Here is a 65,984-nt window from a genome sequence, read left to right on the forward strand (position 1 = left end):
TTACCTGGTGCTTGAACAAGGAGCTCCACTTTGCAACTGTTTCCTTTTTTTTTTTTTTTTTTTTTTAGGACTTGTGAGGAATGCAGCAAACAGGAAATCCCTCCACAAAAGATGCAGTGTCCCAACTTGGTACTGCGCCTGAATAGTTTACGTGATAATTTACTGAAGAAATCTAGTGTACTTTAAATTTTTTTCATAAAAGTTCCCATTGTGTTGTAGGTTAACATTAAATGTTTTATACAAAAAAATCATTTTTAATCATTAATGATTAAATCATTCTGGTAAAAGATTAATATCAATGTAGTATGAATAAGCCCATTATAAATAGCATGTTGTCTGAAAATGGAAAGAAGAGTTTAGATACATGAACCTGAAAGTCATCACTAGAAACCATTAAGATACCTAGAATTTTCATCTGAATTCACTCATTCTTAATTGATCATTTATCTATCACCAGTAGGTTGGACTTTTGTGGGGTTTGGGATAAAAAAAAAAAAAAAAAAGAAAAAAAACAAACTCTCCTTAAGTAACTTTCATTCAATCAAGAGAAAGAAAAAATATAAACAGGTAATAGCAACATTCTCTATCTGTATACAAAATGCTTATAGATGCTACTTATTTATTATATGCCCATGTCAGAATTTGTTTTTTTTAATTTTTTTTAATTTTTATTTATTTATGATAGTCATACAGAGAGAGAGAGAGAGGCAGAGACATAGGCAGAGGGAGAAGCAGGCTCCATGCACCGGGAGCCCGACGTGGGATTTGATCCTGGGTCTCCAGGATTGCGCCCTGGGTCTAAGGCAGGCGCTAAACCACTGCGCCACCCAGGGTTCCCCCATGTCAGAATTTGTATACATAAACCAAGTCAGGGATGCTGGCCACCTCTTTGAAGTTTTTCACCATTTTACCCAGCTCTTCATTCTTTTTTTTTTTTTTTAATTTTTATTTATTTATGATAGTCACAAAGAGAGAGAGAGAGAGGCAGAGACACAGGCAGAGGGAGAAGCAGGCTCCATGCACCGGGAGCCCGACGTGGGATTCGATCCCGGGTCTCCAGGATCGCGCCCTGGGCCAAAGGCAGGCGCTAAACCACTGCGCCACCCAGGGATCCCCCCAGCTCTTCATTCTTGTTTGATAGTTATTAAACACCTGAGGGGAAGAATCTAGTAAAACCAAAATATTTAAATAGTCACACAATGGTCATTTTGACAGAGATGTTGCTGGTCATAAACCAGTCATGTGGGGATCCCTGGATGGCTCAGCGGTTTAGTGCCTGCCCTTGGCCTAGGGCGTGGTCCTGGAGTCCCGGGATCGAGTCCTGCGTCGGGCTCCTGGCATGGAGCCTGCTTCTCCCTCTGCCTGTGTCTCCGCCTCTCTCTCTCTTGTCTCTGTCTCTGTCTCTAATGAATAAATAAAATCTTAAAAAATAAATAAATAAACCAGTCATGTGAATTACACCAAGTTATTTTGCAGCTGATTATACAGCTGTAAGTACTTCTTTTAGTGATTGCATCAAGAGTACTAATATATACATCTGGATTGGAAGACTGAGATGCAGTATTGAGGTGGAAGGCTTATTTGAAATCCATCTGCTATGGATTTTAACTTCACCAGGGTGGTAAAATGATCTGAACCACATAATCTACTCTAGTATCTTCTCCTAGTTTCATAGGGAACAGCAGGAGAGATACAAAGTTGCGAGAAATCCAAAGTTGGAAACCTTTTCATGTAGTGTTCCTGAATCTCAAGGAAATCCAGCTTATTAGTTTCAAAAGAATCTTTCAGCCACTACTGCATCTGTGCTTCCATCTGGGTGGGGACCTAACTGAAATGTGATTCCATGTTGGAAACCAGTATACAGAAAAGTCAGTTCCCAGCTTCAGAGGAGATTGGCAGAATACAGTTTGGATCCAGGTTCAGTAAGTACAATTTGCTAGTTTATTTTAGTTTCCAAAGCCATCCAACTTTCATTTGCCCTGGCTCTTGATGTTTTAGAAACTTGGCAATAGAATGATCTTATTAAATAGATCCTCCCCTCATATAAGCATCTTCAGATTGAAAGGCCACATAAATTTTGTTTTTCAATTCTAAACGCATACAAGATTTTTATCTGTCCCATTATGGATCAGACTTACCTTTCGTTTCTCCCTAGCTCTCCTGTATTTTTTTCTGTATTCATTTAGATTTAATTTTTTTAAGGCAAGAACCATGTATAAGGTGACTTATTCATGTTCAAAATCTTAGTACTTAATACAAAATCTGGCATATAGTCATTAATCAATAGCATTATAGTTAATAATACATATTATGAGGAAAACATTTTCTATTAACATAGATTACTTTTCAGGCCTATCATATATGACATATATATGTATATACACATGTATACACATATCTGTGATACATATCTCTCTATATGTTACAGTAATAATTGGTATGTGAAGTTGTACCTGCACATATATATATAATCTCTATCAGATTCCCTAGCCATAATATCAACACAGCAAAGAATACATCTTAATAGAAAGATTTATGATTAGTAAATTAAACAGAGAATGGCAATATGACCCAGCAATTTCACTCCTAGGTATCTGCTCAAAAGAATGAAAACTATTACTCAAACAAAAAATTGTATGTAGATGTTCATAGCAAAATTCACAATAGCCAAAAGGTAGAAAGGATGCAAATATCCACCAACTGAGGAACAGATAAACAGAATGTGACATAATACATACAAAGAATATTATTCAGCCATAGAAATAATGAAGTCCTAGCACATGCTACAACACGGATCAAGCTTGAAAACTTTATAATGAGGGAAAGAAACCAGTCATAAAAGTTACATATTATATGATTCCATTTATATCAAAAATCCACCCTGACACATACATAGAGACAGGAAGAAGATCTGTGGTTGCCAGGGGCTGGGCTGGGCACGAAGTGATGGGAAGATAATAGTTGGTTTCTTTCGGGGTTGATAGAAATGTTTGGAGCTAGATAGAAGTGATGGTTTTCACACATTGTGAATGTAAAGTAAATGCTAAATTTCACATTTGAAAGTGGTTAAAATGGTAAATTGTATGTGTATTTTACCATAACAAATATATTTGTGCCAGAATTGCTGTTTAATCAAACTACATTTTAAAAATTAAAAATCTTGAATTCATTATTTTTTTTCTAGAATTATATAGCAGTTATAGCTCACCTGACTTACTTGACTAAAATCATCTTTTTTTTTTTTATTTTTATTTATTTATGATCGTCACAGAGAGAGAGGGGCAGAGACACAGGCAGAGGGAGAAGCAGGCTCCATGCACCGGGAGCCCGAAGTGGGATTCGATCCTGGGTCTCCAGGATCGCGCCCAGGGCCAAAGGCAGGCGCCAAACCGCTGCGCCACCCAGGGTTCCCTTCTTTTTTTTTTTTTAAGGAAACTTCAGTCTATTGAAATCTCTGTTCTCTATCGATGAAAATATATCAAAATCATTAATTACTTTAGTTCAAATGATTGATTGTTATCCATAGTTCACCTACTCTTTTCTTTTCCATTATAATAACTAATTCAATGCTGTTCCTTTGAGAAAAAGGCAGGTTTTTTTAAATTAAATACTGAAAATCTAAATATTTTTGTGGATACAATTAATTTATTCAAAGAAAATTATTTTAAAAGTTTTACCTGCCATTGCTTTGTAGTTCATAATCATTAGAATTCATAACATAATCATTACTTTACTGTCTTATGTCACTGGATCGAGATCATCAATATGTAAATTATATATATAATAGATGGAGTTATAAACACTAAAAGTATCGAGTCAATGGAATAATATTACGAAGGAGAGATGATGTTGAAATTATGGTGGTGTAGATGAGCTTCACTGAAAAATATAAACTTTCACATGCATCTAGAAAAATTGATAGGATTTGATAGTTTACCATAGCAGGAGAGAATGATGAACATTCCAGGTGTCCAGGCAAGACAGAAGATGCTTCAGGATTTCAATATCTCCATTGTAAATGATTGAAAATGCCTTGCCACTATTTCCCAGCGTGTAACTGCATCCACTCATACGTGTCCTGTACACTCTGGGATGAGAGATCTTTCTAAAAGACAAATCTATTTGGCCTAATAATTACAATAGCATGCATTTATGCAGTGGTTACTTTGTCCCAGACACTGTTGTGTCTTCACAGTTAAACACTTAATCATCATAACAATTGTGCAAGATTTTTCCTTACCCTGTCAAAATACTTATAAATATTACAAGAAAATCAGATTCTGAATCCCACCATGAGCTGCCTGTATCTTCTGACTCAATGTTCAAACCAAATGACTCAAATACAAGAGAAACAGTAACTTATCCAATTATCTAATAGGTACTTACTGAATGCCACGTCCTCTCACCCCTCCATATGTCTTTGTCTGTGTGATGTCTGTGGACTCAAATGTTCCCTACTACCTTCTTATTTCCTCTGCCTTTTGTATGAATGTACATTCCCTCTCACCTTTGAGCAGTATTCTCTGATGTAAAAATAGTTACACTTTGTTTTTATGCCCAGGTTTTGGCTATTATTTATAAAGCTGTGTTAAAGATTCAAATATAGTTCTTTGTGTAAACATATATTTTCATTTTTGTTGGGTAAGTGCCTATAAGAGGAATTGCTGGATCATTAGGAAAGTCAAGTTTAACTTTCTGAGAAACTGCCAAACCACTCTCCAAAGTGCAGTGGCACATTTCATTTCTTACAATCATTTTGTCCCTCATCTTCAACAAAACTTAGTATTATTGGTTTTATTAATTTCAGCCATTCTGCTGAGCATGTAGTGCTATCATATGTGATCTGGTTTGTGTTTTCCTAATGACTAATGATGTTGAGCGTCCTTTCCTGTGTATTTTCCGTTCGTTTATCTTCTATGGTGAAATGTATGATAAAATCAAAACCCCATTTTAATTAAGTTACTTGGTTTCATACTAAGGAGTAGTAAGATTATTTAGATATTCAACTTACATGTCCTTTATCACATATATGTGTTACAAATATTTCACTTGAATTTACAACCCTGAGGTCAGGAGTCCCTCGCTCCACTGACTGAGCCAGCCAGGCTCCGTAGCCTGCTTTACTGTTTTATACTACTTTGGACTCTTATTTTTCCTGAATCTGTGTGTATATACTTTTTAGCAACTTGGGAAAATTCTGGCTATTTGTTATTCAAATATTTTGTTCTTACTCTGTGTCCTTCATTTTCTAGCAATCCAATTACATGAATGTATGCTCTGTTAATATACCAAGTCCTTTGTTTTTAAGCTTGGTAAGAAAAGTCTTGGGAAATTTTTATACTTAATTTAGCTTCAAAACTAAGGCAGTATCCTGAGGACTCTACTTAATGCCCTGTGTATCACTAGATCTTTCCACACTGGCAAGTGGACACATGAGTTATCCTCAGCCCTGTGAGAGCTCCAGGAACTTTTCTACTCCTTTCCTGTAGCTCTTTCCAAGGCTTCTGGTATTTTCTTCTCATGAAATGTACAGAGCAATACTCAGTGACAGAATTGGGAGATTCTTTGAGGTTTTACAGAGTTGTGTGTCTCTGCAACTACCCACTCCGCTCTCTTATTCTGACCTGTCAAATCTAGTTTTCTTGACTGCTCCCAAAATTTGGTCTCTATCTCTGCAACTTGGCAAGATGGCTTGATTCCATTACAGCTAACCCTCCTTTGTTGTTTGGTACAATTGAAGGGCTCATCTTTTTTGTGGTTCACTTATGCCAGGGGTCATAGTCCTATGTTGCTTGTTGTCCAGTATTTGAAAAATGTTACTTATGTTTTGTCTGCTGTCTAATTGTTTAACACAGAAGAGGTTTTTTTGTTTTGTTTTGTTTTGTTTTGTTTTTGTTATTTCCTCCTAACCAAGGTTGAAGTTCTAGTCCAATTCCACATGTTGAGTTTAAGGAATTGATGAAACATATAGCAAGGTGTCAAAACAGGCAAACATGGCCTTAGAAAGGAGCTTATTTTTATATTAAATTTCCCAATTATTTTTTAAGTATAAAATTGAAAGTAGAGAAATAAGTGATTCATTGGGAATTACTATATATTATATTCAAAAAGCAGAAGACTAAAGATGTAATTCTTGGGGAGTCATATGTAAGAGAAGAAAGATTTATAAAAGTAAAGTTATATGTTAAATAAAAGCAGACACAATTTTAAGAAATTTGGAGTTATTCTGAAAATTGATTGGTACTTAAAGGAAGAACCATGTTCTGATGTTTTCCCCTAAAATTTCAGCAAGTTCTAAAAAAAAATAAACATAAAAATAAAATAAAATTTCAGCAAGTTCTTGATTGAAAAATTTTAAAGGGATATTATTTTCCAATGAAATGACAGTTGGCATCAGACATTTGTGCCTGCTGACAAGACAGTGACATGGTACCACAACAAGTGCCTACGATTCAAATGGTGTCTAGACAGGAGGGATCATTTTAAACTTCTTATTTTTCACTGTCATCAAATTCTGTACCATACATTTTCTTTTATGCACAGTGATTAGACATAGATTTTACATAAAAGGAACATAGAGGGGACAATACTGTTGTATACTGTAAATAATTAGAGGAGTCAGTTTATTTAAGTAGATTGTTCAAGTTAAGTAGATGTTCAAGAGTATAGTCTATAGCTCTCTCATGAAGATAAAATCAAAACACTGAACTGTGACTTAATTCTTTGATATATACATGTACACATGCGTGCATATGTAAATGATTGAGATATGATACCAAATTAAATCATCTGTCAATCTAAAATAATTCTAGTAGACTAATTTATTGACTATTCTATTTCACTTCGCTTGATAAATATTGTTAGAGTTGTAAAACTAGAACCTTTAGTTTTATAATTACATTAAAATATATCCTTGACTCTATCTTTGATTGGTAGTTCCCTGGGAGATGAAGGAATTTTGTGATAAAAATATAAGTGAACATCTGAATTTAAAGAAACTTGTGGATTTCTAGAGAATTATAAATTATCCTTAAATTACCAAACTTTAAGTGATCAGAAATCATATAGAGCTAATCATGTCAGCTATTCTGAAAAAGTTGAATAATTTCCTAGTTAAGCCCATTTGGAAATGCACAGAGAAAAAATTTTAAATGCTTTAAATAATTTATTATATCTTTTCGGAAAGAAATTTCTGGGGTAAGTACAGTACATTTCAAAGACATAAGAATCATAGACATGAGTGGGAAATATCAGAAAGGGAGACAGAACATGAGAGACTCCTAACTCTGGGAAACGAACAAGGGGTGGTAGAATGGGAGGTGGGCAAGGGGTGGGGGTGACTGGGTGACGGGCACTGAGCGGGACACTTGATGGGATGAGCACTGGGTGTTATGCTATATGTGGGCAAATTGAACACCAATAAAAAATAAATAAACAAATAAAAAACAAAGACATAAGAATCAAATGATCACGTCTTTACTAATTTATTTTGGCATTAAAACCATGTTCAATTATGGATCAACTTTGTATACATATTCCTAAGAACTATCCATCATTCCACAAGTTTAGATTAACTTTTAGTAAAATATATACAAAGAAACTGTAGTCTGTATTTTAAAGTTTTTTCCCCAAACCTATAGTAATTTTATTTATGAAGCAAAAATAAAACATTTATCTTTAAATTAAATAGCGTCATAATACCAACATTTTGGGAAGCACTTTATTCTTAATCTACGTAGGACTGGAATAAACATAAACTGTGACCTACTGTATCTTAACCCCTGAGAAACTCATATCCGCATGTACCCAAATGTATGTATAATTTTCAGAAAAGCATTGTTCAAAATAGTTTGACAGTAGGGAGTAATATCCAAACATTTTTCAACAACAGAATGCATAGAGTGTGGTATTATCATTACAATATTATAATTAAGACCTATAACAATAATTTAACCACAACCACACTCAAGAACATAACTGCATCTTATGATAAATTGTGATAAAGATGTAAGACATAGAAATACATATAATGTGATTTTTGGGGGGGTAGTTAAGAACAGGTAAATCTAAACTTCATTCTTTGGGATGTACACCTGATAGTAAAACAAACAGAATAAGGAAATTATTACTAAGTTATGATAGGGTTCTTGCAGAATGATGGAAAGTGATTGCTTGAGGGTTTCTTGAGTAAGGCAATGTTCTTTTTCTTGGCCTAGATGTTGTTTATAGGATCACATACATTTTAATTGTTTGCTAAACAATTGTTTGTCAAAGCTGTGTTTGATGCACTTGTGTCTAATAACAAAAAAATTTTAAATATAAAATTTCAGAAATGACCGACCTAACAATATTTGGTATATAACAGGTTTTCAAGCTCTTTACAAGTTTCTGTACAAATGACTTTTTCTCTATGTCAGTTTTATCATTTGCTATGTAAATACTAAGTATCCTCTTCATATTTCTAAGCAGATTAATCTATGATTTAATCTTTTTATTTGAACAAACTTTGTTTAACCGGTGCAGCCCTGTCAATTTCCCCATATGTTGCTTTCATATTTCACTATGAACAATTTATCCCTCTCAAGTTAATATGGAAAAACATGAATTTTATTGATGATACATCTTGTGTTTAATTGTGAAGCACCACTGTGACTAATGAGACTTGTGTTCTTGTTATTTACTTGTAATTTATTAAGATCTGTCTTTGGAAAGGGGCAAATAGAACACATTATGTTGTTGATGACAATATTTGATAGTCAATAATCATTACCTGATTAAAATATAAGAATCAGGGATGGGATACTTATATCTTTTGTAACTAAAAGCAGGAATATAGGCTGCAGAGAGAAAAAGGACAGAAAATCCAGGCCTATGAGATACTTGGAGATGGATGTCTGAGAGATCCAGATACCCAGATTCACAAAAAACAGTGACATATGGATTATGTGCCATATGTAATTTCTGAAAGAATTCCTATCTACTAAGTATCAATCCAAAAAGCAGTAATTGATGAATAGGATTGAAGTTCTTTCAATAGCCTGCTTTAAATATAGATGGTATAAAATCTGTTTCGTGAGAAACAAGATAATCTGATAGAAAACTAGCTATATGATATTAAGTAAATGGTTCTTATTTCTTCATATAAAAAGCACGTTACCGCCATGTAAAGCAAGTGATTCTTAGGTTGAAAACCTCAACATGCCTGGTTCTTGATGTACAGAATCCTTTCTGCATGAAAGAAAGACCTTGGATCTTTTGGGGTTTTTATTTGAGGATTCCAGTGTTCAGTATATTAGGAGAAAGTCTACCAGTGTAGCTGACGCAATAAGTTCACAATCTCATGTAGGCAGCTGCATCTCTGGGATGGCCAGCCCCAGGCTAATTGCCAACCAAGCAAAGAGTTCATTTTTGCCTGCGTTCTTCCAATGAGGATACAACTAGAATGAGTGCTGGTGTTGGGGGAGGCTAAACTCCACATCTACCCATCTTAGGTTCTCCCCGGGGGGACTCATTACCAAGAGGATATCATCAAAAGAAAAAATTTATGGGATCCCTGGGTGGCGCAGCGGTTTGGCGCCTGCCTTTGGCCCAGGGCGCGATCCTGGAGACCCGGGATCGAATCCCACATCGGGCTCCCGGTGCATGGAGCCTGCTTCTCCCTCTGCCTGTGTCTCTGCCTCTCTCTCTCTCTCTCTCTGACTATCATAAATAAATAAAAAATTTAAAAAAAAAAAAAAAAAAAAAAAAAAAAAAAAAGAAAAAATTTATAAAGGTTTGCAGTGCACATCACACCGAAGAAATCAAAAATAAAGAGGAACTCAAAGCAGCAGCTTAAAACTGTCGGCTTTATAGCGTCTTCAGCAAAGAACAATAATACATTTGTAGAAAAAATGATAGCCTAAAGAAAAGCAATTTTAGACTACCAAGGGCGGCATACTGGAAAGGTAAATATATGGGAAGACATTAACACTAAGATTTGTTTCTGGATTCCTCTTCCCAAAAATATATATACATATATATTTTGGGGTGGCATATCCCAGCTTCCTTCACAAGGCTTTATGCCTCGCTCTAAGGAATCCCTGCTGAGCCAAGCTCTAGTTATTGGTATTTGAGTTAAATTACAGTTATAGGTGGAATGGGTTTATGAGTCATTTCATTAGAATGTTTTCAAAAGATGTGCCCTTAGTCTCTTCTTTGACCAAAAGTGTGTGCAGAAGCCCCATCCTCTAAGGGATTGTACAGAATGTCTGGAGCTCTGTAGAGTTGGTTTTTTCCCCCCTCCTGAGGAAAGCAAGATTACTCTTTAACAGTTAAAAGCGTTGTTCCTATTAGGGATAATGTAACACCACGTCATCCTTCCTATATAGTACAATCATTATGCATACACTATAAAAACAGACTGCATGGTGACTAATTTTCAAATAAACCCATAGACTAAATCACAGCATATATAAATCATTTCTATCTCAACTGCTCACTTAAACCTGAACAAATTTTCTGGAAGCATGTTAATTTTCCTATGATACTCCTTAATATTTCTTGCAGAGCTGGTTTGGTGGTCACATATTCTTGCAGTTTCTGCCTATCTTGGAAGCTCTTTATCTCTCCTTCTATTCTGAATGAGAGCCTTGCTGGATAGAGTTTTCTTGCCTGCATGTTCTTCTCATCTAGGACCCTGAATCAATCCCGCCAGCCCTTTCTGGCCTCCCAGGTCTCTGAGGAGAGGTCTGCTATTAATGTAACAATTCTCCCCATATTCGTTAAGAATCTGCTGCCTCTATCTACTTTACAGATTTTCTCTTTTTCTATAGAATTTGCAAGTTTCACTATTAAGTGTTGAGGTGTTGAACGGTTTTTATTGATTTGGGGGGAGGACCACTCTATCTCCTGGGTCTGAGTGCCTATTCCCCTCCTGAATTAGGGAAGCTCTCAGCTTGGATTTGTTTAAATATGCTTTCTGGCCCTCTGTCCTTCTGGGTGCTCTCTGGAACCCCAGTGATACGTAATTCTTCCTTCTGAAGCTGTCATGTATTTCCCTTAACCTTTCCTCGTGGTCCTTTCATTGTTTTTCTCTGTTTTCCTCAGCTTCCTTCCTTGCCATCAAGGAGTCTTCTGTGTTGCTCATTCTTTCTTCCAGCACCTTATGCCTTGCCATTAGGACCCCCAATTTGGATTGCACCTCATTTAATTGATTTTTAACTTCAGCCTGATGAGATCTTAATTCTGCAGTTGTGAAGCCTCCACCCGCCCCGGGGGGAGGCAGGACCTCGGCCGTGTCCCCCGGGCCCTGGGCTCCGGGGCCTGTGCTGCCTGCACCGCGCTCCCGGGGCCATGGCGGGCGCCCGAAGGCAGCAGGTGCAGCGCCCCGCCCGCCCGGAGCCCCCGCCTGCCCCCCTGCTTCTCCCCGAGGCCCCGCCGCTGCGGCTCCAGCGCTGTCCCGAGCTGGGCCCGCGGGCCTGGGGCGCTCTGCCCCGGCCGTGCCTCGTCTGCTAGTGACCCCGGGAGCCTGGGGACTCCGCCGCCCCTCCTGGGTTCAGCCCGACGCCCCTCCTCTCCGGGGCTGGGCTCTAGGGGCGCCCAGGCTTTCCCGCCAGGCTGGAGCCATCTCCTCTGGCCTGCAGCTCCCCACCCCCCCACCTGCCCCAGGCTTCTTCCTTCCTTTCCCTTTCCCTTTCCTTTTCCCTTTCCCTTTCCCTTTCCTTTTCCCTTTCCCTTTCCCTTTCCTTTTCCCCCTTTCCCCGTTTCCCCTTTTCCCCCTTTCTCCTTTTCCCCCTTTCCCCCTTTCCCCCTTTCCCCTTTTCCCCCTTTCCCCCTTTCTCCCTTTTCCCCTTTCCCTTTCTCCCTTTCCCTTTCCCCCTTCCTGTCTTGTCTTGTTAGAAGCCAAAACTTTTCTCTCTGTAGAGTTCCGGCTGTTCTCTCTTTAAATCTCAGGTCACATTCGTAGGTGTTCAGGATGGTTTGGAAGTTCTGTAGGGAAGTTGGGGACCTGGTGAGGTGAGGACCCTACTCCTCCATCTTCATAAATCCCCTCTTTCAGGGTATTTGAAAGACTGCTTTGTCTTGTCCTCCAAATGGTGCCTCGTAAAGTCTGTACGCATATTTCAATGTAATTAAAAAATAGAGCCTTTTCCAGTAGCTGTTAAAAAGAACATCTCAGTTATTTTGTATCAAAGGCAATTTCATGCACTTTTTTTTTTATAAACTGCTTATTCAGTCAGCATTTTCCAGTGCTCCTGAGAGGGCAGTGAGGTGCCAAGTGATTGGCCTATAAAGCTGCTGGCTAAGGACAAAGTTTCTGCTTGCACTCCGGACAAGTGTCTGGCGCAAAAGCAGATTCCATGGGGATGGATGTGGGGCTGGCCAGGCCGGCCACTGATGTGGGGTGGGCTCTTGTTCAGAGGGGTTTCCAGGTCCCATTCCCCCTTTCTGGTGACCAATGACTGAAATACCCTTTGGATTGTTGGACAGTCCTAACTTTCCTAACTCCAGCGACCTCAACTTAGTTTTACTTAATAGCTGGTGTTTAATATTGTCCTTTGTGGTTTTATGTTTCCTCCCTTTTTTTATTGTATAAGACTCATGGCTTTCACATCCGTTTCCATGTAGAGGAACTCCAGCTGGCGACTAGACTGCGGGCAACCTCACTGAAGGAGAGAAAGCATTTTGGGGGCATTTTTCGAGACCATGTGGTGGATACCCGACAGTACTTGGAACATGTTAGAGAGTCCACGACAGGTATGCTGGCCATTAACGACCCAGCCTGAGGGAATTGTTCACGTGAAACCTGTGCATGTTTGTGTTTAAGAGTGTGTGTAAAACTTCATCCCATCACTGTGAGTGGAGGTAACCTCCCAATCTGCTTACGTTGTTGTAATGGCACCTGATTTTGCAGAAACAGAGACTATTAGAGAGTCCTAGATGGACTCTCCATTTTTCTCTTCCTTTTATAGCCACTAAGACAGAATGACCCAGCTCTTTGAATGCACTGAGACTTTAGATAAAAGAAACCTAAGCATAATTACAACATTTACATTATTCTGGCTCCCCACCCACTCCCCCTGTTGGAAGCCTTGTGTTAGAGATCTTTCTTCTGATCTCTTGTTAAATATTTTAATCTTCTATTTTAACTCTCTAAATGTCTGCTTGAGTGAGGACTCCTCTAAATGGATGATACATACTCTGGACATCAGCTGTATGTAAATGTTTATGTGTTTGGTGGTTAATATCCTTGTTTGGCCTAACTTTGGCTTTCAGTATTGGGATGTCCACATTATTTAGGTACAGTCAGTCTGCTTGTTTCATTATTGACACGTGAATTCATTTTTGCAGGCACGCTGGGTAGACCTGTAAAGCTATTCACAAACCATTTCCGAGTGACGTCCCGCCCCCAGCAGGTCACATATAAGTACAACATTGACTACATGCCAGACATCGAGGATGGAAAAGTTCGTTCAGAATTGCTTTTGCAGCATAAAGCATTTATTGGAGAGTGCCATATATTTGATGGGAGCTCTTTATTATTACCTCACAAGCTACTGTTGCCGGTTAAGTACTGTTATTGGATGTTTTCTTTTTAAATTTTATTTACTTGATAGAGCAAGAGAGAATGAGCAAGAGGGCGGAGGGACAGGGAGAAGCAGTCTCCCCACTGAGCAGGGAGCACAACTCGGGGCTCAATCCCAGGACCTGGGATCACTACCTGAGCCAAAGGCAGATGCTTAACAAATTGAACCACCCAGGCACCCTAGACATTTTCTTGACCTTTGTTCTCTTCCTCTCACATCTTCACTGTTTTAAAGCAAATACCATTTTTGTACAACGATTTGAGGAGACCTGAAGATCTCTTGCCCATGGGATTTGTAACACCCACGTGCCATGTGTGCTTATCACTGATGTTCCCTCCTGCCTCATGTCAGTGCTTTTTTTTATGTCAGTGCTTAAAATGAATCTGAGAGCAAAATATATACATGTTTTTACATTTTCAAAGGCAAATATGGGTCAAGTGCTGATGAAGTATTGAATAGTTTTTATCTTTCAGCAAAAACATTAGAAGGACTTAATATTTTTTCAATAAACATCTATTTACCAAATGGATAATCTACAGGAGCTCATTTAAGTTAAAAAAAAGTAGTTGTAAATGTTTAATTCTGACTCCTCACTTTAGCCTTATAAGTCTTGTATTGTCCCTGCATGTGTCACACTGGTGTGTTTTATACCCAGGTGACCTATTGATTTGTGGTTCAATAATGAGCTTATTGTCTTCGGAAGGACTGCTAGACCCTCTTGTTTTTTCTTTATCTCAGAAAACGGAATTGGTCAGCCTACTGAAAAACCAGGTTGTGAAGCTGACCATTGAATTCATCAGCGAACTCTCACCCAACTCACCAGACTGCTTACGCTATTACAACATTCTCTTTAGAAGGTGTGTTTATAAGCTTTAGTTTCCTTGAGATATGACTGTGTTCATGTGTCAGTGGCATTGAACATAGACATTTGCTCCTAGAATTTCATGTTCTTGACACCTCCTCATCCTGAGAGGGCAACGGATCTTGGGGATGAAATGGGACTTGACCCTCACCTAGACATGCTTAAGTTCTGTGGCCTATCCTCAGTATTCTCCCTGCCTACCCCCATATCCTGTGCCTGGACCTGCCTGGAAGGAGGAGCATACATCGAGTATGCATGCCTATGCATATTTCTCCCTAGAGCAAATGCACTGGTTTTTTATTTTGTAGTAACAGTGGTGGACAAATATCCCAAATTGGAGGCACATCATCTGCAAAAGATGTTTTGGTTCATTTCTGGGAATGGAGGATATCCTAATGGTCTTTCCATGACAGTTTGTTGTATATAAGGGAAAGGAGGGGAAAACAGAGGATAAATGGACCTTAATATCTACCTCACAATATAATTTACTTGTACCAGGTACATCTGTTTATTATGTGTAATACAAAGTTGCTGGCAGATTTTTCCCCCTAATGTATCCTCATGTGTATTACCAAATGCTTAATATTCATACTATTTCAACAAAACTTATTCTTCAATTTTTAGAATTTTGAAGCAGATGAATTTGAAGCAAGTTGGTCGCAACTATTATAACAAGCAAGAGGCCACTGAGTTCTTCGATCACAAGTTGGTATAAAATAGTTTCATGTAATGTTTGTAATGTATACATCTAAATCCCATAGATTCTCACATGCATACATATGTAGGTATATATGTGTAAGCCTGTGGTTGATGATAAAATGGTTTAACAAAAATTAGGTATAACTAGCACAGCAGGTAAATCTCTATTGGAAAGGTCCTTCAAAAGACCATTTCTTATTAAAAATAAGAGATGAAACGGCTTGACTCTCAAGTGCCTTTTTAGGGCCCTGTGACACTTGCTCTATACTCAGAGCTTGGAGTTTGATAATCCCATCTAACGTGTTCTATTTGCAGGCTGGTCATCTGGCCTGGATACGTTACTTCTATTCTTGAGTATGAAACCAGCATTACCCTCTGTGCTGATGTGAACCATAAACTGCTCCGAATGCAAACAGCTTATGATTTAATAACAGGTCTTCGTGATCCACAAACCAGAAAGGAAGATGTTGAGCAAGTTTCTAAAGAATTAATCGGGTCAATTGTTTTTACACTGTAAGTCTGCTTAAAAAAAAAAAAAAAAACAACAAACCTATCCCATTACTTTGATCACCACCCCCACCCCGAGAAGATGTTCCCATAGTTCTCAAACCACTAAGTAGTTAAAGTTCAGAAGCTGACCTGGCATGGCAATGGCCAAGTCAGTCCATGCTTTTCTCATCTAGGTCTATTGCATGAGAGAGGGATACGTGTCATTTGTAGACTTCGCTGTTCTTAATTCCTAATGCTGATCCAGTCATCTTGTGGAACCCTGTCCTGCACATAACAGAATATATTCCTTCCAAATTTCTTTTGCTTTGTGTCTAACTAGTTAAAAAAAAATCAGGGCTTAATTAGATAGAACCTATGGGCAAATTTCCACTTGAAGTTAGTTTTTTCCTCTCCCTTTAAACCAGACACTTTGAGTGTGGATTGAAAGTTGTTTAGCAACATCATCTTAAGAGTAAAGTTGAGGACTTTTGCTCCCTAATTTCAAAACATATAAAGCTAGTAATCAAGACAGTGGCAAAAGGACAGATGAAAAGATTGATGGAATAGAATTGAGTCCCAAAGTCAGTTTATAGTCAGTTTCTTTTTTTCAACAAGAGTGTCAAGACAGTTTAGAGAAGGAATACTCTTTCAGCAAATATTGCTGTGACCACTGGGTATCCACCTGGCCCTTCCTGACACAATATACAAAATTAACTCCAATTTCACTCCAAGATAAACTCAAAATAGACCTCAATGTAAGTGTTAAAAGTTTAAAAGTCTTTGAAGAAACTATAGGAGTAAATCTTCTTTAGGTGAGCAAAACCCTTATAGGACACCAACAGAGAAGGGATGACAAAAGAAAAGTATAAATTGTACTTCATCAAATTAAACACGTTTGTTCTTCAAAGTCAAAAGTGAAAAACAATGGATAGAAAGGTGATTTGCAATTGTTTTCTCTCAATCTCATAACTTGCATCTATTTAAGTAAAGAACAGGTACAAGTCAAAAGATAACTTTTAAAAAATGGGTAAAGGATCTGAATCAACATTTCTCTGAACAAAATATAAAAATGATCCATAATCACATGAAAATATACTCAATGTTATTAGCCATGAGGGAAATGCAGAGTAAAACCACAGTGAAATAGCACTTCGTACCCACTAGGATGGCTAAAATTAAGAAAGCAGATACTAAATGTTGGCAAGGATGTGAAAAATCTGAACCAACCCTCAAACGTTGCTGGTATAAATGTGAAATGGTATGATCTCCTTGGAAAACAGTATGGCACTTCCTCAACATGCTAAATATAGTGTGGCCATGTGATCCAGCAGTTCTATTCCTGGTTATGTACCCAAGAAAAATGAAAACTTATGGCCAATGTACCAATTTTGTAGACCTGACAGCATTATTCATAATAGCTTAAGAGTGTAAACAACTTGAATGTTCATCCGCTGAAACATATATCCCATTATAGATATGCTATGTTTTTATTTGGCAATAAGTAGGAATTAAGTACAAGTATATGCTATAGCAGGAATGAATCTCGAAAGACATTATGCTGAGTGGGAGAAGGCAGTCAGGAAGGGTCACATATCGTATGACTCAATTCCTATGCAACAGGTCAGGTAGGCAAACGTATAGGATGGACTTTAAACTAGCAGTTATCTAAGGACTGGGGAAGTTGAGTGGACATGAGGAGTGACTGCTCGTGGTTGTGGTGTTTGGGTTGTGTTGAAGAGTGTACAACTCGGTGAATATATTGAATATAATAAAGCTGATATATCCTGCAATTACCTGTAGGATTTAAAGCCTATTAATTCTTGCCTGATCCCATGCTATGAATACATTAGGAATAATACCATATATTGTGAATATTCCACAGGTATAACAACAAAACCTATAGGGTGGATGCTATTAATTGGGAGGATAATCCCAGAACCAAATTTAAGAAATCAGGTGGTGCTGAAATCACCTTTGTAGACTACTACAGGGAGGTATGCAATCTTTTATTTCAGTATGTCTAAATATTTTTTCTTATTTAATCAAATATGTCTCCTATGTATAACTGATAGTCACATGTTAGATCATAAGTCAAAATCTATATATTACAGGGTTTCTCTTGGAGGGTATTATAACTTACATGAATTTGTCCATGTATTTGGGTACCTTGTATATATGTTACATAATTAGAATGGCTCCAATAAGACCTCTTTAATGAGTCTTGGACATGGCTATGATAGTTTTAAACATGTTGATGGATTGGTGGGTTGAAAATAAAATATGGCAAAATTTCAGATATGAGGACTTCACCTATGTAGAAGTTTCAGCTCTCTAGGACTTGGTTCAAAATGAAAAAGTGAAAAATTACTATCAGAAATTATGTCACTTGTGTGCTAAATCTCATAACTCATGGATTCCTCAATCTTTTTTTTTTATTTTTTTATTTTTATTTTTTTTTTAATTTATTTATGATAGTCAGAGAGAGAGAGAGAGAGGCAGAGACATAGGCAGAGGGAGAAGCAGGCTCCATGCACCGGGAGCCCGATGTGGGATTCGATCCCGGGTCTCCAGGATCGCGCCCTGGGCCAAAGGCAGGCGCCAAACCGCTGCGCCACCCAGGGATCCCGGATTCCTCAATCTTTATTCACAAAGAAACAAGTAAACTTCATGAACAAAGATGCACTAGGTGGTGAGGTTGGTTCTCTAGCTTTGGCAGTTAAGAGAGAATTCAAGGAGTTAGAGATATTTATAGCAAACGGAAAGAACTTAGAAAAGTATAAGCTGGGGTTTTTTTTTCTCTAAATTTTATTAGGAATCCAAAACCTAGCTACTTGGAAGCACTGAGAGTACACAGCCATTCAAGGGTATGGTGCTATTATGGCATCATCCCCACTTGTGCTCCACGCTTAGTACTTACTTGTTTAACCTGAAAGCATGTAATGAGTGCTCATTATACAACTTGGGTATACATTGGTAAGACTACTGAGTTCTCTGTTCTTAAGGAACTTGCATCCTTGTAGCAGGAAGAGAGATGGCAGACAAGAAGAAAGCATGTATTGGGGGAAATCTATGCAGATAATCAAGAGGTGTTATGGAGAATGTCTGGTGGCTTAGACTGCTGGTCATAGAAAGCTCTGAGTAGCTGGCATGTGACTGTCAGAAAGGAGCAAGCTGTGTGCAGATTGGTGAGAAGAATTGTCTCTTACACCACTTTCAGGATGGGCATGATGTATCCAGATCCCAAACAAGGCTAGAGTGTCCTGTCAAGAAATAAACCCAGTTGTGGGTGGGACGTGTACAGGGTTGCAGGATATGACGTCAGAGGAGGACGTGGGAGCCACACTGTATAAAGTTCTATCCACCTACACACATTGGATTTTACCGTTAAGTGAGACTATACAGATAGATGAAATGGGGCACTTTATTTTACAGATGTGGGTCTAATGTACAGGGAATGTATGGGTACAGGGAATATGCGGGTAAAAAGGGAGGCAGGGACACCAGTAGGGAGGTGCTTAAGTCTATTTAGATCAGTGATAATGGTAACCTGGATTAGAAAGGGAATGGATGGGGCAGACAAGAGGACTTTTGATGGCTCAAATGTAGTGAGTAATGGTAAGAGGAGTCTCTGGCTTTATCTGAGGAAGTGAGTGGAGGCTGGCATCACTTATTGCAATGGGAGATTCTGTGTGAGGAGCTGGCTTGGGGATTGTTGGGTTGACATAGCCTATGATGGAGTTGCAGACAGGGATATCAGGCTGATATTTGCTTGCTCATTCTCCAGATTTTACTTCAAAAGTCATTGGTTTAGGTGACCTTTGAAATGACTTGAGTAGTCTTGGGATGTCCTGGTGGGAACTCAGTATAATAACAGATGGCAATCTAGTTGTATTGTCATGAGATCTAGAAAAATCCTGAAATCCATAGATGAGCCCTTAAAAGGAAAGCACAATCCTGGCTTGCAGAAAAGCTTTCATAGTAATGCAAAGTGGGACAAGGAAATTCCTGTGGAGATGCAGAAGTTGGTGTTGTAGGAGATCCCTATGGGATATCACAGGACAGCCATGAGAATTAATAGTGTGTTGCTCAAAGTTCTCGACAGAACAGCTTGTACAAAGGCTGTGCTAGTCTCAGTGGTGGGAGTGGTGATTGAGGCCCTAAAATGATGCCATGATTCCGCACACATGTATATACATATACTTGCACAAGCTCCTGCCTTAAGACTCTAGAAGCAGGGGAACGGAGGTGAATCCCAGCTGCCTTTCAAATAACTACAGAGAATTAAAAGTAGTAGTTCAGCTCCAGAGGTAAAGCACCATGAACACTGGATTTGAAGTCTTCTTGTCTCTGGAACTCCTTTGACATTCTCAAGATATTTAACCAATCCCACCAGAATTCATGTGGCTAACTGGTGACTGATGAGGATCTCACTGGTCAGCATGGAAGGATCTATGACAGACCATCACTTTATGTGGGAGAGGAAAGGCACTTTATTGTACAGGAATTGCAGCCTAGGGATAGGAGCTTCTGGATAAATGTCTTGGCAAATGCCTTTTCCTGGCGGAAAAGTTTCGATGATGCAGGAGGCATGTTTGGAATAGCTGTAGTATTGCAGCTGCAAGGAGTGACCAGGTTTGTCGTCCCCCATTAATGTGGGAATCCTCTTCAAAGTTCTTAATTACATCCTTAATTTTTTAAGGCAGTACTATAGTGAGAAATATGTAATTCAAGGCTTGGTCCTGCATTTACCTATAGCAAGTCAAAGAAGGCTGGTACAGTGACCCCAACACAATGTTTATGAGAGTCTTGTTCTCCTGGGCCATGTGTGCTTACAAGGAAAAAAGAGGTCATCCCTGGGACATCTAAATTAAGAGACTATTAAGAGTATCTTTAACGTGTTCTTAAACTTGGGGAAATAGTCTTCCTAGCACACCCCTGGGCCTCTGTTGGTGATCCAGACTTTTTTGTACCTATTTAGGTGACTTGACTAGGCTTTGCTGACAGTCACACCAGTGTTCTTTCTCACCTCTTTTGAGCAGCAGTATAATACAGAGGTTACTGACCTAACTCAGCCACTGTTGATCAGCAAAGGCAAATGGAAAAAGAGCCAACAGGACACACCCCATAAGCCTATAATGCTGGTTCCTGAGCTATGCTACCTGACAGGTACTTCAGATTTATGCAGTCCTCATAGAAGACCACCCCTTTCAAGCCCCAGATGTTATGATGTAGAAGTACAGGCTTCTCACAGTACTCCATAATGACCCAGAGCTGTGTTCTCTCCATTGGCTCTTCCTCTTCCAGATAAAATCATCAAGGCTTCTTCACATACATATTTATTCTTGCTTGTTTAGCTATATCTTCTTAACTTTTTAAAGGTCTATCAGATAAAATGCGAAAAGACTACAGGGTGATGAGAGACTTGGCTCTTCATATGAGGTTGGATCCAGAAAGAAGGCAGCACGAATTACGGAAACTGATGAATACTATACAAACGTAAGTCCTATTCTTCTCTCTGTGTCTTTGTGTGTGTGTCCTGAAGATGAGACCCGTGCAGAACTCTTGATATCTCAGATTCTCCAACTAAAAAACAACAGGTTGGAAGAAAACGACCTCTTGTGGGAACAACTCTATTTGTTCCATTGATGCAAAGTTAGAGGAGGTCTGGAGGGGAAGAACAAAATAGAAAGACCCTAAGCACAAATGTGAGAGTAAGGACATGATTTCAGAGTACTAGAAACCCTCTCTCTGCAACATGTCAATACAGAAGACAAACAACAAGGCATCTTAGATTAACTAGAATTTTGCAAATGGATCATCATTTTTGCTTATTTCCTTTGGTTCTATTCTGTGGAAATATTTTAACTTTCAGAAATAGGGAGGTACAACGGGAACTTCAACTCTGGGATTTGAAATTTGATACCAACTTCGTGTCCTTCTCGGGAAGGATCTTGAAAGAAGTAAGAATTTTTCAAGGAAGAAGAGCGGTAAGACAGCTTCAAAATGGTCATGTTCTAGTTACTCTTGCAGTCATTTGGGGCCAAATGAATAATAATGCAGAGGACCTAAGTCAGGTCAGTAACTCACTGCTCTCTCTTCTTGGGCTGTTTGTCCTTTCTCTAGGGGAGAGCGAGCAGGTGTTCAGTTAGAAAGCATGTAACATCCTTGGCATATAGTAAACTCTATAGTTTACCATGTTTGGAGTTGTGGACATCTCTCGTGGCAAAACAATCTGCCAAGTATATCCTTAAGAGTCAAATAGCTAGAATCCAAACAATCCAGAGTAACCCATGATAGAATCCCAGTATTACTTACCACTATCTTAAGGGAAGAGTATGTAATTCAGTTATGACCAAAGTTTAAAATTGTAACGTTTCAGTAGGAAGTAGCAAGAATTTGCAATAGAAAGGCTCTTTGTCGGTATTTCTTTAAAAATTGAAGTCTTATACTATGTCTTCCAGTTTGACTCCCATCCACAGTTTGCAGATTGGTCGAGAGAGACCAGAAGTGGACCCTTACTCAATGTGAAGTCACTAGATCATTGGCTAATACTCTATCCTACGAGAAATTATGGAGCGGCCTCATCCTTAGTACAGAGTCTACGGAAAGTCACACCCACCATGGGCATAGCTATGAGAGAGGCAAAAATGTAAGTAGAGCTGAAATTAAGATCTATAACAACCGATCTTCAAATCGGAGGTAAAGTGGAGTCAGATTATATTAAATTATAGGAATTGGTCACTGTATTAAAACCCTGGAGGTTTGTAAACAAAAAAGCCTAATCTATTCCAATTAACTGTAAAATAGGCTTTGGGGATATATAGTTTGTGGCTATTGGGATACATGCTGAGGAAGCCAAACATTGAACTTATTTTTGTTTTAAGAACAAACTTATCAGGGTACTTGGGTGGCTCAGTCAGTTAAGCATCTGACTCTTGGTTTTGGCTCAGATCCAGCTGGGTGCTCAGTGGAGAGTATGCTTAAGATTCACTCTCTGCCCCTCCCCTTATGTGTGCATTTTACCCCTACGCAAATAAGCTCAGGAGTTATGGAAACTGTCTGATGTACAGGCAGCAGGGCAAGATTTCTAACACGTGCTCAGACCTCCAACAGGACATGGGGTCATAAGAAAGAGCAATTACTGTTTGGTTGCTTTCTAACTATAATGGAAGATCCTCAAAGTATTATTTCTAACATGATGATGCTTCTAGGAAGATTTTTTGGGGATAATCCTCAATCAGACTAGGGAAATTCCTTTCTCATTTTAAAAATTTCTTTTCACATGAATGAATGTGGAATTCTATCAAATGCATTTTGTACTTTTTTTTTTTTTACATTTAATCTGCAATTATTTTTCCTATAATTCACCACACTAACTGTTTCTTTTTCTGAAGATTGCATTTCAGGCTTACTGTCACCCTAGGCCCATGGTATTCTACTTTTTTTTTTATGATTTTTAATTTACTTATCTGATAGAGAATGAGAGCTATCACAGGAGGAGAGAAAGAGAAAGAGGCACTGAGCAGGGAGCCTGATATTCTAATATCATTGCTACTTTCAAGTTATTCTTTGGTTTTTGAACGTATATGATTTAATGATTTTACTCTGTCAATGGGACACCTGAGTGGCTCAGCGGTTTAGCTCTCGCTCAAATAAGTAAATCTTTCATGACCATTAGTTAAAAGTAGTTTTTTTTTTTTTTTAACATTGTACCTTGTTTTTATGTGGTGCTCCATTGGCTGCATAAAACGTTTGTTACATACTTAACTTTTGAATACAGATGATATATACTTATTTTCTAGGCTTGAAGTAAGTGATACAGTCCAGTCCTATACAACCGTCTTAGAAAATCATGTTTCCTCCAAAACACAGATGGTAAGTTTCTATTTGATAGCACTTCCTTTTTTTTTTTCAGATTTTATTTATTTATTCATACAGATGCAGATAGAGAGAGGCAGAGACACAGGCAGAGGGAGAAGCAGGCTCCATGCAGAGAGCACGACGTGGGACTCGATCCAGGGTCTCCAGGATCACACCCTGGGCTGCAGGCGGTGCTAAACCGTTACACCACCGGGGCTGCCCCCACCCTTTTTTTTTTTTTTTTTTACAAAGATTTTATTTATTCATGAAAGAGACAGGAGAGACAGAAGCAGGCTCCATGCAGGGAGCCCGATGTAGGACTCCAGGATCATGCCCTGGGCCAAAGGCAGGTGCTAAACCGCTGAGCCACTCAGGTGTCCCATTGACAGCAGCTTCCTGTCTTACCTTGTAGTGTTATAAATCTCATCTGTTAGATCTTGAGTGTCTACCACTCAAAATTAATCTCAAGTGCCCTTTCTTTGGCAGGGACTTGTCTTCAATTTCTGTCCTTTCCTGTCTCTGAGGCTGTCAGCCTGTTCATGGTCTCTGACCTTTCAGCCATGTTCACTGGAGAGTGGGCAAACACTTTGGGAGAAAGTGGCCTCAATTGCTGAGATCATCTCTCTGGGTCCCTACTTCTTTCCTGTCTTAACCTAATAACTCTTTATGACCTTGTTAGACTGCCTGAGCCCCAAACAGGCACAGTCCCTGTGTTTTCATCAGTTTGAACAGCTCTTCTTAGGAGGAGACTGGCCTATGCTATTCCAGAAGCTGAAATTGTAGGATGCATTAGCTGACCACTCTCTGAATACTCAGAAATCATCACAGAAAAAATTAGAATCTAGATTTTGCAATTGTACTTAAAAGCCTGACGTATTGAGCTATTGAAATATACATAAATACGTATATTTATATATGTGTATATATAAATAAATGGAGGTGTGTGTGTGTGTAATCTGTACCCAAAAGATTAGGTGCTTTAAGAAAAGCATATCTATAAGTTAGTTTAGCCTTCATCTTTAAGTGATCCCAACAGGCATGGAGAAATCCTAAGCCAATAATGGATTGGTGTCCTTTCAAACACACACATTGACTGCAGTCTATTACAATTAGAAATCATTAAATCATATACATTCAAAAACCAAAGAATAACTTGAAAGTAGCAATGATATTAGAATATCAGGCTCCCTGCTCAGTGCCTCTTTCTCTTTCTCTCCTCCTGTGATAACTCTCATTCTCTATCAGATAAGTAAATTAAAAATCATAAAAAAAAAAAAAGTAGAATACCATGGGCCTAGGGTGACAGTAAGCCTGAAATGCAATCTTCAGAAAAAGAAACAGTGTGGTGAATTATAGGAAAAATAATTGCAGATTAAATGTAAAAAAAAAAAAAAGTACAAAATGCATTTGATAGAATTCCACATTCATTCATGTGAAATTTTTAAAATGAGAAAGGAATTTCCCTAGTCTGATTGAGGATTATCCCCAAAAAATCTTCCTAGAAGCATCATGTTAGAAATAATACATTGAGGATCTTCCATTATAGTTAGAAAGCAACCAAACAGTAATTGCTCTTTCTTATGACCCCATGTCCTGTTGGAGGTCTGAGCACGTGTTAGAAATCTTGCCCTGCTGCCTGTACATCAGACAGTTTCCATAACTCCTGAGCTTATTTGCTTAGGGGTAAAATGGGGATACTAGTCTTGATCTCAGTAGGTTATTGAAGAATTAACTGAGTCAAGTACAATGCTTGGCAAGTGCTCTCACATAGCACCCATCATGTAAGGGGTGACGTTCCTGATGATGGTACGTTTCAGTCTGTGCTTGTTAACCCTCTGTGTCAACTTCATGATAAACTCCTAGAAACAGAATAGCCAGGACGTAAAGACTTTGCAAGTGCAAGTGATTCATGCATATTGCCCATGCCTGGCTCCTAGGCTCTTTCTTCTTCCATATGCTCACCTTCGCCATTATTGAATGGAATGGGATTCCAGACCCTTTACCCTCCTGGGCCAGCTGTGGATTGAATGAACAGACTCTGTTCCTCCACCTAGGTAGTTTGCTTGACGTGACATCCACTTCTCCCATTACTGTGGTTTCATGTCCTCGGTAGTCTTGTTGCTTTCTTTCAAGGTCCTTTGCGTGCTGTCCAGTGAAAAGAAAGACCTGTATGATGGCATAAAACAATACCTGTGTGTCAAGTGTCCGATCCCAAGCCAGTGTGTCGTGGCACGGACCTTAGACAAACCCCAGACGCTGATGACCATTGCGACAAAGATTGCCCAGCAGATGAACTGCAAGATGGGAGGAGCCCTCTGGAAGGTGGAGACAGGAGTACGTTGGATTTCATTGCCTTCTCTTTATTTCACTTGTGTTCAGTGGAATTTAAGACTCAACCATCTTAAACGCAGTTGCTTAATTGTGCTTCTATTGTGTTCTAACTCAATGTCTTACCTTTTTTAAAAAATTTCAGTTACAGAATGCGATGTTCATTGGTATCGACTGTTTCCATGATACTGTAAATCGGCGGAAGTCAATTGCAGGCTTCGTGTCCAGCATCAATCAGGAATTGACGCAGTGAGTGGGCGTAGGCAGACATTGTGTAGATGGCAACTAGCTGTAGACCAAACAGGAGAGGTGGGCCTAACTAATGTTTGTTGACGAGGGCCATGGGCAGGGTATTCTCTTCCTCTTCTGGCAAAGTTATGCTCCAAATACATTTGATGTGGAAGGGTCTATATCATTTTTCTGTTGCTGCTTAACAGATGACGACAAACATGGCAGCTTAAGAGGACACTCCTGTGTCTGCGCATAGGTCTGTCAGGCAGCCATCAGGTTGGCCATGTTGGCCAAGCCACATTCTCCTCTGGAGGCTTGAGGTCCTATTGCAAGTGCACATCCTTGTGGTAGAATCTTTTTTTTGTTTTGTTTTTGTTTTTGGTAGATGAAGGACAGAGGTCCCCCTTTCCTTGCTGGCTGCCAGCTACAGGCCTGTTTCAGCTCCTGGGACTTCATCCATATTCCTTCTCGAATGCCCTGCTCCCCCAGAGCACACAGTCCTTGTTCTGCTTCAAATCTCTCTTCCCCCTTCTGCTATCTTGCTTTTTCAGGGGGTTATGAAATTAGATAAGGTCCATCTGGAAAATCTTCCCTAAAGCCAACTGTGACATAGGACATAATCACAGGGGCGATACAATAGTCACAGATTCCAAGCGTTAGATTTCTGCTCACTGGGGGCTCTGATGATCAGTGAGTCTCCCCATTAACACACGGGGAAGGACTCAGGCCCCACATGGGGAAGACAGACCTAGGAATACAATCAGAAGCCTATAGGTACAGGATCTGCTCTTCACAGATCTATATGTAATGGATCTGCCGAAGAACATATGCTTCCATATCTCATGTTTCTCCCTTGCTCCAGGGATACTTTTGTTTTCTGTGCTTAGAGTAGAACCTACCTTCAAAGGAGTTTGCACATTCTTCAGTTTAGTTTCTTGAGCATTAGCATGTGTATGACCATCACCAATCACTGTTATGCTTCCTGAGGATTTACTAGCCCCCTTGGTATAATTACAGAGTATTCTTTAAGGGGGTCCATTTTTATTTTCATGAATGGCATCAATTATTCCAGTCTAGTTCCAGTTCTAGTTTAATATAATATTGGTTTGCTTTTATGGTGGGAGGGCATGTGGAAAATAATGTTTCAATCATGGAAAGAAATTAAGCTCTCATTCGGTTCATTTTTAAATTTTTAATTCTTTTAAATTGGAGTTCAATTTGCCAACATAGAACACCCAGTGCTCATCCCGCCAAGTGTCCCCTCAGTGCCCATCACCCAGTCACCCCAACCCCCACCCACCTCCCTTTCCACTACCCCTCGTTTCCCAGAGTTAGGTGTCTCTCATGTTTTGTCACCCTCACTGAGATTTTCACTCATTTTCTCTCCTTTCCCTTTATTCCCTTTCATTAATTTTTATATTTCCCAAATGATTTCATCCAGTTCATAAATAATTTTGAACCCTTGCTTTTTTTTATGGTGAAAAAATTTATATTTAGATTTATAGTTGGCTGGACTCAGTTTAGATGATCCCAATTTTGTTGGCAACATCCAAAGCTCATAATCAGGAGCCAGTCGAACATATGCTTTCTTCTCTCCATCAGACCTGATCAAGGTGTTGACCTTCGCCACATCAGTGTCATAGAGCTTCTTTACAGCCTGTTTTATCTGGTGCTTATTGGCCTTGACATCCACAATGAGCACAAGTGTATTGTTGTCTTCTATTTTCTTCATGGCTGACTCAGTAGTTAAGGGGAACTTGATGGCATAGTGATCAAGCTTGTTTCTCCTGGGGGCTCTCTTTCGAGGATATTTGGGCTGCCTTTGGAGACACGGGGTCTTGGGTCATCGGAATGTAGGTGACGTGCAGATCTTTTTTTTTTTTTTTTTTTTTGTGACTGCTCGCCTTTCACCACTTTCTTAGCTTTCAAAGCCTTTTCTTTGGCTTCAGCTTTGGGAGGGGCAGGGGCTTCCTTCTTCACCTTCGGCGCCATCTTCATGAAAGGGCGAACCCTTGCTTTTTGGCACAACATTTCCACTGCTCTGTTCTCAGCATTTGAACATACCATGATTTCATCTTGTAGACTGTAAATTCTGGGGAAAAAAAGCAGACAAATGTATTATATCATGTCAGGTCATTGCAATAGTTTGAAGCAATTAAAAAAACAGGGGATAGAAACTTGAGACCAGTATTGCTTGATCTGTTGGGAAGTGGTCAAGTAAAAATTACTGCTCCAAAGCAGGTGGTTCCCATAAAGCATGATTATGGATGAACCATTTTTTTAAGACCTCAGCTTGGAAGCAGGAATCTCCAGGAACACTGGCTATTTATTTTGGGTGTCCACCATGAGACGGCAGTAGTCCTGCACATTGAAAGTGCGTGTAATTTGTACCAATGTTAGTGAATGCTTCCATATTCCTATTTGTGTGCATTCACAATTTTAATAAATGCCTAGGGTACTGGAAGAGACCAATGCTTCGATCTCTGCAGAGGCATCAAAGAATGGATTCCTGATTGGATCTTCAGCTACTCATAGTGACTCCCCCCTCCCCGCCACCAGAGGTCCTAGATTAACTCAGGATGAAAAATAAGGGAATTTTTAAGACTCCTATCTCAAACTGACAGCTTATTTTTCTCCAAACAAGGTGGTTCTCTCAGTGCATTTTCCAGGAATCGGGGCAGGAGCTTGTGAACGGGCTTAAAACCTGCTTGGAAGGTTAGTGTCCCATCAAGATTGGTGTGCCTGACTCCATCTGGGTAGTTGTCTGCAAGTGAACACACTGTCCCCCCGGAGACGTCTGGCAATGCCTAGAGATGCGCTCCATTGTAACAGCTGGGATGGAGGTGCTACTGGCCTCCAACTAGCGGGTAGAGACCAGGCATGCTACAGAAGACAGCAACACCCATTCTGCCCCCACAAAGAATTATCTGGCTCAGAATTTCTGTAGTGGTGCTGTTGAGAAATGCTGAGCTCACGTGAAGACCAAAAGGCAGTGAATGTGTCCTGGAGGCTACAGGATTGAAAGAACATGAACCTAGAAGCTGTTACAAATAGCAGTGGCCAGTTGGTTCTGAGTTACGGCTTATTCACCCATGTTTCTGGTTTCCTTCCAGCTGCCCTGAAGCTCTGGTGTAAACATAATCAGTTTCTACCACAAGCTATCATTGTGTATCGGGATGGAGTTGGGGATGGTCAGCTTCAAGCACTGATGGATCATGAAGTCCCACAGATTGAGTCCTCCTTAAGATCTGTGTACCCTAAAGACTCTGGGTATATAAATTGTAAAGTGCAGATTTTGTAAACTCTACATTTCAGTCTCTGAAAGGAATATCACAGTTATGATCTGTGAATTAAGAGAGAGAACATGGCACAGAGGGCATCAGTTGCTGGATGGGGAATTCATTCTTTGACTTTCTGGTCCACACCCAAGTCAGAGGACAGAGCAGAACTAAAACGTTCCTGATTGTGTTCTCCCCCATGGAACCGCCTAAGAACCTGTTCCTTTTTTTCTAATCTCCCTGCAAGCCTTGATGTAGGAGGGCTTGTTAAGGTCAGGTACTTATTAAAATCCATAAACACAGCCTGGTGATGGTTTGTGTTTAGGCAACTTCTTTATTCTGGAGTTTTGTAGGTCCTGGGGCTGGGGAATGCCTCTCCTCTGCCTCCTCTGCTTGTCACTGGGGCCTGGTTCCCACCACAGATAGGAGCAGCCCCAACCTTGTGAGGAAGTTCCTCCCCCTAAGATGTGAGTGGCTGTAAATAGAAACCTCTCTTACTGCTTAGGTCAAGCTCATGGAGCTAGGACAGTAAAGTTGGTGTGTGGGGGGACTATACCTTCCACAGATTCTTCTGAAGGAATCCTGTGTGTGTGGTGCTTCAAGTAGTTTGCGTGATCCTAAATAAAGCTGACTTTATTTGAAAAACAAACTTGAATTTTGGGGAATGACAGGTTTCATGGACTAACCTCCTGAATCAGTTTGGATTAGGCCCGTTAAAAAAAAAACAACAACAAATTTCAGATGGATGGAAGATAGCAGAGTAGAGGTCCTCATGTCAGCTGGTCCCCCAAAATTAGCTACATAACTATCAAGCCATCCTGAACACCAATGAAATCAAGCCGAGTTGTAAGCAAGAATGGCTGAGTCTACAAATAGAAAAGTGAAAAAATGAAGTGGAGTGTGGAGAAGTAAAACGGAAAGGGATATATCAGAGGATAATGGGTGGGGTGGGGGAGGGAGCACGTGTAAGCCAACTTTAGGAAAGTGAACGTTCAAATCTGGGCCCTTCAAAGTGTGCTCCTCTAGAGATGTCCCTGCCTGAAAGGGACTCATTGGTGAAAGGGTGCAGAACCACAGGTCAGTGCAGGGTGGCCGGGTCTCAATATTCCTGGAGGCCAGAAAGCATCCAGGTGCCTGAGCCAGCAGAGTTCCCAAGTACTGGTTCAGGGAAATGGCTTCAGATGAGCAAGCCTGCGAGAATGTTCAGTTTGTGGTGCCATCAACCACGATCTCCCGCCGGGCCAGGTGACCCCCGTCCACGTTGGGTCCATACAAGGGCCTGGAACACAGCCTGCACCTTCCTCTGGGAGAGGCAGAGTGGGTCAGCATTGGCCCGGTTGAACGTTCTCCTTGTGGGGGGCCAGCAACCACAGAAAGGGACACACCTCCCGTTCCTCCAGGAAGAGGGGGGGAGGGCAAGAGCGGCAAAGACTGCCTGAGGAAACCTAAACATTGCACATTTCCACGTCCCCCCAGGTCCCCTAGGGGAGAAATGGAGTAGGCAGGCACCATCGGAGTCTGCAGATTGGTCAATCACCACATCGCTCATCTCTGGGGCTGGAGATCGGGGTGTGGTCTTTTTGCCTCTCACCCCCCCAAAAAAGACATGAAAGGTTTCAGGGAACAAAACCCTCACAGAGCAAACAGCCTGGCCCCCTGACAAGGTCGGTGCAACACCACCCAGGCACACACACCTGAGAATCTGTGCAGCAGGCCCTTCCTGGGAGGATCAGCTGGAAGGACAGGTGACCAGCACATTTCCTGACCAAACAGAAGTGGAACCTCCAGCACTGGGGAACATAGCACAGCAACTCAAGGTTTTCCTTGTATGATTCGGTTTTCTTTCAAGATACAGTCATCCTCTATTTTTTCCTTTATTCTCATCTCACCTAGTTTCTTGTTTTATCAAGTCTTCTTTTTGGAATCTTTTCTTTTTTAACTTTTATATTTTATTTATTTATTTATTTATTTATTTATTTATTTATTTTAACTTTTATATTTTAATGATGTATTTTATTAAAAAGATTTTATTTATTTATTTATTCATGAGAGACAGAGAGAGAGGAAGAGACACAGGCAGAGGGAGAAGCGGGCTCCATGCAGGGAGCCCAACGTGGGACTCGATTCCGGGTCTCCAAGATCAGGCCCTGGGCCAAAGGCAGGCACCAAACCGCTGAGCCACCCAGGCGCCCCTAATGACATATTTTAATATTACTTGAGAAATGGACAGAGCAAAGGGGCAGACATTTCTCGAAAGAGGACCTACACGTGGCCAAAAGGCACGGGAAAGAATGCTCCACAACACCTGTGAACAGGAAAATACAATTCAAAAGCACAATGAGGTACCACGTTACACTGGTGAGAATGGCTAAATTTAACAACTAACGTTAGCAAGGATGTGGAGAAAGGGAGAAAGGGGAACCTTCCGGCCCTGCTGATGGGAAGGAAACTGGAGCAGCCACTCTGGAAAACAGTGCGAGGGTCCTCAGGCAGCTTAAAATAGAGTTTATGATACAAACTCTACTTATCTAACACTTTGTGATACAAAGTGTCTCCTCTCAAATACCACCCTTGTCTCCCCAGATGCACCCCTGTCTACAGAGCAGAAGTTGGTTGCTGTGCAGCTGCATTCACTTTGAAAGCACTATGAGGATACACGTTGCCCTGGTGACGGGAAACACCTCTGCCTTTCTTCCCACCTATCACTCTTTGAGCTGAGTGAGTGAGGAGTGAGGAGGTGATCAGCTCTCTACCTGGCGTTGTGACAATGGGCAATCTCAATTCTTTACACTGCGATGGTATGTTCCTAAAGATCTGAATGCTCTTTGCTACCAAATGGATGGTTAACTCTTTCTCTGACTATATTTCTCATTGTTTAGAGTTTCCTCTCCCCAAATTGTCATGCAGAGTTATATGTACGCGTTTTCGTTTGTTCTATTGCTCCATTTCTGTTTTTCGTTATTCTGCCAATCTAACTGCCTTGAATATTGTGCCTCCGTTTTGAAAAAATGTCTTACTCCCTATTATATCCTGCAGCCCTCATTTGTCATCACGAAGGACCTCACAGGGGGAAATATGGCCACGTCTATTTTCAGGTTTTGTTAGTGTCCAAAATTACATATTCAAAGTATTCATTTCAGAAATTAAGTGTGAATCCAGTTGATATGGAGGATACTTGTCATTGTTTATCAATGCTTTACAATGTCTTCCTTGCGTTTTTTCCCAAAATGGGGATCGAGTTCCGTATTTGCAGGGGCACGTTGCTACCTTCATCTGAATGGTTGCCCAAAAGTCAGCCTGTGAATGAGTGTCTCTGATTCCATTTATGCCCCAAACACACATTTCCTGTTACCCTTTGGGCATTTTCCAAAATTACACTTTATAGAGAGATCAATTTTATGCTATCCCTCATCCCATTCCTCCCCTCTTAAGGTGTAAGCACGGTGAATATATAATATTATTCTCAGGTATGCAACAAATAGCCAGTCTTTCTACTTGCGTGGATAATTGGTTAATAAACTAATGACTGAGAGATAACCATGTAAACACTTATTAGTCATTCTCAAAGAAAAATAGGTGATGCACACACTTGAGTAGAGAAAGTAAATTTTACAGATGTGGAGAATGGGAAGCATTTGCACCTAGGAATGTCGCTTGAAAACAGAGACTTCATTAGAGTTGTTTTCATATAACGTCTTACTCAGTTCTCCTAAACTGCCCTCCAGAACTCTGTCCAAAAGCTAAGCTGTGGTTTATCCGAGGACATGCCAAGGTCACCAGGCACTGTTTTGAGGCACGTATATTAGTGTGAGGAATAATTAATGCACAGTGACCTTGTCTCACACGTTTTAAAACACAAGAGTTGATACTAGTGACTCTACTTTCCTGCACACTACTATGCATCACATTTGATGTGCTGATCATGACTCAGGAATTGGAACGTCATGCAGGATAGTCAGGATAGATCAAGAGTCCCAAGAGTATATTCGGGGAGGAAGCAAATAGCTTTTTTTTTTTTTCTCAAGGCCTCTAATTCTGTGAATACTAAATGGTGTTAAGGTAAAATACTTGTATTTAGGCAAAGCCAGTTTGCGTTACAAGGCAATGGTCTGGGAAGTCAGATTCCCAGGGTTCAATCCAGCTCTGGAACTTGGGAAATGTGAGATGTCAGACAGGATATTTAGCTTCTACTTAACCTTCCTGATCACTATCCATACCTTTGTTCATTCAATGCTCATCAAACACATATGTGATGTTTTGTTGACACTCCCTCCTCCTCAGGTGGGGAAACAGAGACACAGTGATGAAGTTCATGAACTCTGAATTAAGGAGCCAGGATATGAATCCAAGCTTAGAGTCCCAAAACTCATATTCTAATTAGTGAACTAAACTGAAATGATGACTCAGGCATGGAGTCATTGGTTACTGTGCATCTGTATGTCAGAAAGGACCTGTGCAAAGGGAAATCTCAGCACTGTCTACCATTATGAGGTCACCTCCATGCTTACATAGCCCAGGGAAGCTCTTGAGCCGTGGTGGTACAGATCCTGCCATAGTCACTAGTAGGAAAAGGACATAGGAGGCTGGTCAATTCCAAGTCATAGTTCTGGTCAGTTAAAGCATGATTATGGTCAGCTTAAAGCTATGATAGTGGTAGGTGCAAAGCCATGGTTGTGGTCGGTTTGCAGATTCTGAGGGTTTGGAGGCACCATTAGATAACCTGGTCAAAGTCTGTCAGTGCTGAGCACGTGACCTCGATCCGCTGAGAATCGAGGAGTTTCTTTCATGGTATATGATGGCATTGTCTGTATGATGAGTGCTAGTAATGGTGAAATGAGAGCCTACCCCTGGGACAATGAAGATCAGACTCAAGGGCCAGGTTATGGTTAGCTTGGTATCCATTCCCTGCTCATTGCTATTTGCTTGTACAGCTGAGATACAGAGCTGACCAGTGCCCGACCATCAGTGTCATGGCATGGTCTGACCTCAGGCCATGGCACACATACAATAAGAATTGGAAGCAGAGTGGAGACTGCCCGGCTGGCTCATTAGTGGAGAATGCGACTCTTGATCTAGAGTCATGTGTCTAGTCTATGTTGAGCATGCAGCCGTCTTAAGGAAAAATAAATGATGACACACATGTGGTAGTATGTCTAATAACACATTCACCCTGAGGCCTAAAACATGCTTGAATGTCATGAATTCACATTAACTGTTCAACATGTTTGGTCAGTTGAAGAGAAGCTACTTCTTGGCAGAGCCCTCATGGGACAGTATGTTTGGAAAATCCTGGGTTGTGAGTCCGCTTGGGAGAAGTCCACTGGTCACTGAGGGCAAGTCCACTGGTGCCCAGGAAGGCTTTATGGGAACCAGATGGCAGTGTGAGCGCTGGGGGAAGATAACCACAGTTGGGCTTCCCGTTGCCATTTCCAAGAGCTTGACTTGGGGGCAACTGCTTTGTGTTTTGGGTGAGGGATTGAAACCGGGAGGTGGATGGCTGCGTTAGGATGTGAACTTTACTCTTGGCTCAGGCAGTCCCCCTTGTTGTGGAATGTCTTGCACAGGGAACTTAGGGCAGGAGGATTTGAGAAAGAGACAGCCCTTGGTTCAGGGGTTCAGAGCATGATCTCCGGGACCCTAGGCAGATCTCAAGTGTTCAGGGACCTCTCTCCCCAGGGAACCAACTCATGTCCTGTCTCAGACCCCTTCCTCATCAGTATTGTAATTTTTGGCAAGTCGTCAACACTATTCACTGTGTTCTCAATGACTATGTTGTTCTGTTTTGCATATTGTCTCATCAAAAGAAAGGTATGTCCCCACACAGTGTCTGCTAGCGAATTTCTTGTTGTTCTTTGACAGTAAGGGCATTTGATATCCTCTAATCTCTTCCTGATTTCAAGCATATAATACGGCGTTGCTTATGACAGGCCCTTGGTTGCAGATAGAATTCCAGAACACATTGAATTTGTATCATTGAAGCTTTGTATCCGATCAGCAACATTTCCCCCTTTGTACCTCCTTCTAGCTCCTATTCTCTTTCCTGATGCTGTGTGTTGACTGTGCCAGGTGCACATATAAGTGCCATCATGCAGTATTTAATTTACATGGCCATGCATGTCATCACAATTCTTGAGGTTTCCTTCCTCTTAACTTGCGATAATATTTCATTGTAGAGATAGACTAATCTTTTTATCCTTTTGTTCATCAATGGACATGAAGTTGTTTCTTTTTTTGGGGTGTGCTGAAAGGTGCTGAAAACACTGTGCAGAATCTCTGCGAAATTCAGCTTTCAATATTTTCTGAACTACTTGCCAAAACTCAGATTGCAAGAATATACGTCAGACCTTTTTAAATATTTGGAGGGGTGAGACTCCACATTGTGTTTCATTGACAATTTATCAGTTTATATTCTCAGGAACCTTAAGCATATGGCAACTCCAAAGCCTTTCTGCATTGCATGCTCACTCAGGTTTCTCTGCAAGGCAAATCACCAGTAATAAGATCAAAGTTTGACCTCTGATAAGGTTATCACTCATTTTCAATGCTCTTCTAACAACTGCACCAGTTCACATTCCCACCTACAGTGCAACAGGGTTCCCCTTTGTCCGCATCCTCTCCAACATTTGTGGTTTCCTGTCTTGTGACTTTTCCCCATTATCACTGGTGTGCGGTGGTATCTAATTGTGGTTTGGATCTGTAGTTCTCTGATGGCCAGCGATGCGGGGCATCTTCTCATGTGCTTGTTGGCCGAGTCTCTGTCTTCCTCTGTGAAATTTCTGTGGGTGTCTTTTCCCGGTTTCATGATCAGATTGTATGTTTCTTTGCTCTTGAGTTGAGTATGTTCTTTATAGACCTTGGATAAGAGCGCGCTATCTGAGCGGTCGTTTGCAAATATCTTCTCCCGTTCTGTAGGTTGTCCTTTACTTTTGTGGACTGTTTCTTTTGCTATGCAGAAGCTTTCGATCTGGGTGAAGTCCCAATAATTCCTTGTTGCTTTTGTTTCTCTAGCCTTGGCGGACGTATCTTGCGAGATGTTGCTGTGGCCAAGTTGAAAAAGGGTGTTGCCTCTCGTCGCCTCTCGGATTTGGATGGATTCTTGTCTCACATTTAGATCTTTCATCCTTTTTGAGTTTATCTTTGTGTGTGATGTCAGAGAATGGCCTGGGATCCTTCTTCTGCATGTGGATGTCCAATATTCCCAGCACCATTTATTGAAGAGACTGTTTTTTTTCCAGGGGGAGTCTTTCCTGCTTTCCCGAATATTAGTTGACCATAAAGTTGAGGGTCCACTTCTGGATTCGCTATTTGGTTCCATTGATCTATGGGTCTGTTTTTGTGCCACAACCACACTGTCTTGATGGCCACGGCTTTGTAGAGCAACCAAAAATCTGGCATTGTGATGCCCCCAGCTATGAACTTCATTTTGAAAAGTCCCCTGTCTCTTTGGGGTCTTTTCCGGTTCCACACTAGAATCTTAAGATGGTTTGTTCCAACTCTCTGAAGAAAGTCCATGGTATTTTGATAGGGATTGCGTGAAATGTGTAAATTGCCCTGGGTAGCATGGACATTTTCACAATATTAATTCTTCCTCTCCATGAGCATGGAACATTTTTCCTTCTCTTTATGCCTTCCTCGATTTCCTTCAGGAACGTTCTGTGTTGTTTAGGGCACAGATCCTTTACGTCTTTGGATAGGTTTATTCCTGGGTAGCTTATGCTTTTGGGTGCAGTTGTAAATGGGATTGACTCCTTAATTTTTGAGGCTCTTCTAACAACAACCTGTCAGTCAACAGCTCTTTCTATGTCCATTTATTTCCCAGGATCTGCTGTGGAAACCACAGGAACAGAACCTAGCACACAATCTGGAGACCTCCGCCCTCAACAACAGCTGAAAATATACACCCTCTACCGAAGCAGGGAACTGGACTCCCAAACAGAGATCCCAGAGGGTAACATGAAAATTGATTCATTAAATAATAGCCTCAAGAAATCTTGTCCTAGGGGCACCTGGGTGTTTCTGTCAGCTAAGTCTCTGCCTCCGGGGTTTCAGCTCTGGTCATGACATCAAGGTCATCAGATTCACCCATATTCAGCATGGAGGCTGCTTCATATTCTCTCTTCCTTTCCCTCTGCCCCTCTCCTCTTTACACTTGCTCTTTTGCTCTCTCCACACACGCAAAACAGAATCATTATTCAGTTTTGCTCGGGGTGCCATCGTAGAGACAGACCTCCTTTTTTTTTTTTTTTTTTTTTTTTTTTTTTTTTTGAGACAGACCTCCTAAGCCGTATTCTTTATGTTTCATGTGTCCACATCTTAACTTGAAAGGTCAGTCATTAGTTTGTGGCCAAAATTGTGAAATCGCATTGAGAACCCTAATTTGGTCCGGTTTCATGGGAGGGGTTGTGAGCTAACATTTGGACATACTAGTCCGTGTTAAGTTTTAGCAAAATGTTTTCTGTTTTTACATTTTTTTATTAGAGTTCAATTTGCCAGCTTATAGCATAACACCCAGTGCTCATCCCGCCAAGTGCCCCCATCAGTGCCCATCACCCGGTCACCCCAACTACCCACCCACCTCCGCTTCCACTACCCCTTGTTCAGTTCCCAGAGATCGGTGTGTCTCCTGTTTTGTCACCCTCACTGATATATTCCCTCATTTTCGCCATTCCCTTTATTGCCTTTCACTAGTTTTTATATTCCCCAAATGAATGAGACCATATCAAGTTTGTCCTTTTCCGATGGACTTATTTCACTCAGCATAAGTCCCTCCAGGTGCGTCCGCGTCGGGGCAAATGGTGGGTATTTGTCGTTTCTCACGGCTGAGTAATATTCCATTGTAGCCGTGGACCACATCGTCTTTATCCATTCATCTCTCGAAGGACACCAAGACTCCTTCCACAGTTTGGCTATTGTGGACATTGCTGCCATAAACATCGGGGTGCAGGTGTCCCCGCGTTTCACCACATCTGCAGCTTTGGGGTGAATCCCCAGCAGTACAATTGCTGGGCCAGAGGGAAGATCTGTTCTTAACTCTTTGGGGAACCTCCACACAGTTTTCCGGAGTGGCTGCACCAGTTCACATTCCCACCTACAGTGCAAGAGGGTTCCCCCTTGTCCGCGTCCTCTCCAACATTTGTTGTTTCCTGTCTTGTGACTTCCCCATTCCCACTGGTGTGAGGTGGTATCACATGGGGGTTTGGATCTGTAGTTTCCTGATGGCCAGCGATGCGGGCCATGTTCTCATGTGCTTGTTGGCCGTGTCTCTGTCTTCCCCTGTGAGATTTCTGTTCGGGTCTTCTGCCCGTTTCACGATCGGATTGTTTGTTTCTCTGCTCTTGAGTTGAGTATGTTCTTTATAGATCTTGGACACCAGCCCTTTGACTGAGCGGTCGTTTGCAAGTATCTTCTCCCGTTCTGTAGGTTGTCTTTTACTTTTGTGGACTGTTTCTTTTGCTGCGCAGGAGCTTTCGATCTGGCTGAAGTCCCAATAATTCCTTGTTGCTTTTGTTTGTCTTGCCTTGGCGGACGTATCTTGCGAGATGTTGCTGTGGCCAAGTTGAAAAACGGTGTTGCCTCTGTTCACCTCTCGGATTTGGATGGATTCTTGTCTCACATTTAGATCTTTCATCCTTTTTGAGTTTATCTTTGTGTGTGGTGTCAGAGAATGGTCTAGCTTCCTTCTTCTGCATGTGGTTGTCCAGTGTTCCCAGCACCCTTTATTGAAGAGACTGTCTTTATCCAGGGATAGTCTTTCCTGCTTTCTCGAATATTAGTTGACCATAAAGTTGAGGGTCCACTTCTGGATTCGCTATTCGGTTCCATTGAGCTATGGGTCTGTTTTTGTGCCACTACCACACTGTCTTGATGGCCACGGCTTTGTAGTACAACCTGAAATCGGGCCTTGTGATGCCCCCAGCTGTAGCCTTCTTTTTGAATAGTCCCCTGTCTCTTTGGGGTCTTTTCCGGTTCCACACTAGAATCTTAAGATGGTTTGTTCCAAATCTCTGAAGAAAGTCCCCGGTATTTTGGGGTTTTTTGGGGTTTTTTGTTTTTGTTTTTGTTTTTGTTTTTTTAATTTTAATTTATGTATGATAGTCACAGAGAGAGAGAGAGGCAGAGACACAGGCAGAGGGAGAAGCAGGCTCCATGCACCGGGAGCCTGACGTGGGATTCGATCCCGGGTCTCCAGGATCACGCCCTGGGCCAAAGGCAGGCGCCAAACCGCTGCGCCACCCAGGGATCCCTCCCCGGTATTTTGATAGGGATTGCGTGAAATGTGTAAATTGCCCTGGGTAGCATGGACATTTTCACAATATTAATTCTTCCTCTCCATGAGCATGGAACCTTTTTCCTTCTCTTGATGCCTTCCTCGATTTCTTTCAGGAACGTTCTGTGTTGTTTAGGGTACAGATCCTTTACGTCTTTGGATAGGTTTATTCCTGGGTAGCTTATGCTTTTGGGTGCAGTTGTAAATGGGATTGACTCCTTAATTTTCGAGGCTCTTCTAACAACAACCTGTCAGTCAACAGCTCTTTCTATGTCCATTTATTTCCCAGGAGCTGCTGAGAATACGATGCAACAGAAATCAAGCAGACAACCTGGGTACACCGGCCCACGAGAACGGCAAAACCTATTTGCAATCCACCATTACACAAAATTTCAGCCAACGGAGGAAAGGCCAGAGGGTAACATGAAAATTGATTCATTAAATAATAGCCTCAAGAAATCTTGTCCTAGGGGCACCTGGGTGTTTCTGTCAGCTAAGTCTCTGCCTCCGGGGTTTCAGCTCTGGTCATGACATCAAGGTCATCAGATTCACCCATATTCAGCATGGAGGCTGCTTCATATTCTCTCTTCCTTTGCCTCTGCCCCTCTCCTCTTTACACTTGCTCTTTTGCTCTCTCCACACACGCAAAACAGAATCATTATTCAGTTTTGCTCGGGGTGCCATCGTAGAGACAGACCTCCTAAGCCGTATTCTTTATGTTTCATGTGTCCACATCTTAACTTGAAAGGTCAGTCATTAGTTTGTGGCCAAAATTGTGAAATCGCATTGAGAACCCTAATTTGGTCCGGTTTCATGGGAGGGGTTGTGAGCTAACATTTGGACATACTAGTCCGTGTTAAGTTTTAGCAAAATGTTTTCTGTTTTTACATTTTTTTATTAGAGTTCAATTTTCCAGCTTATAGCATAACACCCAGTGCTCATCCCGCCAAGTGCCCCCATCAGTGCCCATCACCCGGTCGCCCCAACTACCCACCCACCTCCGCTTCCACTACCCCTTGTTCAGTTCCCAGAGATCGGTGTGTCTCCTGTTTTGTCACCCTCACTGATATATTCCCTCATTTCGCCATTCCCTTTATTGCCTTTCACTAGTTTTTATATTCCCCAAATGAATGAGACCATATCAAGTTTGTCCTTTTCCGATGGACTTATTTCACTCAGCATAAGTCCTTCCAGGTGCGTCCGCGTCGGAGCAAATGGTGGGTATTCGTCGTTTCTCATGGCTGAGTAATATTCCATTGTAGCCGTGGACCATATCAACTTTATCCATTCATCTCTCGAAGGACTCCGAGACTCCTTCCACAGTTTGGCTATTGTGGACATTGCTGCCATAAACATCGGGGTGCAGGTGTCCCCGCGTTTCACCACATCTGCAGCTTTGGGGTGAATCCCCAGCAGTACAATTGCTGGGCCAGAGGGAAGATCTGTTCTTAACTCTTGGGGAACCTCCACACAGTTTTCCGGAGTGGCTGCACCAGTTCACATTCCCACCTACAGTGCAAGAGGGTTCCCCCTTGTCCGCGTCCTCTCCAACATTTGTTGTTTCCTGTCTTGTGACTTCCCCATTCCCACTGGTGTGAGGTGGTATCACATGGGGGTTTGGATCTGTAGTTTCCTGATGGCCAGCGATGCGGGCCATGTTCTCATGTGCTTGTTGGCCGTGTCTCTGTCTTCCCCTGTGAGATTTCTGTTCGGGTCTTCTGCCCGTTTCACGATCGGATTGTTTGTTTCTCTGCTCTTGAGTTGAGTATGTTCTTTATAGATCTTGGACACCAGCCCTTTGACTGAGCGGTCGTTTGCAAGTATCTTCTCCCGTTCTGCAGGTTGTCTTTTACTTTTGTGGACTGTTTCTTTTGCTGCGCAGGAGCTTTCGATCTGGCTGAAGTCCCAATAATTCCTTGTTGCTTTTGTTTCTCTTGCCTTGGCGGACGTATCTTGCGGGATGTTGCTGTGGCCAAGTTGAAAAACGGTGTTGCCTCTGTTCACCTCTCGGATTTGGATGGATTCTTGTCTCACATTTAGATCGTTCATCCTTTTTGAGTTTTTCCCTGTGTGTGGTGTCAGAGAATGGTCTAGCTTCCTTCTTCTGCATGTGGATGTCCAATGTTCCCAGCTCCATTTTTTGAGGAGACTCTCTTTTTTCCCGGGATAGTCTTTCCTGGTTTCTCGAATATTAGTTGACCATAAAGTTGAGGGTCCACTTCTGGATTCGCTATTCGGTTCCATTGATTCATGGGTCTGTTTTTGTGCCACTACCACACTGTCTTTTCGGCCTTGGGTTTGTAGTACAACCTGAAATCGGGCCTTGTGTTGCCCCCAGCTGTGGTCTTCGTTTTTAATCGTTCCCTGGCTAATTGGGGTCTTTTCCATTTCCAGAGAAATCTAAAGATGGTTTGTTCCCACTCTCTGAAGAAAGTCTGTGGTATTTTCATAGGGATTGCATTAAATGTGTATATGGCCCTGTGTAGCACCGACCTTTTCACAATATTAATTCTTCCAACCCATGATCACTGAATATTTTTCTGCCTCTTTGTGCCTTCTTGAGTTTCTTTCAATGTGTTCTCTAGTTTTTTTTTTTTTTTTTTTTGTTATCTAGTTTTTAGGCTACAGATCCTTTACGTCTTTGGTTAGGTTTATTCCTAGGTATGTTATGCTTTTGGGTACAATTATAAATCGGATTGACTGTAATTTCTTTTTCTTCAGTCTTATTGTTAGTGTCACATGCCTGGTTGTTGATGTGCAGAATCCTTTTCTGCACGAAAGAATGACCTTTGATATTTTGGAGTTTAAATTTGAGGATTCCAGTGTTCAGTGTTAGGAGAAAGTCCACCAGTGTAGCTGATGCAGTAAGTTCACAATCTCATGTAGGCAACTGCAACCTTTGGATGGCCTGCCCCAGGCTAATTGCCAACTAAGCAGAGTTCATTTTTGCCTGCGTTCTTCCATGAGAATACAACTAGAACGAGTTCTGATGTGGCGGGAGGCTAAACTCCATATCTTCCCATCTTGGGTTTTCGGGGGGGACTCATTACCAAGAGGATATCATCAAAAGAAAAAATTTATAAAGGTTTGCAGTGCACATCACACCGAAGAAATAAAAAACAAAGAGGAACTCAAAGCAGCAGCTTAAAACTGTGAGCTTTATAGCATCTTCAGCAAAGAACAATAATACATTTGTAGAAAAAATGATAGCCTAAAGAAAAGCAGTTTTAGGCTATCAAGGGCGGCAAACTGGAAAGGTAAATTTATGGGAAGACATTAACACTAAGATTTGTTTCTGGATTCCTCTTCCCAAAAACATATATAAATATATATTTTGGGGTGGCATATCTCGGCTTCCTTCACAAGGCTTTATACCTGGCTCTAGGGAATCCCTGCTGAGCCAAGCTCTGGTTATTAGTATTTGAGTTAAATTACAGTTATAGGTGGAATGGGTTTATGAGTCATTTCATTAGAATGTTTTCAAAAGATGTGCCCTTAGTCTCTTCTTTGACCAAAAGTGTGTGCAGAAGCCCCATCCTCTAAGGGATTGTACAGAATGTCTGAAGCTGTATAGAGTTGGGGTGTTTTTCCCCCCTCCTGAGGAAAGCAAGATTACTCTTTAACAGTTAAAAGCGTTGTTCCTATTAGGGATAATGTAACACCACGTCATCCTTCCTATATAGTACAATCATTATGCATACACTATAAAAACAGACTGCATGGTGACTAATTTTCAAATAAACCCATAGACTAAATCACAGCATATATAAATCATTTCTATCTCAACTGCTCACTTAAACCTGAACAAATTTTCTGGAAGCATGTTAATTTTCCTATGATACTCCTTAATATTTCTTGCAGAGCTGGTTTGGTGGTCACATATTCTTGCAGTTTCTGCCTATCTTGGAAGCTCTTTATCTCTCCTTCTATTCTGAATGAGAGCCTTGCTGGATAGAGTTTTCTTGCCTGCATGTTCTTCTCATCTAGGACCCTGAATCAATCCCGCCAGCCCTTTCTGGCCTCCCAGGTCTCTGAGGAGAGGTCTGCTATTAATGTAACAATTCTCCCCATATTCGTTAAGAATCTGCTGCCTCTATCTACTTTACAGATTTTCTCTTTTTCTATAGAATTTGCAAGTTTCACTATTAAGTGTTGAGGTGTTGAACGGTTTTTATTGATTTGGGGGGAGGACCACTCTATCTCCTGGGTCTGAGTGCCTATTCCCCTCCTGAATTAGGGAAGCTCTCAGCTTGGATTTGTTTAAATATGCTTTCTGGCCCTCTGTCCTTCTGGGTGCTCTCTGGAACCCCAGTGATACGTAATTCTTCCTTCTGAAGCTGTCATGTATTTCCCTTAACCTTTCCTCGTGGTCCTTTCATTGTTTTTCTCTGTTTTCCTCAGCTTCCTTCCTTGCCATCAAGGAGTCTTCTGTGTTGCTCATTCTTTCTTCCAGCACCTTATGCCTTGCCATTAGGACCCCCAATTTGGATTGCACCTCATTTAATTGATTTTTAACTTCAGCCTGATGAGATCTTAATTCTGCAGTTGTGAAGCCTCCACCCGCCCCGGGGGGAGGCAGGACCTCGGCCGTGTCCCCCGGGCCCTGGGCTCCGGGGCCTGTGCTGCCTGCACCGCGCTCCCGGGGCCATGGCGGGCGCCCGAAGGCAGCAGGTGCAGCGCCCCGCCCGCCCGGAGCCCCCGCCTGCCCCCCTGCTTCTCCCCGAGGCCCCGCCGCCTGCGGCTCCAGCGCTGTCCCGAGCTGGGCCCGCGGGCCTGGGGCGCTCTGCCCCGGCCGTGCCTTGTCTGCTAGTGACCCCGGGAGCCTGGGGACTCCGCCGCCCCTCCTGGGGTTCAGCCCGACGCCCCTCCTCTCCGGGGCTGGGCTCTAGGGGCGCCCAGGCTTTCCCGCCAGGCTGGAGCCATCTCCTCTGGCCTGCAGCTCCCCACCCCCCCCACCTGCCCCAGGCTTCTTCCTTCCTTTCCCTTTCCCCCTTCCTGTCTTGCCTTGTTAGAAGCCCTGCCCCCCCCCTTCTTTCTTTCTTTGTATCCACCTTCACCTTCTACCTTGTTAGAAGGGATCCTTGGCGGATCAGGTGAGTTGAGGACTCTACTCTCTGGCCTTCTTCCCCCTGTTGTCTTCTTTTTGTTTTAAAGCCCTTTCTGTGGGTCCCTGGGTGGCTCAGCTGTTTGGCGCCTGCGTTTGGCCCAGGGCGTGATCCTGGAGTATCAGGATGGAGTCCCACGTTGGGCTCCAGGCATGGAGCTTGCTTCTCCCTCCTCCTGTGTCTCTCTCTCTCTCTCTCTCTCTCTCTCTCTCTCTCTGTAGGTCTATCATAAATAAATAAATCTTTAAAAAAAAAAAAAAGCCCTTTGCACATGATGTACCAGTGTGTTGTGGTCCCTGTAAGGGCTCCGTTTCCATTTCCATGTATGTTTATGAGTGAGTTCTGCAATTTTGGGTTTAGCTCCACTGACAGCAGGAGAGGAGTTACTATTCCAGCAGCATCGTTTTCAACTCATGAATGAAATGGAAAGTCATTTCCCTGTCTGTCTGGAACTTGTAATTACCTGATTATTTAATTAGTTTCCTTTGTATTTATTTCATTTTGCATGACTCTATTATGGTCCTGTCTTTCTTTATGGTAGTGCATTTTCAGGATATCCTATGCGTAAAAAAAATTTTAAAAAATCATTATTCTAGTTTGCTTGTGTCCCATTCATAGGTCAAAAGTTCTAAGCCATATTCCTACTGTTCTGTGTGAATATTTTAATTTAGAAGGTGAGGCATCACTTGGTGGCCAGAATAGTAAAAATGTTTTTTCCAATCAAGTTAAGTTAATTTTTCAAGATTTAATTAGATAATTAACCAATCAATTTATTAAATTGAGGGAGAGAAAGAGAAAGGGATAGAGGGAGAAAACGTGAGCGGGCTGAGGGTTAGGAGGAGGAGCAGGCTCCCCATGTGGAGGGACCCCAACATGTAGCTGAACCCCGACCATGGGATTAGGTCCTGACCCCAGGGCGTACAATTAAGTGACTGATACCACTGGCACCCTACAACTCAAATGTGATTATGGTTAATGATTCTTAGAGTAAAGCTAATATTTGGACATTAATCTATAGCTCAACTTTAACAAAAATAAATCTTCTATTGTTTTTATTCGATAGATGTTATTACCTAGTAAAAACTGATCTTTACTTCTCTGAATGACTTTAGGAAACCAGATGGAACATCATGTTAGAGACCATGGTGCCCAAAGGAAGTGAAAGGATACCTGAAGGAAGTTGTTTGTCCTGAAGGATGTGTCTCTCCAGTCCATTCAGGATGGTGACTACAACATTCCCCAGCCAAGCAGGAGACACCATTGATGAGGGAAAGTACCCCATCACTGTCTTTATAAGCAGCTTTGGTGTCGCCAGTGGTAAACATCCTCTCAGATAAGCTAATGCATGCCAAGAGGCAAGCACTCAGCACCCTTGCCACCAGGAAGATTATGTATTTCATCTCAAATGGACGCTGTCTGATGTTCATCAGAATTTGTGTGGAAAGCAACCGAGAAAGCAACATTCGTTCCTCAAAGATACTGAGCTCACCTTGACAGCATTAACTTGCACTTCTCCTCTGATGTTCTGGAATAGTCTCATGATGAAGGGACCATAAAGTGCTTCTAGAAGGACACAGAGTACCCATCAGCACATGGGTCATGCTGCTCAAGAATAATTCAGGTAGTGGTGCCTGAGTTGCTCAGTCAGCTAAGTCTGCCTTTGGTTCAGGTCAGGGTGTCTGGGACCTGAAATGGAGCCTGATGTGGGGCTCCCTGCTCAGCAAAGGGTGTGTTTCTTTCTCTCCCTCTGCCCCTCTTGCCTCTTCTGCTCTCTCTCTCTCTCAAATACATAAATAATTTCGTGAAGAAAATAAAAGGCTAATGGGGACTGTTGATCAGTATGAACGAAGGCTAGTGAACATGATGGCATTTGGTAACTAAGCATGGGCTGAGCTACCACTGTCGGGCCACTCACGGGGTTAGGGCTGGAAAATATGGTGTGTTAGGATTTTCTTTATTTTGGAGAATGATGAGAGAAGCCATGGTGCAGTGTCAGTGGGACAATGTCCTGGGAAAACTCTCTTATTCTTTCTCTCTCCTTCCCCCTTTCTCTGTATTTCTGTGTCCATAGCTGTCTCTCATTCTCTCTCTCTCTCTCTCTCTCTCTCACTCACAATTCTCTCTCTGTGTCACACACATGCACACAGAACTCTGTCACACTCATAGGTTTAAACAAGTCACTCCACCCTAAGAGTCATGCACTTACAACCATACCAAACAGTGAACACACCAGCTCCTAGTATTGTAGAAATGTAGGCATGTTTTCTCACCTGGGAAAGCTGCCTGTCTCACACCCCCAAGCCTCAGGAACATGGAATCGGGTGGCTGTCCAGAAGAGAACAGCAGGTTGCTGCATCTGCCGTACTATTTAGATTTTTTTTTTTCTGCAAGAGAGTGGTTCAAGAATACATACCACTTTCGCTGGTTTCTGAGACGTCTGCACTTACACAAAAGAGTAAACCATGAGGGTCAGGTCATGTGTGTCCTTTGTCATTGGTTCTCCTAGTGAGTATTCAACACCACATGAGCAACAGTAGTAAAACGATAGGCCTCCAAAGGAAGCACAGGTTGCACCCATGAAAAAGCAGGAGCTATTCCTGGGGGATGGATCTCTCGTTTACTGAAGGAGCCACACGAAATTCTTGAGGAAAAACTGCATGTGAGAGAAAGGTCCCTTACTACACTGTTTAAAACATCCCCTCCAAAACCCACAAAAATGGTCCTTACTCCTAAAAAATACACTGTTCCTTGTCATATCTGAATTCGCTCCAAAAAGAGGAAAAAAGGACCATTTCTAATTCAGGAAAATGGGTGAGCATTCCATAGAAGTTGGAAACTCATTCACTGACTTTTTTGTGGAAAAACTCCTGCACCACACACTTGGCAAGATTTAGGAGGACACAAAATAACTGTCAATGCATTCATTGGATGTGGTGCTCAGGAATTACTGAGCGATCACTGTTTATATGGGTACAGGGCAAGACTATTGTAGAGAGTGATTAATAAGTATCATATGAGGGTCTGGGGTCCATCCTCCTTGGTGGATGAGGAAAACCTTCAGCTCAGGCCAAGGCCCCAGTGTCCTGCAATCCATCCCCTCCTTGGGGCCTTGTTCAGCCCAGAATGTGCTTCTCCCTTTCCCTCTGCCTTTCTCCCTTGCTTATGCTCGCACTCTCTCTCTCTCTCTGAAATAAATAAAATCTTCCCCAAAAAGTCAATGGCAACTTCAAGTAGCCTGACATAATCAGTGCACAAATAGAACTGATCTGCACATCGATTCCAATGATGACTTCCCATCACTCATGCAGCTTGTTGTGAAACCCAACTAAAAACTCCCACCTTCTGGACATCTGGCAAAATCATTTCTGTCTCTGTAGGTCCACATATGCTGTCCTCTCTTTTGTAAGTTTTTCAACCTGATTTTACCCCTTTTCTTGGTAGGTTTGATTCAATGCTAGACAGTTATTCTCTTTTGTTCTATTTAGTCTAGTGCTCTATTGTATTTATTCACTCACAGGTTTTTTTTTTTTAAAGGTTTATGTATTCATGAGAGATACCGAGGCAGAGACATAGGCAGAGGGTGAATCAGGCTCCATGTGGGGAACCCGATGCAGAACTCGATCCCAGGCCCACGGGACCATAACCTGAGCCAAAGGCAGACGCTCAACCACTGAGCCACCCAGGTGTACCAGTAATCAGTTTGGTGAAAATATTCCATCCGGGAGAGGTTTAAATACTCAAAGTATACCATTTACCAATAGCCATAGCTGTGAAGCAGAGTAGGAGGGACAGGCTTCCCGTTATGCATTAAAAAAGATCACGGAGATCAAACGTACAGCATAGGGAATATGATCAGTGGAATTGTAATAGTGCTCTATGGGGACACATGGTATCTACACTTGTGAGCACAGTATTACCCTATACAAGTATCGAATCCATATGTGGTACACCTGAGACTAATGTAACCTTGTGTACCATCTTGATTTCAATTTTAAAAAAAACAGTAGTAATGTGGGCACCAGGCTCATTCCTTTAGTTGGGCATCTACTTTGGGCTCATATCATGATCCCAGGGTCCTTGGATACATAATATTATGTATTTGTCAAAACAGTCAGATGCATAACACAGAGCAGTCCTTAATATATGTGGTCAACTTCAATGATAATAATATCTCTACACTGGTTTGTTCTTTGTGATAAAAATTCCACACTAATGCAGGCATGTATGATTGTGGAAAATATGTGCCAAGGGATAGGGCGATACGGAAATTTTTATATTATATGCTGCTTTATGACACCAGTCTAATCCTAATCTCAATAATAAGGTCTCCTTATTAAAACATAATCAGTGATTTTATGTTGTTAATACTGTACACAGACTAGTGTCCAAATGTTTGCTTCACAACCCCTACCTTTTAATTTGACCAAATTTGAGTGGTAAAAGCAGTTTTACTATTTTGACATAAACTACTGACTGACCATTTAAATTATGAATTTCACATATAAAATGTAAATAATATAGGTTTGTATTTTTGTCTTTAGTGTGGTGTCCTGAGCACAGTAAAAGAATGATTCTTTTTTTTTTTTTTTTAAAGAGAGCAAAAGAGAAAGTGTAAGGGGGAGAGCAGTAGAGGAAAAGGGAGAGAGAATACTAAGCAGGCTCCATCCTAAGCATGGAGTCCAACCTAGGATAATCTGATGACCTGAGGTCATGAACTCAGATGAAACCAGGAGGCAGTCACATACCTGAATGAACCAAACCTGTGCCCCTGGAATAAGTTTTCTTGAATCAACTAAAGGAATGAATTTCCTGGTTGCTTTCAATCGACTCCTTTGCTGGTTGTATTTTGATTTTTCCTCAAGCGTGAAGTAGTTTGGTCCAGTTTTGTATCCACAGAGATCCATAAACATTTTTCACCTAAGGTTTTTGATTGTAGACACTGGGAAACTCATAACCATAGAAAGAGCTGTGGACATCTTGCTCTCAGAAGACCAAGTGGAAATTTTAAAACTTGACACGCACTATCCAGGATGAAAATTCACTGGATAGGCTCAGCAATCCGATGAAGAAACAAAGCAGACAGTGGATGTGTAAACAGAACAAGAGAAAAAAAAAAAACAGAACAAGAGAAATCGTACTATCATGAGAGGAGTGCGAAAAGACTGAACAAAAATTGATAGGAACTTAAACATGCATGCCTAGGATACATCAAAAGTGCTAAGTTCCACAGCATGGAGTTTCTGTAGGAAAGCAGCTGGTGTAGAAGGTATGGGGACAAAATGGCTAAAAATTTCACAAATCTGTGACTCAGATCTACAAAGCTCTGAAAACCCTCCTCCGGACACATTGTAACCAATCTGCTGGCAAAGAGGAAGAAAAACCTTGAAAGCAGAGGAAAAGGACACATTCAACCTAACAGAATACAAATTCCAAGGCCCATGACTTCTCAGAAAACAGGTCAGAAGACACTGCAATGGTGACACAAGTATAGAAGGAAAACACCTCTGAGCCTAGGACGTTATGTTCAGGAAAGATAGCTTTAAAGAATGAAGGCAAAAGGTGAATGAAAGTGAAAACAAGACAAAGTCGGCAGACAAGCAGGTGGTAAACAACTGGAAGAATCAGTCATTGAGCCAATATTTATTTATTTTCATTAAAAAAATTTTATTGCAGTTCATGTTTATTATTTTTAATATAGTTTTTGATTGAGGGAAGGCCAATTTGGATATGAATGGACTGGGGGAGAGGGAGGCAGAGAATCCTAGGAAGGTTTCATGACCAGTGAGGAATCCCAAGAGGGGCCGGATCTCAGGCTCCTGAGAGAATGTGCTGAGCTGAAATCAAGAGTCAGATGCTTCCCTGAATGAGCCACCCAGTTCCCCTCAGTAGGTAACTTGGACATTAAATGATGAGCAAGAACCTTCTACCAAATGGAGTGAAATGACACAGGGAGATGCTTGGAACCTCAGGAACATAAGAACCTCAAAAGGGGTGTTTTCCTGGGTAAATGAGGTCTCCTGTTTTTCTGTCCTTCCAAATTCTGTATGGCTTTTGAGGGCAACAAGGAGACCACAGTCTCAGAGCCTGGGGCTCCCCTCCTTAATCAGTTGATCAAAGAGCCAATCCAGGCAATGCTGGAGTAGGTGCAATGGGCCTGGGGGCCTACGGGTTGGGGTTGCATGTGGCCCTGAGAGTGATATCCCACTGGGCTTATAATGTGACTGCTTTGTGCGTGGGGTGATCTTAGGTACTTGAGACAAACTTAACCTTTATTCTTTTTAAAAAATTTTTATTTATGTTTAGGTAAATTCAGTTTGCCAACATATAGTTTAACACCCAGTGCTCATGCCATCAAGTGCTCTCCTCCTGGAATATAAGAAATAGGAACAAGATAATGAGGGAAAGGAGGGGATTGAGTGGGAAAAATTAGAGAGGGAGACAAACCATGAGACTCCTAAATCTGGGACACACTGAATCTCTGGAACAGCCCATACATGTCGTAGCCCATAGAGGAGATGAATGTGATGCTAGAGGTAAACTATGTTGCCCAGTTTCCCTTAGCTTAAAAGTGGGCTGATGGGGTTTGTACAGCAGGTGAGGCCTCTTCAATACCAGCTCGAGCCAGCATCTGCCCTGATCCCTGGAAGGACTGGGCCATGGGCTCCAGGCAGGCATGAGGGAATGTCCTAGACTGGGCCAACCCTTGACGTGGGGAGCAGGCCCAGCACTGTGTGGCTATAGCAGTGAGATCAGACAGGAGCAGAAATCCTGGCCTCCCTGCCTAGGGCCTGTGTCCTGGGCCTGGTCAGACCAGGAGACTAGTTCTGCAGGACCTTGAGCGCAAGCGTGTGCCGCCAGCCCAGCAGCTTTCACAGATTCCTCTAGATTCCCTGCACCCAGTGAAGGCCTCGATGGCCTTGGCTGGCTGCACTCGATCCCTTCTCACACAGAGGCAAGTGCAGATTTTATTCTTGTCCCAGGACTGAGGATTGTGCAAGGAGGGGAGGAGGGAACTGTGCTCCCGGCACCCCTCCCACCTCACTTCTGCTGGATCCGGGAGGAGGTGCTGAGAGGGACCATTTCAGGGATGCCCATCCCTAGAGTGCACTTCCACCCTTTGGGCAGAACTGGGGGTAGCCCAGCATTGCTACTGTGTGACCTGTAGGTGCAGAGGGAGTGGGGCCCCGGCTGTACCAGCACCTGGCTCCCACGGAAGCAGTCTGTGTGCAAGTTCAGATGGGCGTGGCACAGCTGTGTATCAAGAGATTGGCTCCATCCAAGACCAAAGGCAATAACCCGAACCAAAAGGTCTCCTGCTCTATTCCCAAGAGATGCCAACCAAACATCAACAAGGGCTTTGATGCTTGCCAGTGACAAAGGGAGTCAGAGCTGGTCTGCAGAGAATGACCATCAAATAAAAAGAAGAATATGACCAACTGCACAATCCAATCCCAGGGCAGAATTCTTATTTTATCCAAATACCCTACTGTTTATGATGGAATAGACCAGAGAAGAGCACCTTCGTGGCTCAGTAGGTTAAGTGTCTGACTGCAGCTTGGATCATTACCCAGGACCCTGGGATCAGGCCTGTATCAGGCTCCCTGTTCGGTGCAGGGTCTGAATATCCCTCTCCCTCTGCCCTTCCCATTCTCCTCTCTCAAATAAGTAAACAAATGAAAAACAAAACAATTGCATTCCTATACATCATCTTCTTTATTTCATCCCGCCCACTCTCAGTCTACAAAGTAGCAGGTATACTCCAACTGCACCAGGGACTCCCTCCTGTTGATTCCCGCCTCATTGTGCTTCCGGACCTGAGGTTTCTTCCTCTTCAGGAATTTCATCCTCAATATTTTCCACCGCCCAATCTTTAGAGATACAAACACGAGGATGAGGTGATTAGACAGTGAGGCCCCGTGTTCCTGCTACTCCAACTGAGGCCACTTTGGAACACCTGTCGACACCTGCTCTTCCTTGGGATCCTCAGACCTTCCCTGGGCTCTTGGGAGTTAGAGCCCTTCACCAAGACATTGACCACACTGGCAAACCTTCCTTGAGAGAGAGAGAGAGGATGCCCCTTCACCTGGCATTTCCCCATTTCCACAAGATCATGATAGCTCTCACGTGGACATGGATCCACCTGGATCCACCTGTGATGGGTGGTGGACACCTGCTAGGTTAGATGGGGTCCATGTGCAGCCACTATGCCAGACTCAGAGCAGCTGCCCAGGAGAGCCATTCATGATGATGGAAATGATCTGTGTTTTCAACATGCTCTACTGGGCTCTGGCACTGTGGTTGGTATGATGAGGGATGAAATGTGTAACTTCATTGACTGTAAGGAATTTCAACATATGCAGGCATGTCTGGCTATCGGCTGCCTCCTTGGATAGCTCAGGTCTAGGATCCAAAAATGAGGAAGCTGTGACCTCCCTGCCCTAGGCCTAGGGGTTCCTGCAGTGGAATTTGCTGGCCTGACCTGACTTCATTTCTGTTGGTCTCTGGGCTCCTATCCATGAGGCAGGCACTACAGGAGGTCCTGGCATCACTCAGACAGGAAGGTCTGCACTCAGGTCCTAGAGGAATCCTAGCAGGGGCTGCTTCTAAGCAGAGGAGAGGACCCCATACACATGGGCTGGTAATGAGGCAGAGGGGGCACACCTCATCCTCTCCAGAAGCTCACACTTTTCCTTCCTGATGCAGGCTAGAGCCTAGGTAGGTACTGGTTTAGTGTGGGGCCCCACACCCCAGACATGCTGAGCAGGGACCTTGCCAACCCAGAAGTGGATCCCAGTTTTTGAGTTGCTGAACTCGCTGAGCCCTGGCGTCCACGTATCTCTACTTCCCGCTATCTCTATGGACACAAACTCCTTACCTGAATTCTACCCCTTTGCTTGTGAAAACATGTCCATGGGTCTCCACCTGGAAGACCCGTTTTCTGGTTTTGGTTTTTGTTTATTTCACTACACCTGTGATTTTCATTCCAGTGAGGACCCAGAATCAGATTGGCGCTCCTGACTAAAGACAGGAAGAGACTGCTTCAGGGTACGTACCGCTGTCACTAGTTCTGAGGCCACCTGCAGGTACAGAAGAGAGAACACCATGAGGCTCAGCTCCCTCTTACTCTGCACTGATTTTACTGCTCTCAAAAACTTAAGGAAGCCAGATGGGAGGGACATCATGTTTGACACACTGGTGCCCAAATAAATGACAGGACACCTGGAGGAAGCTGCTTTTCCTGAAGGATGTGTCTCTCCAGCTCATTCAGATGCTGACTACAGGATCACTCAACCAAGCAGGAGAAACCACTGCTGAGGGAATGTACCCCATCTCGCTGTTTATTTCCAGCTTTGGTGTTGCCAATGGTAAACATCCTCTGAAATAAGGTAACGGTTGGCAAGGGGCAACCACTCAGCCCTTTTCTCAAGAGGAAGATTATGTATTTCACCTCAGAGAGCCACTGTCTGATTTTCATCATCACAATTTGTGTGGAAAGAAACCAAGAAAGCAACATTCATTCCTCCGTTAATGATACTGAAGCTCACCTTGACGATACTGATTTGTTCTTCCTCACTGATGTTTTCCATGAATTTTGTTATGAGGAATGAATCCAAGGATGAAACTAGAAGGACACAGAGAATCCATCAGTACATTCGTCATGCTGCTCAAGAATACCTCAGGTAGAGATTCCTGAGTTGCTCGGTCATTTAGGAGTCTGCCTTCAGCTCAGGTCAGGCTGTCTAGGACCTGGAATTGAGGCTAGTTTGGGGCTCCCTTCTCAGCAAATGGTCTGTTTCTCTCACCCTCCCTCTGCCCCTCTCACCTCTTCTGCTCCCTTTCTCTCAAATAAATAAGTAAAAGCACAGAAGAAAATAAGAGAGTAATTTTGGGACTGTTGCTCATTACGAACGGAGGGCTAGAGAACATGGAGGCACTAGGTTAGCAAGCATGGGCCGATCTGCACTGTTGGGCCACCCACGGTCTGAGGACTCTAAGATGTACTGTGTGAGGAGGTTCTGTTTTTTGTTATTTTTTAAGAATGTCGACTGAGTCCATCTTGTGGTGTCGGTGGGACATATCTGCTGGGGAGTCTACCTCACTCATTCTCCTCCTCACTTTCTCTGTATTTCTCTGTGTCACTGTCTCTATCCTCTCTCTCTCACTATCGGTCTGTCTCTCTCTCACACACTGCATAGAGTCAACAAGTCACCTCCCCCAAGCCTGTTGCACTCACAGCCACTCCACGCACAGAGAATACATTGGCTTCCTAGGAATGTAGAAACACGGACCTCTTTTCTCACCTGGGAAAGCTGCCTATCTCACACACTCCCAAGCCTTAGGAACATGGAATCTGGGTGCCTGGACAGCAAGGGTGTCTGGGTGTGAGGACAGCAAGGTTGCCCCATCTGCCTTACTATTTAGAGTTTTTCCTAAGCAAGAGACTGATGATTCCAGAATACACACCAGTTTCGCTGCTTTCTGAGGCGACCTGCAGTTACACAAAAGAGGAGAAGATGGGGGTCAGTTCATGTGTATACTTTGTCATTGATTCTCTGGTGAGTACTGAACACCAAATGAACAAGTGTCGTAAAGTCAAAGGCCCCCAAAGGAAGCACAGATTGCACCCACGGAGAAAGCATGAGCTTTTCCTGGGAGATAGATCTCCCAGGTTGACTGAAGCAGCAATTCCAAATTCAGAATTCAAGGCGGAAAAGTGCTTCTGAGCAAATGTCCCCTACTGCACAGTTTACATCCTCCCCTCCCAACACCCCACCAAGATGGTACTTACACCAAAAAAATACACTGTTCCTTACCATATGTGCATTCCCTTCAAAAAGAGGAAAACCAAGAGAGCAACATTTCTAATACAGGTAAAATGGGGCAGGCTTCCCATAGAAGTGGGTGGAGAGTCTTTCAAGGATTCTTCAAACTCAGACGCCACAGCCTTGGCAAGATCTAGGAGGACACAGAATATCAGTGCATTGGTTGTGGTGCTCAGGGATTAGTGAGATCAGTGTTTACATCCATACAGGGGAAGCCTGCATGGTAACGAGGCTACTGCTAGGCCGTCATTGGTGGATGAGGAAAAACCTTCAGCTCAGGCCAAGGTCCCAGGGTCTGGGATCCATCTCCTCTTTGGGCACCCTGCTCAGCGGGGTTGTGCTTCTCCCCTTCCCTCTGCCCTTCTCCCTTGCATATGCTCTCTCCTGCTGTCTCTCTGTCTCTCTCAAATAAAAACTTTAAAAAAGGCAATGGCAACTTTAAGTATCATGAAATAATCAGCGTAAAAGAGAACTGATGGGCACATCGATTCCAATGATGGGTTCCCTTCTCTCATAGAGCTCGTTGTGAAACCCAGCCCCATGTTCCTACCTTCTTGACCTCTTCCAAAACCATTTCTGCCTCTGTAGATCCACATATGCTGTCATGTCTCTTGAATGGTTTTGCACTTGATTTCAACCGTCAAAAGACGGTGGGCTTGTGCAATGTTGGGCAATCCTTCATCTGTTCTTTTTTAGTCTATTACTCTGTTGTTTTTATTCATTAATCTGTCGTTATCAAAATCAACCATTATGGGAGAGATTTAAATACCGAATGTGTACCATTTACAAATAACCATAGTTGTGAAAAAGAGCGGAGAGGGCAGGCTTCCACATGTACATCAAAGCAGTCACAGGGTGAAAGGTCCAGCATAGGGAATATGATCAATGGAATGGTATTAGTGCTCTATGGGGACCCAAAGAATCTATGCTTGGGGTGAGTGCAGTTTCAATGAACGTAAGTGCCAATCATAGGTGGTACACCTGAAACAGATGTAACCTTGTGGGTCATCTTCACCCGAATTTAAAAGCCGTAATAATGTGGTCAGCGGGGTGGTTCCTTCGGTTGAGCATCTCTCTTTGGCTCGTGTCATGATCCCAGGGTCCTGGGTTACAAAATATTATGCATATGTCAAAACACACCCAAATGCAGCGCAGTTCTTAATAGAAGTGGTCGACGTCAATGATAATAATATCGCTACGCCGTTTTCTTGTAATAAATGTTCCACACCGATGTTGGTGAGAATAACTGTGGACGTTTTGTGCCAAACGATAGGGTGACGGGTTTTTATAGTATATGCTGCATTATGATATCAACCTAACCTTAACGTCAAGAATATGCTCTATTTCTTAAAACACAATAAGAGTTTTATTTGCTAATATTAAACACGGACAAATATGTCCAAATGTTAACTTACAACACTTCCCATTAAATCTGACCAAATTAGAGTTCTCAATGCGATTTCACTATTTTGGACACAAACTAATGACTGACCTTTTAAATTAAGATGTGGACACATGAAACATAAACAATACAGCTTAGGAGGTCTGTCTTTACTACGGCACCCTGAGCAAAACTGAGTAAGGATTCCTTTGTGTGTGTGTGTGGAGAGAGCAAAAGAGCAAGTGTAAGGAGGAGAGGGGCAGAGGGAAGGGAAGAGAGAATACAAAGCAGGCTTCATGCTGAATATGGGTGAATCTGATGACCCTGAGGTCACGAACAGAGCTGAAAACCAGGAGGCAGAAACTTAGCTGACAGAAACACTCAGGTGCCCCCTGGATAAGATTTCTTGAGGCTATTTAACGAATGAATTTTCATGTCACCTTCTAATGATGCCACGGACGGTTCCAACTTCTGTGTGTGCCACAGGGGATGTTAAATTAAGTATTTTCACCCACGTTCCAGGGCGGGTGTCCCCAGGTTGTCTACACGGTTCTCGTTCTGGCGTTTCCACAGTAGATCCTGGGAAATAAGTGGATATAGAAAGAGCTGTTGACAGGTTGCTGTTAGAAGAGCCTCGAAAATTAAGGAGTCAATCCCATTTACAATTGCACCCAAAAGCATAAGATACCTAGGAAGAAACCTAACCAAAGAGGTGAAGGATCTATACCCTAAACACTACAGAACGCTCCTGAAGGAAATGGAGGAAGGCACAAAGAGACGTAAAAATACTCCGTGCTCATGAGGGCTGGAAGAACGAATATTGTGAAAATGTCCACGCGACCCAGGGCAATTTACACATGTCATGCAATCCCTATCAAGATACCATGGACTTTCCTCAGGGAGTTGGAACAAACCATCTTAAGATTTGTGTGGAACCGGAAAAGACCCCGAATAGCAGGGGACTGACTGACTATTCAAAACGAAGACCACAGCTGGGGGCATCACAATGCCAGATTTCAGGTTGTACTGCAAAGCCGTGGCCGTCCAGACAGTGTAGTAGTGGCACAAAAACAGACCCATAGATCAATGGAACCGAATAGCGATACCAGAAGTGGACCCTCAAGTTTACGGTCAACTGATATGCGACAAAGGAGGAAAGACTACGCACTGGAGAAAAGACTGTCTCTTCAATAAATGGTGCTGGGGAAATTGGACATCCACATGCAGAAGAAGGAAACTGGACCATTCTCTGACACCACAAACAAAGATAAACTCAAAATGGATGAAAGATCTAAATGTGAGACAAGAATCCATCCCAGTCCTCAAGGAGAACACGAGTAACACCCATTCTCAACTTGGCCAGAGCAACGTCTCACAAGATACATCCGCGTGGGCAAGAGAAACAAAAGCAACAATGAAGTATTGGGACTTCACCCAGATTGAAAGCTCCTGCACAGGAAAAGAAACAGTCCACAAAAGTAAAAGACAACCTACAGAACGGGAGAAGATACTTGCAAAGGACCTCTCAGACAAAGGGCTGGTGTCCAAGATCTATAAGGAACGCATTCAACTCAAGAGCAAAGAAACAAACAATCCAATCGTGAAACGGGCAAAAGACACAAACAGAAATCTCACAGAGGAAGACATGGACACGGCCAACAAGCACAGGAGAACATGCCCCGCATCGCTGGCCATCAGGGAACTACCGATCCAAACCCAAATGATGAGATACCACCTCACACCAGTGGGAATGGGGAAAAGTCACAAGACAGGAAACCACAAATTTGGAGAGGATGCGGACAAAGGGGAACCCTCTTGCACTGTAGGTGGGAATGTGTACAGCCACTCTAGAAAACTGTGTGGATGGAGGTTCCTCAAAGAGTTAAAAATAGATCTTCCCTACAGCCCAACAATTGCACTGCTGGGGATTTACCCCAAAGGTGCAGATGTGGTGGAATGCGGGGATACCTACACCCCGCTGTTTATGGCAGCAATGTCCACAGTAGGCAAACTGTGGGAGGAGCCTCGGGGTCCATCAAGAGATGAATGGATAAAGAATATGTGGTCCACGGCTACAATGGAATTGTTACCGAGCCACAAGAGATGACAAATACCCCCCGTTTGCTCCGACGTGGACGGACCTGCAGGGACTTATGCTGAGTGAAGTAAGTCCATCGGAAGAGGTCACACTTGATATGGTCTCATTCATTTAGGGAGTATAAAACCTAGGGAAAGGGAATAAAGGGAATGGAGAAAATGAGTGAAAGTATTAGTGAGGGTGACAAAACAGAAGACAGACCGAACTCTGGGAACTGAACAAGGGGTAGTGGAAGGGGAGGTGTGTGGGCAGTTGGGGCGACCAGGTGATGGGCAGTGATGCAGCGGAGGGGCGGGGCGGGGGGGCGGGGTCACATGGTGGGATGAGCACTGGGTGTGATGCTATAAGCGTTCAATTTGCCGGCAAATTGAACTGCAGTGAAAATGTTTAAAGAAAGAAAACATTTTGCTAATATTTAACACAAACTAGTATGTCCAAATGTTGTCAGCCTCACAAGCCCTCCCACTAAATCTGACCAAATTAGAGTTCTCAATGCGATTTTACTATTTTGGCCAAAGACTAATGACTGACCTTTTAAATTAATATTTGGACACGTGAAACAAAGAATACGGCTGAGGAGGTCTGTCTTTACTACGACACCCTGAGCAAAACTGAGTAAGGATTCCTTTGTGTGTGTGTGTGTGTGTGTGGAGAGAGCAAAAGAGCAAGTGTAAGGAGGAGAGGGGCAGAGGCAAAGGAAGAGAGAGTACGAAGCAGCCTCCATGCTGAATATGGGTGAATCTGACAACCTTGAGGTCATGACCAGAGCTGAAACCCAGGAGGCAGAGACTTAGCTGACAGAAACACCCAGGTGCCCCTAGGACAAGATTTCTTGAGGCTATTATTTAATGAATCAATTTTCATGTTACCCTCTGGGCTTTCATCCGTTGGCTGAACTTTTCTGTTGTGGAAGATGGCAAATAGCTTTGGCCGTGCTCCTGGGCAGGTGTACCCAGGTTGTCTGCTAGATTCTGGTTGGGTTGTATTCACAGCAGCTCCTGGGAAATAAATGGACATAGAAAGAGCTGTTGACTGACAGGTTGTTGTTAGAAGAGCCTCGAAAATTAAGGAGTCAATCCCATTTACAACTGCACCCAAAAGCATAAGCTACCCAGGAATAAACCTAACCAAAGAGGTAAAGGATCTGTACCCTAAACACCACAGAACGTTCCTGAAAGAAATCGAGGAAGGCATCAAGAGAAGGAAAAAGGTTCCATGCTCATGGAGAGGAAGAATTAATATTGTGAAAATGTCCATGCTACCCAGGGCAATTTACACATTTCACGCAATCCCTATCAAAATACCGGGGACTTTCTTCAGAGAGTTGGAACAGACCATCTTAAGATTCTAGTGTGGAACCGGAAAAGACCCCAAAGAGCCAGGGGACTATTCAAAACGAAGGCCACAGCTGGGGGCATCACAAGGCCCGATTTCAGGTTGTACTACAAAGCCGTGGCCATCAAGACAGTGTGGTAGTGGCACAAAAACAGACCCATAGATCAATGGAACCGAATAGCGAATCCAGAAGTGGACCCTCAACTTTATGGTCAACTAATATTCGAGAAAGCAGGAAAGACTATCCCTGGAAAAAGACAGTCTCTTCAAAAAAGGGTGCTGGGAACATTGGACATCCACATGCAGAAGAAGGAAGCTAGACCATTCTCTGACACCACACACAAAGAAAAACTCAAAAAGGATGAAAGATCTAAATGTGAGACAAGAATCCATCCAAATCCGAGATGCGAACAGAGGCAACACCGTTTTTCAACTTGGCCACAGCAACATCTCGCAAGATACGTCCGCCAAGGCAAGAGAAACAAAAGCAACAAGGAATTATTGGGACTTCAGCCAGATCGAAAGCTCCTGCGCAGGAAAAGAAACAGTCCACAAAAGTAAAAGACAACCTGCAGAACGGGAGAAGATACTTGCAAACGACCGCTCAGTCAAAGGGCTAGTGTCCAAGATCTATAAAGAACATACTCAACTCAAGAGCAGAGAAACAAACAATCCGATCGTGAAACGGGCAAAAGACCCGAACAGAAATCTCACAGGGGAAGAGAGAGACACGGCCAACAAGCACATGAGAACATGCCCCACATCGCTGGCCATCAGGAAACTACAGATCCAAACCCCCAGGAGATACCACCTCACACCGGTGGGAATGGGGAAAAGTCACAAGACAGGAAACAACAAATGTTGGAGAGGACGCGGACAAAGGGGAACCCTCTTGCACTGTAGGTGGGAATGTGAACTGGTGCAGCCACTCCGGAAAACTGTGTGGAGGTTCCTCAAAGAGTTAAGAACAGATCTTTCCTCCAGCCCAGCAATGGCACTGCTGGGGATATACCCCAAAGCTGCAGATGCGGTGAAATGCGGGGACACCTGCCTCCCGATGTTTATGGCAGCAATGTCCACAATAGCCAAACTGTGGAAGGAGCCTCGGGGTCCATCGAGAGATGAATGGATAAAGAAGATGTGGTCCACGGCTACAAGGGAATATTACTCAGCCATGAGAAACCACAAACACCTACCATTTGCTCTGACGTGGACGCACCTGGAGGGATTATGCTGAGTGAAGTAAGTCCATCGGAAAAGGACAAACTTGATATGGTCTCATTCATTTGGGTGATATAAAAACTAGTGAAAGGGAATAAAGGGAATGGAGACAATGAGGGAAAATATCAGTGAGGGTGACAAAACAGGAGACATACCCAACTCCGGTAACTGAACAAGAGGTAGTGGAAGGGGAAGTTGGGCTGGAGGTTAGGGCGACCCAGTGATGGGTACTGATGTGGCCCGGGGGGGGGGGGTGGTGTGCGGGGGCGCGTGGCGCACTTGGCAGGATGAGCACTGGGTGTTATGCTATAGCGTTCAATTTGCCGGCAAATTGAACTGCAGTAAAAATGTTTAAAAAGAGTACATTTTGGGGGATCCCTGGGAGGCGCAGCGGTTTGGCACCTGCCTTTGGCCCAGGGCGCGATCCTGGAGACCCGGGATTGAGTCCCACATCGGGTTCCCGGTGCATGGAGCCTGCTTCTCGTCTGCCTGTGTCTCTGCCTCTCTCTCCCTCTCTCTGTGACTATCATAAAAAAAAAAAAAGAAAAAAAAAAAAGAAAAAAGAGTACATTTTGCAAATATTTAACACGGACTTGTATGTCCAAATGTTAGCCCCACAAGCCCTCTCACTAAATCTGACCAATTTAGAGTTCTCAATGCGATTTTACTACTTTGGCCACAGACTAATGACTGACCTTTTAAATTAAGATGTGGACACATGAAACATAAACAATACGGCTTAGGAGGTTTGTCTTAACAATGGCCCCCAAGCAAAACTGAATAATGATTCTGTTTTGTGTGTGTGGAGAGAGCAAAAGAGCAAGTGTAAGGAGGAGAGGGGCAGAGGCAAAGGAAGAGGGAATACGAAGCAGGCTCCATGCTGAATATGGGTGAATCTGATGACCCTGAGGTCACGAACAGAGCTAAAAACCAGGAGGCAGAGACTTAGCTGACAGAAACACTCAGGCGCCCCCTGGACAAGATTTCTTGAGGCTATTTAACGAATGAATTTCCATGTCACCTTCTAATGATGCCACGGACCGTTCCAACTTCTGTGTGTGCCACAGGGGATGTTAAATTAAGCATTTTCACCCACATTCCAGGGCGGGTGTCCCCAGGTTGTCTACACGGTTCTCATTCCGGCGTTTCCACAGTAGAACCTGGGAAATAAGTGGACATAGAAAGAGCTGTTGACAGGTTGCTGTTAGAAGACCCTCGAATACTAAGGAGTCAATCAATCCCTTTTACAATTGCACCCAAAAGCGTAAGATACCTAAGGAAGAAACCTAACCAAAGAGGTGAAGGATCTATACCCTAAACACTACAGAACGCTCCTGAAGGAAATGGAGGAAGGCACAAAGAGATGGAAAAATACTCCGTGCTCATGAGGGCTGGAGGAACGAATACTGTGAAAATGTCCCTGCGACCCAGGGCAATTTACACATTTCATGCAATCCCTATCAAGATACCATGGACTTCCCTCAGGGAGTTGGAACAAACCATCTTAAGATTAGTGTGGAACCGGAAAAGACCCCAAATAGCCAGGGGACTATTCAAAACCAAGACCACAGCTGGGGGCATCACAATGCCAGATTTCAGGTTGTACTACAAAGCCGTGGCCGTCCAGACAGTGTGGTACTGGCACAAATGTGATCCTGGGAAATAAGTGGAAATACAGATCATGACTTCTAGAATTGTCCTGTTGTATGTAACCTCATTCCTTCAAAAACCCAGGAACCCAGAGAGGATGTACATTTCCAAAGTAAAGTTTTTAAAGGATTATTTTGAGTGCACTCAGCTGTGCACCCAAATACTCTAGGGATAGTGTCCTGAAGAGGCAGAAAATCAATTATGTAAAACCAACAACTTTTTAACAGCAGCTTACTTAAGAAAAACATTTGGTGCCATTACAGAGCAATTACTTTTTATCATATCTGATATAAAGTGATTTAAATTGGCAGAAGTAATGATTACAGAAATGTCTCTAAAATATTCTTGGCCCTAAAGGGAGGGAAAAACAAAACAAGACAAAACCAGAGAGGGAGACAAACCAGAAGAGAGTCTCAACTTAGGAAGTAAACTGAGGGTTGCTGCAGGGGAAGTGGGCTGGGGGATGGGGTGACTGGGTGGTGGGCACTAAGGAGGGCACATGATGTACTACTGAGTCCTTGTTATAGACAACTGAGTCCGTAAACTCTGCCTCTCAAGCAAGTAATACGCTACATGTGTATTGGATTTTAATTAAAAATAAGTAAAATACACTTGGCCCTAGATGCCCTAAAATTTACATCCAAATATCCTAGTCTAACACCTGAAAATCACGTCCTCTAGGTATTCTAAGACATCGGCAAGCGTAACTGTTTTGTAGTTTAAGTGACACGTTTGCTTAATTAAAAGAAGATGTCTACCTAAGAGAGAAAGGGGATTTTTAAAATCCTGGATGGAGGTTTCATTAAATAGCCTAAGTACTTGTCACTTAACATTCAGATGACTAATCCTTACAGATTCCTTAGAAGGCTGAGAAATTATTAACCATCCCTGTTAATACAACATTTTTCATGGCTCTTAGGTCATTAATAGGAGTTTTAAGTTCTTGGGGTACCTGGGTGACTCAGTCTGGCTAAGCCTCTGCTTCAGCTGGGGTGACCTCGGGGTCCAGGGGTCAAGCCCCTTCCAGCAGGCGGCGCGCAGGGCAGGGGGTGGAGGCTGCCCCGTCGGAGACTGCGGGGGCTGCGGGGGCTGCCGGGCCCGGGGCTGCGGGGCGGGGGCTGCCGGGTCGGGGCTGCGGGCCGAGGGGCGGGGCCTCGGAGGGGCGGGTCCCGTGGGCGGGGCCTCGGAGGGGCGGGGCCGCGGGAGGAGCCCGGAGCAGCGGGTGGCCCAGCCCAGGCAGCCTCCCAGGAGCGCTGAGTCAAGGCAGGAGGTCGCCCCACCGGGCCAGTGCGGACGAGGAGCGGGAAGAGCGAGGCGCTGGCGACCCCACCACGGGAGTCGCTCCCTTCCACGCACGGGGCCCGCTTCTGAGATGAGCTCTGCGTGTTATGCCGTATGTTGGCAAATTGAGCTCCAATAAAAGTAAAAGAAATTAGATTCTTTGTACCTGAACCTAGAATATAATATTTCAACCTGTAGCTTCTTTGTTTATTCTTCTTTCCAATCTTCTAGAATTCTCATAAAAAGAACATGGGTCTAGAACACAATGAAGAAAAATGAAACTCGTGTGTGTGTGTGTGTGTGGAGGGGGTTAATAATTCTGGGGAGTTCTTAAAGTAAGGTAATATTACTCATTTAATATATGTTGATAGCATCAGTCTACACCCTGGTCACTGGTGGACATGTTCCTTAACAAGTGTTGAAATTCCCAAAATGTTTTAACTAGAGTAACCAGTTATTACGTAGCACTTTATAAGTTTTTTTTTTTTTACTTTATAAGTATTAATACAAATGAATCATTGAGTTTTAGGGAAAATCAGTAATACCTGAAAATCATCTATATTTACTTTGAATTTCTTTAAAGAAATAGAGTGTGGACTCTACATACTGATTTATTGAAGATGACACTAGTAGGTAAGGAACTAAAAAACATCAGTGGCCAGCACCCTTGAGTTTATTGTTGCTTTGCATTTCTGTGTCAGAGGTAATGCAATCACAGTTGGACTAGGGACTTCAGGGACTCCTGGCTTTCTGAGAGCGATGATCCCATGGTAGTCTCCGGCTTCACTCAAAAGGCAGCCAAAATTAACTAAAGAAAATCTCTTTAGAAAGAAATGTGAAACAGTGTATGTTTTAATCAGTATCTGTTCTAGGGACATTTCAGTGGAGATTTTCTTCCATGTGACTGGAATTTCCAAAGAACAAGACCAATCAAAGCCTCTAGCTCTAGTAACACAGTATATTTTAATGACCTAGAATTTCTAACATATTTATCTAATTCAGCATCTTTACTGATCCAAATTTTCTATTTTTCTTTTTTCTTTCTTTCTTCTTCTTTTTTTTCCCTCCCAGCTAAATATCTTTTCCATTCCCCTTCTTCTTCTGCATTTTGACCAGGTCCTAAGAATTACATCCACAAAATATGGAAATCCTTCCATATAAAACAGATAACTTAGTAACTGGATAACCAATTGATTGAGAACTAAGAAGGAAGATCTTATTGAAAACTTTGGAACTTTTGTTTTGATTCCAGAGATGCTGGCATGAGTACAGAAAGGGAGTCATCTCAGATAAAAATGATTTATAGATTTTTCTTAACAGAAGTTTTTTGAGGTCCTTTCATATGCAAATTTATTCAAATAGCACTTACATTTAGCCATCTACCTCTCTATATTTGACCATTTAATTCTCAGAGAGCATCTATTTTCTTTTCTTTTTTAAGATTTTATTTATTTATTCCTGAGAATACCCAGAGAGGAGAGGGAGAGAGAGAGAGAGAGAGAGAGAGAGGC

General features: G+C 42.6%; 1 protein-coding gene and 1 long non-coding RNA gene across 8 annotated transcripts; both read left to right on the top strand.

The window, feature by feature from the left end:
* Window positions 1-11,844: 11,844 nt before the first annotated feature.
* On the top strand, window positions 11,845-39,929 carry LOC140596770 (piwi-like protein 1). 7 transcript variants are annotated; one of them, XM_072745253.1, is made up of 18 exons: window positions 11,845-12,735; window positions 13,330-13,544; window positions 14,304-14,422; window positions 15,052-15,132; window positions 15,442-15,639; window positions 17,498-17,609; window positions 20,655-20,781; window positions 20,994-21,111; window positions 21,488-21,602; window positions 22,077-22,264; window positions 23,418-23,490; window positions 25,609-25,809; window positions 25,949-26,052; window positions 28,679-28,749; window positions 29,148-29,304; window positions 31,896-32,110; window positions 37,132-37,260; window positions 39,869-39,929. In XM_072745253.1, exons 2-16 carry the CDS (start codon window positions 13,422-13,424, stop codon window positions 31,960-31,962), a joined length of 1,854 nt encoding a protein of 617 aa, XP_072601354.1. In that variant the 5' UTR covers window positions 11,845-12,735; window positions 13,330-13,421; the 3' UTR covers window positions 31,963-32,110; window positions 37,132-37,260; window positions 39,869-39,929. The 7 variants fall into 7 exon arrangements, with proteins under 7 accessions (XP_072601354.1, XP_072601357.1, XP_072601355.1 ...); XM_072745256.1 differs by lacking the exon at window positions 15,442-15,639; XM_072745255.1 differs by lacking the exon at window positions 29,148-29,304 and having other exon boundaries at window positions 11,846-12,735.
* A 4,829-nt stretch (window positions 39,930-44,758) lies between these two features.
* On the top strand, window positions 44,759-56,953 carry LOC140596766 (uncharacterized). Its single transcript, XR_011998641.1, has 2 exons — window positions 44,759-46,305; window positions 53,672-56,953. It is a non-coding gene; the product is annotated as an uncharacterized lncRNA (long non-coding RNA).
* Window positions 56,954-65,984: the final 9,031 nt, after the last annotated feature.

The sequence above is a fragment of the Vulpes vulpes genome, unplaced genomic scaffold, assembly GCF_048418805.1.
Source record: "Vulpes vulpes isolate BD-2025 unplaced genomic scaffold, VulVul3 u000000630, whole genome shotgun sequence".
Lineage (NCBI taxonomy): Eukaryota > Metazoa > Chordata > Mammalia > Carnivora > Canidae > Vulpes > Vulpes vulpes.

Coding starts and splice junctions, on each gene's coding strand:
- LOC140596770 (XM_072745253.1), top strand. CDS start 13,422: ATGCCAGACATCGAGGATGGAAAAGTTCGTTCAGAATTGCTTTTGCAG. Junction 13,545..14,303: donor CTCACAAGCTACTGTTGCCG/GTTAAGTACTGT, acceptor TCTTTATCTCAG/AAAACGGAATTGGTCAGCCT. Junction 17,610..20,654: donor TTGTAGACTACTACAGGGAG/GTATGCAATCTT, acceptor TCTTTTGAGCAG/CAGTATAATACAGAGGTTAC.